This window comes from Bos mutus, chromosome 3, assembly GCF_027580195.1.
Source record: "Bos mutus isolate GX-2022 chromosome 3, NWIPB_WYAK_1.1, whole genome shotgun sequence".
NCBI classification, from domain to species: domain Eukaryota; kingdom Metazoa; phylum Chordata; class Mammalia; order Artiodactyla; family Bovidae; genus Bos; species Bos mutus.
This window is the reverse complement of record NC_091619.1, coordinates 97,093,488-97,161,875: the sequence shown is the minus strand read 5'-3', so window position 1 is coordinate 97,161,875 and position 68,388 is coordinate 97,093,488. Positions and strand designations below refer to the sequence as shown.

Here is a 68,388-nt window from a genome sequence, read left to right as displayed (position 1 = left end):
TTCACAACCCCATGAATCGAAGCATGCCAGGCCTCCCTGTTCATCACCATCTCCCGGAGTTCACTCAGACTCACGTCCATCGAGTCAGTGATGCCATCTAGCCATCTCATCCTCTGTTGTCCCCTTCTCCTCCTGCCCGCAGTCCTTCCCAGCATCAGAGTCTTTTCCAATGAGTCAACTCTTCGCATGAGGTGGCCAAAGTACTGGAGTTTCAGCCTTAGCATCATTCCTTCCAAAGAAATCCCAGGGCTGATCTCCTTTAGGATGGACTGGTTGGATCTCCTTGCAGTCCAAGGGACTCTCAAGAGTCTTCTCCAACATCACAGTTCAAAAGCATCAATACTTTGGCACTCAGCTTTCTTCACAGTCCAACTCTCACATCCATACATGACCACTGGAAAAACCATAGCCTTGACTAGACGGACCTTTGTTGACAAAGTAATGTCTCTGCTTTTGAATATGCTATCTAGGTTGGACATAACTTTCCTTCCAAGGAGTAAGTGTCTTTTAATTTCATGGCTGTAGTCACCATCTGCAGTGATTTTGGAGCCCAGAAAAATAAAGTCTGACACTCTTTCCCCATCTATTTCCCAGGAAGTGATGGGACCAGATGCCATGACCTTCGTTTTCTGAATGTTGAGCTTTAAGCCAACTTTTTCACTCTCCACTTTCACTTTCATCAAGAGGCTTTTTAGTTCCTCTTTACCTTCTGCCATAAGGGTGGTGTCATCTGCATATCTGAGGTTATTGATACTTCTCTCGGCAATCTTGATTCCAGCTTGTGCTTCTTCCAGTCCAGTGTTTCTCATGATGTACACTGCATAGAAGTTAAATAAGCAGAACTGCCATATGACCCAGGAATTCCACCGCTGGGCATACACACCAAGGAAACCAGAATTGAGAGAGATGCATGTACCCCAATGTTCATCACAGCACTGTTTATAATAGTCAGGACATGGAAGCAACCTAGATGTCCATCAGACGAACGGATAAGTAAGCTATGGTACATATACACAATGGAATATTACTCAGCCATTAAAAAGAATACATTTGAATCAGTTCTAATGAGGTGGATGAAACTGGAGCCTATTATACAGAGTGAAGTAAGCCAGAAAGAAAAACAACAATACACTTTTAACTCATATATATGGAATTTAGAAAGATGGTAACGATAACCCTATATGTGAGAAAGCAAAAGAGACACAGATGTATAGAAGTCTTTTGGACTCTGTGGGAGAAGGCGAGGATAGGATGATCTGAGAGAATAGCATTGAAACATGTATGTTATCATATGTGAAACATATCGCCTGTCCAGGTTCAATGCATGAGACAGGGTGCTCAGGGCTGGTGCACTGGGATGACCCAGAGGGATGGTATGGGGAGGGAGGGGGGAGGAGGGTTCCGGATGGGGAATACATGTAAACCCATGGCTGATTCATGTCAATGTATGGCAAAAACCACTACAATATTGTAAAGTAATTAGCCTCCAATTAGAATAAATTAATTAAAAAATAAACAACAAACAAAACAAAAATACAAACCCGATCATCAGCAGACATTACCACCTCACTCAGCCTTGCCCATCAGAGGAAAAACAAACTAGTAAACAAACAAACAAAAACTCAGCACAAATCTCACCCTATAAGAAGCTTACACAAACCATTGGACCAACCTTAGAGGGCAGAAACCAAAAGGAAGAACAAATTCAACCTTGAAGCCTGGGAAAAGGAGGCCTCAAACATAATAAGTTAAAAAAATAATGAAAAGGCAGAGAAATACTACACAAATGAAGGAATGAACTAGAAACACAGAAGTCCAAATAAATCAAGAGGAAATAGGCAAACTACCTGAAAACAAATTCAGAATAATGATAGTAAAGATGATCAACAACCTTGAAGGCAAAATGGAGGAAATGCAAGAATCAATTAACAAAGACCTAGAAGAATTAAAGAATAAACATGCAGAGACAAACAACACAATTACTGAAATTTAAAGTACTCTAGAAAGAATCAATAGTAGAATATCTGAAGCTGAAGAATGAATCAGTGGGCTGGAAGATAAAATGGTGGAAATAACTTCTGAAGAGCAGAATACAGTAAAAAGAATGAAAATAACTGAGGATAGTCTCAGAGACCTCTGGGGCAATATCAAATGAACCAATATTCAAATAATTGGGGTCCCAGAACAAGAAGAGAAAAAGAAAGGATATGAGAAAATTTTTGAAGAGATTATCATTGAAAATTTCCCCAACATGGAAAAGGAAATAGTCAATCAAAGGCACAAAGAGTCCCATACAGGATAAACCTAAGGAGAAACATGTCAAGGCACATACTAATCAAACTAACAAAGACAAAACACAAAGAATACTAAAAGCAGCAAGGGAGAAGGAACAAGTAACATACAAGGGAAACCCCACATGCTTAACAGCTGATCTTTCAGCAGAAACTCTGCAGGCCAGAAGGGGATGGCAGGATATATTTAAAGTACTGAAAGGGGAAAATCTACAACCAAGACTACTGTACCTGGCAAGGCTCTCATTCAAAATTGATGGAGAAATCAAAAGCTTTTCAGACAATCAAAAGTTAAGAGAATTCAGTACCACCAAACCAGCTTAACAACAAATGTTAAATGGACTTATATAGTCAAGAAATACAAGAAAAGAAAAAAGATCTACAAAATCAACCCCCCCAAAATTAAGAAAATGGCAATAGGAACATATATATCAATAATTACTTTAAATGTAAATGGATTAAATGCTCCAATGAAAAGACACAGACTGGCTGAATGGATACAAAAACACGACCCATTTATATGCTGTCTACAAGAAACCCACTTTAGACCTCAAGACACATATAGACTGAAAGAGAGAAGATGGAAAAATATATTCCATGCAAATGGGAAGCAAAAGAAAGCTGGAATAGCAGTCTTCATATCAGACAAAATAGAGCTTAAAATAAAGAAAATTACAAGAGATAAGGAAGAACATTACATAATGATATAGGGATCAGTCCAAGAGGAAGACATAACAATTGTAAATATCTGTGTACCCAATATAGGAGCACCTCAGTACATAAGACAAACACTAACAGACATAAAAGGAGAAATTGACAGTAACACAATAATAGTAGGAGACTTTAACACCCCACTCACATCAATGGGCAGATCATCAAAAAAGAAAATTAATAAGGAAACACAAGTCTTAAATGATACATTAGATGAGATGGATCTCATTGATATCTTCAGGACATTTCATCCAAATGCCAAAGAATACACCTTCTTCTCAAGTGCCCATGGAACATTCTCCAGGATAGACCACATCTTGGGTCACAAATCAAACCTCATTAAATTTAAGAAAATTGAAATCATATCAGGCATCTTCTCCAACAACAACCCTATGAGACTAGATATCAATTACAAGAAAAAAAATCTGTAAGAAACACAAACACATGGAGATTAAACAATACATTTCTAAATAACCAACAGGTTACTAAAGAAATCAAAAGGGAAATCAAAACATTTCTGGAAACCAATGACAATGAAAACACTACAACTCAAAACGTATGGGATGCAGCAAAAGCAGTCCTAAGAGGGAAGTTTATAGCAATACAATCCTACCTCAATAAACAAGAAAAGCATCGAATAGATAGCCTAACTTCACACCTAAAACAACTGGAAAAAGAAGAACAAAAAATCCCCAAAATTAGTAAAAGGAAAGAAACCATAAAGGTCTGAGCAGAAATAAATGAAAAAGAAATGAAAGAAATAATAGTAAAGATTAATAAAACTAAAAGCTGGAACTTTGAGAAGATAAACAAAATTGACAAATGTTTAGCCAGACTCATCAAGAAAAAAAGAGAGAAGAATCAAGTCAACAAAGTTAGAAATGAAAAAAGAGAAGTTACAACAGACAATACAGAAATATAAAGGATTATAAGAGAATATTATGAAAAACTATATGGCAATAAAATGGACAACCTGGAAGAAATGGACAGATTCTTAGAAAAGTTAAATCTTCCAAGCCTGAACCAGGAAGAAATAGAAATTATGAACAACCCAATTACAAGCACTGAAATTGAAGTTGTGATCAAAATCTCTCAAAAAACAAAAGCCTAGGACCAGATGGCTTCACAGGAGAATTCTATCAAACATTTCAGTTCAGGTCAGTCGCTCAGTCATGTCCAACTCTTTGTGATCCCATGAACCACAGGATGCCAGGCCTCCCTGTCCATCACCAACCCCTGGAGTCCACCCAAACCCATGTCCATTGAGTCACTAATGCCATCCAGCCATCTCATCCTCTGTCGTCCCCTTCTCCTTCTGCCCCCAATCCCTCACAGCATCAGGGACTTTTCCAATGACTCAACTCTTTGCATGAGGTGGCCAGAGTATTGGAGTTTCAGCCTCAGCATCAGTCTTTCCAATAAACACCCAGGACTGGTCTCCTTTAGGATGGACTGGTTGGATCTCCCTGCAGTCCAAGAGACTTGCAAGAGTCTTCTCCAACACCACAGTTCAAAAGCATTAATTCTTCGGCACTCAGCTTTCTTTACAGTCCAACTCTCACATCCATACATGACCACAGGAAAAACCATAGCCTTGACTAGATGGACCTTTGTTGGCAAAGTAATATCTCTGCTTCTTAATATGCTGTCTAGGTTGGTCATAACTTTCCTTCCAAGGAGTAAGCGTCTTTTAATGTCATGGCTACAATCACCATCTGCAGTGATTTTGGAGCCCAGAAAAATAAAGTCTGACACTGTTTCCACTGTTTCCCCATCTATTTGCCATGAAGTGATAGGAACTAACATTTAGAGAAGAGCTAATGCTTATTCTAAAACTCTTTCAAAAAATTACAGAGGAAGGAACACTTTCAAACTCATTCTGTGAGGCCACCATCACCTTGATACCAAAACCAGACAAAGACAACACACACACACACACAAACTACAGGCCAATATCACTGAAAAACATAGATGCAAAAATCCTCAACAAAATTTTAGCAAACAGAATTCAGCAACACATCAAAAAGCTCATACAGTATGATCAAGTTGGGTTTATTCCAGGAATGCAAGGATTCTTCAATATATGCAAATCAATCAATGTGATACACCATGTTAATAAATTGAAAGATAAAAGCCATGATAATCTCAATATATGCCGCAAAAGCCTTTGACAAAATTCAGCACCCATTTATGATTAAAACTCTTTAAGAAATGGGTACAGAAGGAACCTACCTCAACATAGTAAAGGCCATATATGATAAGCCTATGGCAAACATTATTCTTAATGGTGAGAAACTGAAAGCATTCCCTCTAAGATCAGGAACAAGACAAAGGTGTCCACTCTCACCACTATTATTCAATATAGTTCTGAAAGTCCTAGCTACAGCAATCAGAGAAGAAAAATAAAAAAGGAATCCAGATTGAAGAAGAAGAAGTAAAGCTCACACTGTTTGCAGATGACATGATACTGTACATAGAAAACCCTAAAGATAGTATCAGGAAATTACTAGGGCTAATCAATGAATATAGCAAAGTTGCAGGATACGAAATCAATACACAGAAATCACTTGCATTTCTATATACTAACAATGAAAAATCAGAAAGTGAAATTAAGGAATCAATCCCATTCACCACTGCAACAAAAAGAATTAAATATCTTGGAATAAACTTACCTAGGGAGACAAAAGAACTGTACACAGAAAATTATAAGACACTAATGAAAGAAATCAAAGATGACATAAACAGATGGAGAGATATTCTATGTTCCTGAGTAGGAAGAATCAATATTGTGAGAATGACTATATTACCAAATGCAATCTACAGATTCAATGCAATCCCTATCAAATTACCAATGGCATTTTTCACAGAACTAGAACAAAAATTTCACAATGTATATGGAAACACAAAAGACCCCGAATGGCCAAAGCAGTCTTGAGAAAGAAGGATGGAGCTGGAGGAATCAACCTTCCTGACTTCAGATTATACTACAAAGCTACAGTTATCAAGACAGTATGGTACTGACACAAAAACAGAAATATAGACCAATGGAACAAGATAGAAAGCCCAGAAATAAACCCATACACCTAGGGGTACCTTATTCTTGACAAAGGAGGCAAGAATATACAATGGGGAAAAGACAGCCTCTTCAATAAATGGTGCTTGGAAAACTGGATAGCTACATGTAAAAGAATGAAATTAGAAGACTTCCTAACACCATACACAAAGATAAACTCAAAATGTAAATGTAAGACCAGAAACTATAAAACTATAAAGCTCTTAGAGGAAAACTTAAGCAGAACACTCAATGACATAAATCAAAGCAAGATCCTCTATGACCCACCTCCTAGAGTAACAGAAATAAAAACAAAAATAAACAAGTGGGACCTGATTAAACTTAAAACATTTTGCATAGCAAAGGAAACTATAAGCAAGGTGAAAAGACAGCCCTTAGAATGGTAGAAAATAACAGCAAGTGAAACAACTGACAAAGGATTAATTTCCAAAATATACAAGCAGCTCATACAACTCAATACCAGGAAAACAAACAACCCAATCAAAAAGTGGGAAAAGAACTAAACAGACATTTCTCCAAAGAAGCCATACCGATAGCTAATAAACACACGAAAAGATGCTCAACATAGTTCATTATTCAGTTCTGTTCAGTTCAGTTCAGTCGCTCAGTCGTGTCTGACTCTTAGCAACCCCATGAATCGTAGCACGCCAGGCCTCCCTGTCCATTACCATCTCCCAGAGTTCACTCAAACCCACGTCCGTTGAGTCAGTGATGCCATCCAGCCATCTCATCCTCTGTTGTCCCCTTTTCCTCCTGCCCTGAATCCCTCCCAGCATCAGAGGCTTTTCCAATGAATCAACTCTTCGCATCAGGTGGCCAAAGTATCAGGAGTTTCAGTTTTAGCGTCATTCCTTCCAAAGAACACACAGGGCTGATCTCCTTTAGAATGGACTGGTTGGATCTCCTTGCAGTCCAAGGGACTCTCAAGAGTCTTCTCCAACACCACAGTTCAAAAGCATCAATTCTTCGGTGCTCAGCTTTCTTCACAGTCCAACTCTTGCATCCATACATGACCACTGGAAAAACCATAGCCTTGACTAGATGGACCTTTGTTGGCAAAGTAATGTCTCTGCTTTTCATTATTAGAGAAATGCAAATCAAAACTACAATGAAATATCACCTCACACCGGTCAGAGTGGCCATCATCAAAGAGTCTACAAACAATAAATTCTGGAGAGGATGTGGAGATAAGGGTACTCTCTTGCACTGTTGGTGGGAATGTAAGTTGATATAGCCATTATGGAAGATGGTATGGAGATTCCTTAAAAAACTAAGAATAAAACCATCATATGACCCAGCAATCCTACTCCTAGGCATATACCCTGAGGAAACCACAGTTGAAAAAGACACATGTATCCCATTGTTCATTGCAGCACTATTAAAATAGCTAGAACATTGGAAGCAACTTAGATACCCATCGACAGATGAATAGATAAAGAAGTTGTGGTACATATACGTGACAGAACATTACTCAGCCATAAGAAAGAACACATTTGAGTCAGTTCTGATGAGGTGGATGAACCTGGAACCTATTATACAGAGTGAAATGAGTCAGAAAGAGAAAGATAAATATCATATTCTAACGCACATATACGGAATCTAGAAAAATGGTTCTGAAGAATTTATTTACAGGGCAGCAATGGAGAAACAGACATAGAGAATAGACTTATGGACATGGGGAGAGGGGAGAAGAAGATGAGATGTATGGAAAGAGTAACATGGAAACTTACATTACCATATGTAAACAGATAGCCAACGGGAATTTGCTGTATGACTCAGGAAACTCAAATAGGGACTCTGTATCAACCTAGAGGGGTGGAATGGGGAGGGAGATGGGGAGGTTCAAAAAGGAGGAGATATATGTATACCTATGGCTGATTCATGTTGAGGTTTGACAGAAAACAACAAAATTCTGTAAAGCAATTATCCTTCAATAAAAAATAAATTTAAAAAATTGTGAGACAGGCTTTTTAGTCTCCTATTGTTCTCAAATAAAACTTGAAAGAAAAAAAATACCTGACACAGAAATTTCATTCAGTATATTGCATTTGAACCATGCTTGGGCAACATTTTCCTTTCTAGTAAGTTTGTTATGCTTTAGTGTTCAGTGAAATCTATTACCCATCTGTTCTTTAACCTTCTTGTAAAAGCTTCTACATTATTTTGTCTTCAAGCGTCAAGGGAGATTTCTGTATGTGGCTTACAGTTTAAGAGAAGGACTAATTGTGAGATGAGTCTTTCTGAAGTACCAGACCAAAATAATACAAATGTATGATGTGCTCTTCTGGGCTGCAAATAAATATTTAATGAGGCACTGTGGCAAGTATGGTTAATTTTAATACCAATAAGTGCAGTCATCTTATGTTTTTAACATATGTCAGTTCTCTGTGAAATTTTCTCTGTAATGTTCTGGATTTCAATTGATGTTTCATGGTGTTTAGCTGCAATTTTTTGTTGCTGTTTTAAACTAAAATTTTAATTTATATTGGTATCTAGTTGATTTGCAATGTGTTAGGTGTACAGCCAAGAAATTAGTTATACATGTACATATATGCATTTTTCAGGTTCTTTTTCCATATAGTTATTACAGAATACTGAGTAGATTTCCCTGCTATGCAGTAGGTCCTTGCTAACTATCTCTTAAAATATAGTAGTGTGGATATGTTAACACCAAGCCTCTAATTTACCTTGCCCCTAATTTTTCCATTTGGTAACCATAGGTTGGTTTTCCAACTCTGAGTCTTTCCTCCAAACTGCTCCCTTACTAGCTTAACTGGGATCCCAACACCATCTTCCTTTGTCTGAACTCATGATGGAGGGTAGTTCACACACAACAGATCGGGCCACATGTTGGACATTTGTCCAAACTAAAGGTCAAGGGTGGGTAAGCACCTACACTCAACCAACTCCCAGCCCAACCTACAACCCTTTTGGGTTCCTCTCAGATCTCTGCCTTCCCTTCCCCTAAGACCCTGAACAATGAAACTTTCCTTTATTGGTTCAGCAATGTGGTTCAGTGCTATGTGAAGAGAGTGAGGGACCATAATCTCATCCTCTCAGAGTGACCAGTCTGTGCCTTTCTGACTCCCTGACACTGGGGAACCTGCCAAGTTTCCTGCCCAGGATACTCCAAACTAACTTTCCTCCCCACCTCCAGTCAAACACAGAGTGTCCATCTGGCCCCTTCTTGGAGCATAATGAACTAACCTAGTGACCTAGGAACCAGTTGCAGGAGAACTGGTCTCAAGGCCCTAGCTTCAGGCACTGGCTGGGGAGATGTCCCTTCAGGAGGCATATGGTGCAATCACAGCACAGCACAGCACAGGGCTGAAGGGACGTCTCCTCTGGCACCAGGGCCCTGGGCTAGGAAGGGCAGGGGTGGGAGGAAGAGGACTTGTGTGCAGAGCCATAAGGTAGCAGGGCTGGGTGCAGAAAGGCTAGAGGTGGAGTACAAGGGGCCTGTTTCTGGTCAGTGCCCAGGGTCAGGAGGACAGGCCCCAACATGGTCTCCAGGAATGGCAGGGCTGAAGAAGCCTGTCCTCACACAGAGTGGCCAGTCCACATGTCAGGGATTCCAAGGTGCTGTCCTGTGGGAGAGGTGACACCAGCTGTCCTGGATTCGAGTCTGACATACCCCCGCAACAGCCAAGGCTTGTGCCCAGCTAATTCCTCTCAGGTCCTCCAGGACAGGCGTCCACTCTTGGCCTCTGAAGAGCCTGAGGCCTTGCCTGTGAGGAAGGGCTGCCAGGAGGCTGCCTGACATGGCCAGGCTGGGCTTTGCTTAAATCTCTTCTGGAGTGGAGACCCTTGTGCCTGGACAAGTCTATAAAGTCTTCCCTGCTAGCACAGGGTGGGTGCTGGCTGGGCCCCTCTACAGATGTGGTGAGGAAGCTACCAGAGAAGGGCAGGAGGCTCCTTCCCCGACAGGTGCTGGTGTGAGCATCTTCCCTCTGAGCCTTTGGAGACAAGCCCTTTCTCCTGACTCAGCTGTCACGGGGGCCTCAGATGCCAGGCAGGGTGTGGGGCATGAGGGACCCCAGAGTGTGAGGCTGCAAGGGGGCTGGACATGCTCTCCCTGCTGGGGTTCCAGCCCCACAGAGCAGGTGTCATTTTCCCTCCTCCTCTCCGCTGTCTTCCCTCCACTTATCTCTCTTCTGTTTCATCCAATTCCTTTCAGAGCAGACATACACACTCCATATGATATTGTGAACTTTATGCAGAGATGGGGAAAGAGGATGCCATGTGAGTGAAACAAGGGTAGGCCCATCTCACACATGGGAGAGAGCTGAGCACAGGGCAAAGAAGTCACACAGGATTTAGCAGGTCCTGTGATGGCTCCCCAGGTGTCCTCGTCCTAGTTCCCAAAATCCCAGAACAAGCCTGTTTTATCTGAATTACCCAGGTAAATCACAAGTCCTGATAAAAGAGAAGATTATGTGAAGACAGAAGCAGAGGGACATTTGTAGATGCCTCAGGACTTGAATGTGGAGGAGGGCCCAGGAGCCAAGGAATGCAAGGATTGCAGCTCCAGATGTGAAAACAGCAAAAAGTGCAATCCTAACCTAGGTCTCTGGATAGGGGACCTTCCAACATCTTGGTTGTGTCCAGGGAAACCCATTTCTGACTTCTCACTCCAGAACCATCAGAGGATAACTTTGTGTTGTTCTAAGTCCCTAAGGCAGAGGCAAATTATTGTAGCATCAAAATAGAAGTGAATACAGGTATACAGGCAGGCAGAAGGGAAAAAACACAGGAGAGAATAGACATGCTGGAGGAGAGCAGGCAATCAGGATTAGGTGGACATTGAGAGATACAGGGGGTCAGAGACAGATGGAGAGACAGCAGATAGAGAGCCTGGAGAAAGGTGAGAGGAGAAGGGCAGAAAGTGTGCTGCTGGGCAGGAGGCAGGAGATGAGGCAAGCTGGCAGGCAGGCAGATCAAAGCTGGAAGTGGGCAAAGGGGCAAGGACAGGGAGAGTGATAGCAAGACAGGATGGCGGGCAGGGGCCCTCAGGGCTTGTCCTTGTCCCCACCTGGATCAGAGAGCTTCCTGAGTTGAAAGTGGATCCCATTTTTGGATCTCTGCACCATGACTGGAGCAGGCACAAGGACCCTGAAGGGATCCGATGACAGCTCAAAGCGAAGCAAGGTCAGGGCCACGGCCACCTTGCATCATTCATGGCAGACTGCTTCCTGATGCAGTTCCTGGGTAAGGAGGGGAAAAGGAAGACAGCGGAGGCTTCTAACCCCTGCTGAGCACAGGGATTCAGGGCTGTCCTCTACATGGCCCAGCCCTGATCCCTTCCTTACTCATCACAATGAACTTGCCAGTGAAGCTTTGGGCCAAACTCTCCCCCTGACCTAAGACAAAGCCCACCTCTCCAAGGACTATCTCCAACTTCCTACTCCTGCTCTCAGCAGGAAACCTGTAGGGAGGCATCAGTGCTCTAAGCCACAGAGTCAAGTCAAGTGGATCAAAATGTGAACTAGTACTTTATTCACTCGTCCATGGGCAATTCCTGGTTTCAGGTCAGCCCAGGGCACTGTAGGGGGCAGGGGTCCTGAGACACCCTCTCGGGACCTTACCACCTATGGTGGAAAAACAGGCTGTTCAGTCCCAAGAGATGTTAAGACAGGGTTGTGCAAGGAATCAGAATGGCAACAGGGAGGCTTCCTAGAGAGGACAAGGGTTAATGACCCTGAACCTGCTGATCATTTGCCTCCCAATTAATGATCTGACTTCTTGTCTCCCTTCACCTCCTTGGTCAATCTACCTTTGGAACCTTCCCATTCTAATTCAGAAATGACCCTCCTAACCATCCCTTGGGCTCCTCATCTGGCCTTTTCAGCCTCCATTCCTCCCCTCCCTCTAAACCCACAGTAGCTCCAGGCCTGCTATCTTCCACATCACAGGGAGCACACGTCCCAGTACCTCAGTGGCATCACAGCCCTCTCTGGATTCTTCCTCACTCACCTGGGATCTGTCCCTCTCGTCTTCCTGACTCAGCGACGGTTGAGGTCCCCGCCCCTCGCCTCTGCCATCCTCATGCTCAAGGCTCCATCCAGTGACCACCACCCTCACCCCCTCTGCTGGCTGCACCTCTTCCCACTCTGGACCCTCAAGGCACCATGGGTGTAACTCAAGGACACAGCACATCCAGTGTCCAGCACAGTGCTGGATCGTGGATCCTCCACAGTCTGCCCAAGGAATGAATGAGTGAAAGAGTGGATGTGTGAATGATGTCTGTCTTGAGGAGACATGTTGTTGACAGTGAGCCCTGGGGGAGGACAGCATTATCATCCCTGTGTTCCCATCTCCTAGCACAGGTCTTGGCACACGGAGACACGCTTAATACATACTTTCACATTTGAACAATATTAATTGAATTGAAAACAACTCAAATGGACTGAGAGCATAACAAATATTCATTCTGACCTAAAATCAAGCTGCCTAGTGCCTTTCCTCTAGTGGCAGCTGCATGACGTGCAGCCATGTCTACAAGGAAGGACTGGACCGTGGTGTAAACCAAATCCTAGAAGCAATTCAGGAAGACAATTTGCTTCAAAGCTGTTCTGTGAATGTTGATTCACAGTTGAAAATTTCCTAGAACTGTAGAGTCAGAAAAAACTTGTTTCTACTAAGTTACAAAGTCACTGAAATTACGATGCCATGGACTGTATGTAGCCCATGGGATTCCCACCAGTCCTTGGGATTCTCCAGGCAAGAATACTGGAGTGGGTTCCATTTCCTTCTCCAGCGGATGTTCCCAACCCAGGGATCAAACACAGGTCTCCTGCATTGCAGGCAGACTCTTTACCAACTGACCTACCAGGGAAGCCAAAATTTTTGTAGCCTTTACAATTTCACAGCAATCATTTAGGAGTGTATCATCCAGGTTAACAGCTATTTCAAGGGTGCTTTATACTTTACATGCAAGGGATTTTTCAAATGCGTCTGTCAAATACAAGGAAGCTTTCCACCTGTAGGGAAAGAGCAAATTAACCAAGATGACATGGTCAGGCTCTCTTGCCCTGCGGCCTCTTGCTCTTGCCCCACAGTTTGTAAACAATGATTATGTAACAGATGAGATCACTGTATGGCACTGCATTCACACTTCACATGGTACTCGCTTGGACTGGGGCTACTTTTGTTATATAAGCTCCACCTGGAAAGGCCCTGGGGGCGGTGTGTGGTACACCTTAATTAGTTTCACCAAGAAAACCCTGGCTCCTGCTGCATTGGGGCTATATTGGAGCAACATCATGGTTATGTTATACGAGGTTATGTTCTGACTGTGTTCTGGCTGCCTTATGGTTATGTTATGACTGCTGCTACAGCTGCTGCATCAGCAAGGAGACAGGCAGTGTTATGGCAGCCTTGCCAGCCAGGAGAGAATAAACGTGTCTGCAGTTCCTATGGCTCCTCCAGTCTTCTTCCAGCCTCTTAGCCCATGCCTTGACTACCCTGGGCTCAGCAAACAGTGTGCACAGTGTGAACAGCAAGATAGTTGGCACCATGAGCAGGATCAGCAATACACTCCCCAAAGCAGACTTGATTGTCCTCCACTTTACGCCTTTTCTTACTAACATTAGACTCTGTAGAATCTGGGACTGTGGTATATAACCTCTGCTATTATATATAGAACTTTGGCAACAGGAAAATATGTCACGGTTATATTAATACACAGTCAAAACTATCGGAGTTACTGCAGAAATAGAGAACACGCTCATGACCGTGAAACCTTCTTCAAACTACAACTGTAGCTGATCCTATACATGGAAGGAAGCTGAAGTTCCAAACCCATGCAAACATGACAGATACTGTGAGGGGAAATTGGTGAATTAAACAGAAAGGCAGTGTACCAACTAGGAATGCGGTAACAGAGAAAATCACCTTTTAAGGTGACTGAAATTGTGCTAACCAAATGTGTAGTTTAACGTTCATGAAAACTTCTAGTGCTAAAAAGTCATACTCCTAAAGTGAGGAAAACTCTGGATACTTTGGATTGGCCACTGACATGGAAATGAGGTCAATCCTTGTGGACATCAGGAGGTCAATGCCATTATGGAGGGCCCTGAAGGCTTTCTTGTACATGGAGACCCAGGCCTCCTTCTCAGCACATCAACATACAAAAACAGAACTTCATGCTCCACATATGAATGTAGACAGTCACATACAGCAGGTAGCAACCAGTGACATCTGCTTCCCCCAGTACAGAGGCCTCACCTGGATCCTCCTGAGAAGGGCAGGAAGGCATGGCTGTGTCGAGTAGAACCTGATGTGAACCAAGATGGGTCAAACACCTGCAGAGAGTACACCAGGGCCAGGACATGTGGGGTCAAACTCCTAGCATCAATCTACCAGGGAACAAAAATCTCAGAGCAGGAGCAGGAGGACAGGTTGTTGTGGAGAGAGCATCCCATCTCCTCCTCCCACCACCATTGTACCTCTGGGTTTGGCCACACCTTTGGGTTGTGATGAAGCCCATAAAAGGAGAGGGGAGGATGATTCCTGTGGGGCAGAGAGGAGAGAGAGAAGCCTGATGGTCCCATAGTGCAGGGCATGAGTGTCTTCACAAACGTCCTGGGAGCCACCATGGGAGCACCCTCCATCACTCTGAATGAAATGATGCTCTTGAAGACAGGTGGGTGGGGAATGACAAAGCACATGAGCACTGATTAGGAGAAGGTGATCAGGGCTCAGGATTAAGAAGTAAAAGAACTTCAAGGTTACACTTAGGAGCAGTTGAGTGACAATTCACATTTATCAAGTGTCATTATGACTCTGAGGAATATGTAGTAACTCACTTAATCCTCACACAGCCCTCAAGGCAAGCACTCCTATATCTATGAGCAGATGAAGCACTTGAGCCTCAGAGGGGTTAAGGGTTGGGTCTATGATTCCACAGCTAGGAGGGAGTAGGGCTGGGATTCAGACTCACTGGGAGGTGAGTTAGTGGGTGGCCACCAACCATGGCAGGGCTCTCAGATACATGATCAGCTGCTCTCTGCCATCTACTAGGGGGCACCTCAGAGAACAGACCAACTGACCCATAACAGTGCAGTCCTTGAGCTCCCTTCTTTACTTAGACCCCATATGAAAGAACCATGCCTCCCCCTTTGTCTGCTTTTCTCTTAAGCCTTCATGTTTCAAGGAATTAGAATTTTAGGCTCCATCATACGACTATATAGAAGGGTCAACATTTGTTTACTGAGCTTTTGTTGCATTCAAGCTCTGTGTCAATAATTTTTTTTCAATTGGAGGTTAATTTATTTACAGTGTTATGTTGATTTCTCCTATACAACAATGAAAATAATGCACAATTACACACACACTTCATGGCAAATAGATGGAGAAACAGTGACAGACTTTATTTTGGGGGGCTCCAAAATCACTGCAGATGGTGACTGCAGCCATGAAATTAAAATACGCTTACTCCTGGGAAGAAAAGTTATGACCAACCTAGACAGCATATTAAAACCAGAGACATTACTTTGCCAACAAAGGTCTGAAAGGTTGTTGAATCATGTGAAGACACTGGGATTCTTGGCCCCCGGAGGAGAAGAATTCAATCCGGGGCCAGAGACGAGGCTTGATCGCTCAGAGCTTTTGTGTAATAAAGTTTTATTAAAGTATAAAGGAGATAGAGAAAGCTTCTGACATAGGCATCAGAAGGGGGCAGAAAGAGTACCCTCTTGCTAGTGTTAGCAATGAAGTTATATACTCTCCAGTGAATCCAGTTGAACTCTTCCAAATCCTGAAAGATGATGCTGTGAAAGTGCTGCACTCAATATGCCAGCAAGTTTGGAAAACTCAGCAGTGGCCACAGGACTGGAAAAGGTCAGTTTTCTTTTTTTATTTTATTTTATTTTATTTTTAAACTTTACATAATTGTATTAGTTTTGCCAAATATCAAAATGAATCTGCCACAGGTATACATGTGTTCCCCATCCCGAACCCTCCTCCCTCCTCCCTCCCCATACCATCCCTCTGGGCCGTCCTAGTGCACCAGCCCCAAGCATCCAGCATTGTGCATTGAACCTGGACTGGCAACTCGTTTCCTACCTGATATTTTACATGTTTCATTGCCATTCTCCCAAATCTTCCCACCCTCTCCCTCTCCCACAGAGTCCATAAGACTGTTCTATACATCAGTGTCTCTTTTGCTGTCTCGTTTTCATTCCAATCCCAAAGAAAGGCAATGCCAAAGAATGCTCAAACTACCGCACAATTGCACTCATCTCACACACTAGTAAAGTAATGCTCAAAATTCTCCAAGCCAGGCTTCAGCAATATGTGACCATGAACTTCCTGATGTTCAAGCTGGTTTTAGAAAAGGCAGAGGAACCAGAGATCAAATTGCCAACATCCACTGGATCATCGAAAAAGCAAGACAGTTCCAGAAAAACATCTATTTCTGCTTTATCGACTATGCCAAAGCCTTTGACTGTGTGGATCACAATAAACTGTGGAAAATTCTGAAAGAGATGGGAATACCAGACCACCTGACCTGCCTCTTGAGAAATTTGTATGCAGGTCAGGAAGCAACAGTTAGAACTGGACATGGAACAACAGACTGGTTCCAAATAGGAAAAGGAGTTCGTCAAGGCTGTATATTGTCACCCTGCTTATTTAACTTCTATGCAGAGTACATCATGAGAAACGCTGGACTGGAAGAAACACAAGCTGGAATCAAGATTGCCGGGAGAAATATCAATAACCTCAGACATGCAGATGACACCACCCTTATGGCAGAAAGTGAAGAGGAACTAAAAAGCCTCTTGATGAAAGTGAAAGTAAAGAGTGAAAAAGTTCGCTTAAAGCTCAACATCCAGAAAACGAAGATCATGGCATCCGGTCCCACCACTTCATGGGAAATAGATGGGGAAACAGTGTCAGAGTTTATTTTTCTGGGCTCCAAAATCACTGCAGATGGTGACTGCAGCCATGAAATTAAAAGATGCTTACTCCTTGGAAGGAAAGTTATGACCAACCTAGATAGCATATTGAAAAGCAGAGACATTACTTTGCCAACAAAGGTTCGTCTAGTCAAGGCTATGGTTTTTCCAGTGGTCATGTATGGATGTGAGAGTTGGACTGTGAAGAAGGCTGAGCACCGAAGAATTGATGCTTTTGAAGTGTGGTGTTGGAGAAGACTCTTGAGAGTCCCTTGGACTGCAAGGAGATCCAACCAGTCCATTCTGAAGGAGATCAGCCCTGGGATTTCTTTGGAAGGACTGATGCTGAGGCTGAAACTCCAGTAGTTTGGCCACCTCATGAGAAGAGTTGACTCATTGGAAAAGACTCTGATGCTGGGAGGTATTGTGGGCAGGAGGAGAAGGGGACGACAGAGGATGAGATGGCTGGATGGCATCGCTGACTCAATGGATGTGAGTCTGAGTGAACTCCGGGAGTTGGTGATGGACAGGGAGGCCTGGCGTGCTGCGATTCATGGGGTCGCAAAGAGTCGGACACGACTGAGCAACTGATCTAATCTGATCTGATCTCAATGAATCCGAAGAATGTCTGGAGGTTGTAAAGACCTCACCAGACCTACTCCCATAATTTACATTTTAAAATAACAGAATTAGCCAGAAGGTTTAATCCAGAGACTGTCCTCAGGCAGGATACATCCTTGTAAAAACCAGGTCTACTCCAATAATTTACATTTTAAGATAACAGAATTAGCCAGAAAGTTTAATCCAGAGACTGTCCTCAGGCAGGATACATTATTGTTATATAATCCAAAGGAAGGTAGAGAAGGAAAAAAAGTTTGTCCTTTCTTCCTCTTTGAGAATTCCAGATCCCTAACTCCTTGGGGACCCCTAGACTCCCTATCAACCTGCCTAGGAATGACTCTCTCAGGTCCATCTAGTCAAAGCTATAGTTTTTCCGGTAGTCATGTATGGATGTGAGAGTTGGACTATAAAGAAAGCTGGGCACTGAAGAATTGATGCTTTTGAACTGTGGTGTTGGAGAAGACTCTTGAAAGTCCCTAGGACTGCAAGGAGATCCAATCAGTCCATCCTAAAGGAGATCAGTCCTGGGTGTTCATTGGAAGGACTGATGCTGAGGCTGAAACTCCAGTACTTTGGCCACCTCATGAGAAGAGTTGACTCATTGGAAAAGACCCTGATGCTGGGAGGGATTGGGGGCAGGAGGAGAAGGGGACGACAGAGGATGAGATGGCTGGAAGGCATCACTGACTCGATGCACATGAGTTTGAGTGAACTCTGGGAGTTGGTGATGGACAGGGAGGCCTGATGTGCTGCGATTCATGGGGTCACAAAGAATCAGACACGACTGAGCGACTGAACTGAACTGAACACAAAAAGAATTTTAGCAGCTGGGAGAAGTGTAATGCTTATAGGAATATACAGCCAAAATTTTGTTGGGATGGACTACAGAAATAGAGAACACACACATGACTGTGTAACTTTCTTCAAATGGCAACTGTAACTGATCACAGACCTGACTTGAAACCTCAGGGCATGGAGGGCAGCTGGAAATCCAAGCTCATGCAAACAGGACAGATATAGAGAGGGGCTAGTTGGTGAATTAAGCAGAAAAGGCAGTGCGCTGGACTAGGAATGTGGTAAGAGAGAAAACCACTTTTAAAGATGACTGATAATTGTGAAAACAAACATCTGAAGTTCAACTTTCATGAAAACTTCTAAAATTAAAAAGTCATACTCTTAAAGTGACCAAAATCCAAGAATAATTTGGACAGGCCACTGACATGGAAATGTGGCCAATCATTGTGGATGTCAGGAGGTCAATATCTCCATGGCAGGCCCTGATGCAATTCTTATACATGGAGACCCATGCCTTCTTAACAAACACATCAGCATACAAGAACATAACTGTGTGTACTTCATATGAATGTAGACAGTCACACACATGGGGTAGCAACCAGTCACACCTCTTCCCCAAGTACAAAGGCCTCACCCGATCCTCCTGAGAAGGGGAGGAAGGCATGGTTGTGTCCAGCAGGACCTGGTGCAGACTAGGATGAGTCAAACACCTGAAGAGAGAGTACCGGGGCCAGGACAAGTGAGGTCAAACTCCTCCCACCAATCCACCAGGGGATAAGTATCCCAGAGCAGGAGCAGGTGAAGGAGTTGGTATGGAGAGAGCATCCAATCCCCTTCTCCCTTGGCCATCATACTGAAGAGGAAAATTTAAAACCTTGCACCCAGCTGGAAATAACCTCATGCTCTTTCTGCTTCTGCAACTCAGCTAGCTCCTGCAAAGTCATGTAAGTTACATAGTTTCAGAAAGACAGAAACTTACAAGGCTAGCAGCTGAAACTTACTTCCATCACCCATGTCAATTACCCAGCCCCTGTAATCATGCTTAACCATGTTTATGGAAAGGTCAGGCATCTCCCCTGCTGTGTCCTAACTGCTGCTTCTGCCTGCAGGACACCCCTAGTTTGAACTAGCCTATAAAGAGTTAGAGATGCCCACTAAAGTCTGGTGTCATGCCCTGTCTATAAAAGCTCTGTAACTCGGTTTTTCAAGCCTCAGAACTGGAAGTGTTAACTCCTCTGGGCTCACCAGCGTAGTAAACCTGAAATTTCCGACTTTCCGAATGCGGTGCTTGGTTTCTTGACAGACCAACTTCTGCAACAGTATTTCCATCACTCTAAAAGAAATGGTGGTCTTGCAAGACAGGCAGTCTGGGCATGACAAAGCACATGAGCACAGATTAGGACTAGCTAACCATGGCCCCAAATTGAGAAGTAAAATAATTCCCAGGTTACATTTAGGAGCAACTCAGGTGACAACCTATATTTATCAAGTGCCATCATGGCCCTTGGGGAATGTGCAATAACTCATTTAATCCTCACACAGCCCTCAAGGAAGGTAGTCCTGTCCCTGTGATGAGATGAAGCCCCTGAGCCTCCAAGAGGTAAGGGATGTGTCTATGATCACAGAACTAGGAGTGGCAGGGCTGGAATTCAGACCCACTTGGAGGTGAGCCAATGGGTAGCCTCCAGCCATGGCAGGGCTCTCAGACCTCATCATTGACTGTTCTCTGCCATCCATCAGAGGGCTCCTCAGAGACTGGGCCATCTGACCCATAACAGTGGAGTTCCTGAGCTCCTTCCTATATTTAGACCCCATATGGAAGAATCACACCTCTGGCTTCTGTCTGCTCTTCTCTGAAGCCTTCACATCTCAAGGAATTAGAATTTTAGGGCCTATTACAAGATGACATTCAGGAGCAAACATTTGTTTGTTGAGCTTTTGCTGTGTTCATGTTCTGTGTCATGCATTTCACACACCTTATCCTAGCTCAGTTCAGCTGCTCAGTGCTCAGTAGTGTCTGACTCTTTGTGACCCCATGGACTGCAGCACGCCAGGCTTACCTGTCCATCACCAACTCCCAGAGCTTGCTCAGACTCGTGTTGTCCCCTTCTCCTCCTGCCTTCAATCTTTCCCAGCATCAGGGTCTTTTCTAATGAGTCATTTCTTCGCATCAGGTGGCCAAAGTATTGGAGTTTCAGCTTCAACATCAGTCCTTCCAATAAATATTCAGGACTGATTTCCTTTAGGATTGACAGGTTTGGTCTCCTTGCAGTTCAAGGGACTCTGAAGAGTCTTCTCCAACACCACAGTTCAGTGCTCAGCTTTCTTTATGGTCCCTCTCACATCCATACATGACTACTGGAAAACCATAGCTTTGACTAGACAGATGTTTGTTGGCAAAGTAATGGCTCTGCTTTATAATACGCTGTCTAGGTTACTCATAGCTTTTCTTCCAATGAGCAAGTGACTTTACAGAGTAAATAATTACCTTAAGTTGGGTACAATAGTCATGTCATCACACAACTAGAAAAGCACACGTGGATTTCTGATCTACCACGTGGTCCTACAGAGTGATTAGCTGAGTGGTGAGATGAAGTTTATACATGCAGGTAAGGAGTGTCCAACAGGGAAGGTGATGGGCTTGCTGAGCTCTCTGCCAATAACTGGTACTGGTGGGTAGAATCTCAGTGCCTCCTGATACACGTGTGGTATAAGGCATCTGGTCCAGATGGTCCCTGAAAGGAAGCCCACCTGAGGGCAGGCAGGACTGGACAACCAGGATTCTCTCTACCTAGGTGGGACAGGATTCTTCCATCTCCAGGACACTCACCATGTGATGGAGGCACCATCCCCCAGGAGCCTCTGGATCTCTTCTGTCACCTCTGCTGATGCACAGGGTGGGAGACCAGAGAATAGAGGATCCAGGAGATGCCACTGGTTGTTGTCTCCTGACCCTTGAACATGACCTTGTCCACTTCGGCATGGAGGTCCTTGTCAGACAAGCTGCTCCCAGTCTTCATCTGTGGAGGCAGGGCCAGTGTGCAGGGTCTGCCCTTCCTGTGTGCTTCTGCCCAAAGGCTCAGGCCTCTCCTGCCCACACTCACTCTGGCAAAGAGGAGGATGTCCAGGAAGTCCAAGGGCCTCCATTTCCTCTCCTTCTCCAGCTCTCCCTCCTTCTGCAGGTGAGACTTTCTCCCCTTGATAATTGAATCTGTCCCAGAACAGTGGTTCCCAGCCAGAGCTGAGGACTCTGGGGGCCCAGATGCAGCCCCATCATAGCTGCAAATCTTACCTCTATATGGCAGTAGCACATGTGTGTTGAAGTGTGTGCCACATAAGATGGGTAATAATGTGTCCATGTGTCTGCAAGAGGGAACAGGCTTGGCTGTAGAAGAGAGTTTCAGCATTTGACAATGTGTTTGTGCACTTCCAGTGTGTGACATGTGTGTCTCTGGGATTGACCGCATTATTCTGGGGGGCTGTGTCTGATGGATGTTTGACAGATATATCTGTTTGAGAGTGAACTATGGATTGAGCTTGGTGTGATATGTGCAGATGAAAGAGAGGTGGACTCACCACCATCAGTTGGACAGAGTAGGCCATGTGCCCCATGGAGGGCCTCAGGATGTCATGGTGGAAGGCTGAGGTCAGCATCCCCCAGTACTGGAACCACATCTGCCCCTCCAACAGGAAAGTACCATTCCCTGGACCACAGATGGATGTGTGTGGGGGTCGGGGAGACTGGATCAGAGGAGTGACTGGGGACTGCATAGGAGGAACCCAGATTGTCAGAAGGAGGTATGTGACAGGAAAAGTCAGGAAGGCCAGTACATTTCCAGCAAGTGAATTTCCAAAATTGCTGTACCATTTAGATGTGACAGTTTGAGATAAAGGTTAAAAAAGAGTAGGAGAAACAAGAACCTACAGTATAAAACGAGGAACTACGCTCAATATTTTGTAGTAAGCTGTAAGGGAAAGGAATCTGAATCCCTGTGCTGTACACCTAACACTGCAGAACAAGGTAAATCAACTGCATGGGAATAAAAGTTTTTTAAAATGAGTTATAAAAACTCATATATGTTTGAAGTATGATCACATTCTGAAAACATTTAAAAATCTCTTTCCTTTGATAGTCGTTATTACTTATTTATTGTACAGAAAAAATTAAGAAAACTGAGACATCTCAGAAGTTTTATCCATAGTGATACATCATGAAAGAATCCCCTCCTTTCTAGTATATGAAGAATAAAATTGTGCAGCTTATAGGGTTATTTTTTTAATTAAAAATTTTTAAAATTAATTTAGTCTGTTGTGCTAAACACAGGTTGTGCTGGGTCTTCGTTGCTACGTGCAGCCTTTTTCTATTTGTGGTGAATGGGGAACACATCTGGTGCTTAATAAGAGTTCATGTTAATAGTACTTGTTATCTCTTATTCTTTAGATCTGAGAAAACACTACAGAGAGTTGTTGCTACTATCATGACTATTTTTAATAATAATAATACTATGAACGGCCTTCCCTTCCTGATGATTCTCAGCTATCGACCTGTCTCACCCACTATGAACTTACCTCCCATCCCTGACTCTCTCAGGCTTCAAGGATGGCTGGTAGAGTCGCATACTGATGATGAAGGGCCAGTCTCTGTTGGAATTTCACAGACCCAGGGCATGTACTCCAGAGGGAATATTTGCTCCTGCTGGCATGTGGGTTTCATTCTACCTGTCCTTGGCAGGACCACCTTCATGCCGTTAGGGTCAGAGGTCACAGGGCTAACCTTGCTCACCCATGGAAATTGAGGACAAATACATGGGAATTTCTCTGTCCTTTTCAGAAGTTGTTGCTGACTCTATTCCTTTGGAACTATAACAAGAGCAAAAAATAAAAAACAGCAGCAACTCTGTTTCAAGGTCAAGTGCTTGAGGTAAGGCTGAATGTTTGCACAGGCATGGCGAGATGGTTCTGAGGGTATCCACAGAGATCAAAGACTAGAACTGCTGAGTCAGACTCTGATCCAGACTTCTACTATCTCTCCAGAACTTGGCCTAAGATCTGATTTAGTTTCCTTGTTTGTTTCTCACTCAGAACTGCCATTAGAACTTTAAACACAGTGAATGCTTGACAAATGTTCAGGGATTAACTCCATGGAGTACAAAACATTTTCATAGGCTTATGTAAAATTAAGGCAAACCTGTATGAGGGGGGAATATTACTTGATCTTGTTTCACTGAAGAATGAGGAAACCCATGTAAAGGATATATACCCAGGTGAGATCATTTAAGCCCAAAGCTGCTGACCCCAAGGTGTCCCTTCCTAGGATTCTCAAGACTCCCTGGGTGCCTCTCTTATCACGTTTCCATTCAGTGTTCTAAACGCTTGGCATCATGTTGACAGGCTTGTCTTTCATATCTATCATCCCTGTTTTTAGAGCGAGTGTAGAGCATGTTCATAGAGATTAAGCCTCACTTTTCAAAGAAGCAATAAGTTCATGAAGAAGGAATGAGTACATGTAAGAGTGATGAGTGAGTTTTAATACAAAATTCTGTTTGTAAGTGTCAGATAGAATCATAGCTAATGTAGGAAAGAAGGAAGCACAAAAATAAAGCTGGGGCTCAGGGACATCTCACAGAGCATGAGGGCAGGGGCAGCCAGGGTGTGGAAGGGGAGAACCAGGGACTGGAGGGCTGCCAGGACTGTGTCTCCCATTCCTTCTCTCGGTACATCCATGCAGTCATCCCTCTGCAAGTGTCTAAGGAGGCTCTACCTTAAACAGACAGTTTTCTAGGAGTTGGTGATACAGTCATGAATCAACAGACACAGTCCCTGTCCTTGGGCAGAGTCTGGGCAGTGGAGGACGGAATGTTTACTCTTCTGGGGTTGGCACGTTTCCCCATTCTGCCACCCTTAAGCCTGAGGGGACCTGTTGAATCCTGTTCCAACACTCTGATTCTAATATCATGGCCAAGTGGTCCATCTGTTACAATCAACTGTGGCTGGGGTGAATAGGCCTTCCAAAGACCCACCTTTTTTGAGGGAAGAGATCTCAGAGCAAATGAGCTGGGCAGACATCCCATAATGTTTCCACCACAGTGGATGCCAAGTACATGAAAGAGTAGGTGGGTAGATGAGCTCAGTTATTCATTTATTTGATACCTATATGTTGAGGACTTACTTTGGATGAATTGCCATCCTAGGAGCAAGAGATTCAGCAGTAAGCAACAGAATCCTTGCCTTTATGGAGCTCCTCTTCTAGTGCGGGCTGACAATCCCACCCTGACCTGAGACATGTCCTGCTTGAGTGCATTCTGGGGGCTGCTCTGTGCTCCAAAGTCACGACCATCATTTGATCTGTCTTGTTCTACTGATCCAGTGCAGGAACTGACCTTTAGGAGCCTCCTAACACTCCAGCTATGTTACCTAGTTTTCTTGGATCTCCTCTGGTGGACCCAGAGGACCTGGTCTTTTTCTGATTGCTTGGTGTCCAAGAAAGCCAGATGCCTGCAAATCCTTCTTCCTGGGCATGTCATTTGTTCAACCCAATTAAGTTGGCATTCTAATTTCTAACTGAGCCAATAACACAGGTATTGAAAAAAATCTATTATAAGAGCTAGAAGTATTTGGTTGCAATTGCTATATTAGACCAGCAGATATTGACAAATGATTAAGTACCATGTGTTTGTGTTAGTAGCTCAGTCATGTCCTGCTCTTTGCCACTTCATGGACTGCAGCCTGCCAAGCTCCTCTGTCCTTAGAATTCGTCTACGTATTGCAATTCTCCAATATACTCCAAAGTATAATGGAGTGGTAGCTGTACCCTTCTCCAGGGGATCCTCCCGTTTCAGGGATCAGACCCAGGTCTCCTGCATTGCAGGCAGATTCTTTACCATCTGAGCCATTATCAAAGCACCATGAGTAATACAATCAACATAAGAGAAATTGTCTACTTACAGAGTCTATTTATTACGTAATGGCCATCGGTGAAATGGGAACATCAGTGAAAATGTTTTATTGGTTCCATGTGTCAACCCTTAGCTCAGAAAATTGACATTTGCACCCAAAAAAAGACCACAAGTTCTGAAAATCAAAATACTCTGGAAATCTAATACAACATCCATGAACAAACTGGGCTTTGGCATCTCTCTGTAGCTGATTCTAACAGTCCCCGTCTTACCTCCGTTCTGCTGATAATGACTGAGACTCCTTCTCTTGAAAAGACTGGCCCCACGGTGAGCCCTCACCCTCTCTACCCCCCAGCCCCGACCCGCCACAGGGCTGAGTGCTGCCTCCTTCAGGGGTGGTAGATGCTGCACTTCCCCAGCCTGCAAGTGGCTCATTTCTCTCTCTCTCCACACACCTGGGCTGAGCATCCCTCCAGGTCAGTCTCTCTGCTGAGTTCAGGGGTACAGGGAGGAGATGATACCTCAGCCCCAGGAAACTCACAGCACACTGTATGAGGGAAGAACGCCCAGAGATAACCAGACCCAATTTAAGGGCACAAGTCAAATATCAGCACCCTTTGCCAGATGCCATCCTTGAGGCTGGTCATTCTGTCTGGGAATGTCAGTTTAAACAAAGTCCTGTGTTTCACAAAATCAAGCCAGTTGGCCTACTCTTCCTGACGTAACTCCCCACACAGCAGGTGAGCCTCTTTTCCTTGACATGACACCATCTTAGATTCCTGTCTGTTGTCTCCACACACAGTGGACCCGCAGGGCTGACTCATCAGATTGATATCTGTGTCCAAGGCAAGCTCAGGTCCAGGCAGGGAGGATGGGATTGAAGAATGGGCAGGGAAGCATGGGGAAGCCTGTGAGAACAGCTGAAGGTGCTCAGCCTGGAGAACAGGGAGACTCAGGAAGGAACAGCTGTTGTCTTCTAAGGGCAGGGCTGCCAGGACAGCCTGAGATCTCCTTAAGGAAGGGGTGTCTGACAGACCCGAGGTTACCAGCACAGGGCCTGAAGAGGAGTGAGCTCCCTGGACTGGGTGAGGGGTCAAGACCTGAGAGGTTAGCTGGCTTTTCCCCAGGAACCATGTGATTATTACACAACAAGACTTTGTCCTGTGGGCTTGCTGACCATTACCATACTTTAAGAACCTGAGCCATTCCGGCCCTCCCAGTCCCTTGTCTTATCCTCTCCTACCTACCTCCTGGTTGTGACTGAGGCTAATTAACAACCCTTAGGCACATTTTCATAATCACATTTTAATGACCGGTTAGTCACTGAGGGCTTTTCTGGGTCTTGTGACCCCATGGACTCTCTGTCCATAGAAATTTCCAGGCAAGAATGCTGGAGTGCGTTGCTATGCCCTCCTCCAGATGATCTTCCTGACCCAGGGATCAAACCTGGGTCTCCTGCATTGCAGGTAGATTCTTCACTGTCTCAGCCTCCAGGGAAGCCCTATGATCACACTGGAATGATTGGTTTTGCAATATCAATACATAATTACTTCTCCATTCAAATACATGAGAATATCAATCAAGTTTTATCCTAGATCTTAATTATACTATTTCCCTACCAATAGGTTTACTTTGAGCTGCAACCAGAAAATGTGCTCACTTTGGACAATACCCCTCACTTTCCATCAGCCATAGAGGATCCAACACCAGTTTCAGTCCTACTTCACTGAAGTACTACAGTTGTAGCAGGAGTAGTTCTAGAAATTCCCTTTTATACTATGTTAGAACACAGTTATATAATCAACAATTTTACACTCTGCTTGGGAGCCTTTAATACACTGTTTGTTGCAACCTGTTCTTAAAGAAAAAAAAAAACTTGTCTTTTTTAAAACTTGTGTTAAAACTTGTTGCTTTTTTCTGAGGAAACTTTACCTAGACTCACTAAGAAAAAAAAAAAAAAGATGTTACAAGTGATACCACAGAAATACAATGTACATAAGAGAATACTATGAATAACTACATGCCAACAAATTTTATGACCTAGAAGAAATGGAAAAATTTCTAAAAGCGTACAACCTACCAAGTCTGAAACATGAAGAAAAGAGAAAACCTAAACTTACTGATTAGTAGTAAGGAGATCGAATCAGTAATCAAAAACTTTCAATAAACAAATTGTCTAGGACCAGACAGCTTCACTGGTGAGTTCTACCAAACCTTTTGAAAGGTTGTTGTTGAATCATGTGAAGACACCGGGATTCTTGGCCCCCGGAGGAGAAGAATTCAATCCGGGGCCAGAGACGAGGCTTGATCTCTCAGAGCTTTTGTGTAATAAAGTTTTATTAAAGTATAAAGGAGATAGAGAAAGCTTCTGACATAGGCATCAGAAGGGGGCAGAAAGAGTACCTGCTTGCTAGTGTTAACAATGAAGTTATATAATCCAAAGAATGTCTGGAGGTTGTAAAGACCTCATCAGACCTACTCCCATGATTTACATTTTAAGATAACACTGCCCTCAAGCAGGATACATCCTTGTAAAGACCAGGTCTACTCCCATAATTTGCATTTTAAGATAACAGAAGGTTTAATCCAGAGACTGTCCTTAGGCAGGATACATTATTGTTATATAATCCTAAGGAATGTGGAGAAAGAAAAAAAAGTCTGTCCTTTCTTCCTCCTTGAGAATTCCAGACCCCTCTCTCCTTGGGGACCCCTAGACTCCCTATCAACCTGCCTAGGAAATGACTCTCTCATTCCCCCCTTTTCTTTTAGAGGAATTATGTTGCCTAGGGAAAAGGGGTGTTGTTCTTGTTCCATAACTGCTTCTGAGCTGACAAGGGGCGTTGTCCCTAAATTGGTGAGGCAACATATTCTCCTAATCCTCATATTGAGGATATCTGATCCAGGGGCCCCAAATAGTAGCTGGAGGAAGCTACAGCAGTAGCAGGAGTTTGAGCAACCATTTGTAACTTAAAAGCTTTCATGCGGCTAGAAACAAATCCAGTTATACAATTACAGATGCAGGCAACATAGTCATTAAAACAAGTTAAAATCAAAATTAAAAGTCACATTATGTCCATAGTTAAAGTGCAACGTGTTGCACCAGTCCATTTTAGGGTTGGTAGATGTCATCAGATGAAGAAGAGGCATCGCATGTGATTGTTGTTGAAGGTATTCACAGACTTGGAGAAAGTCTTTTCCTTGAAGTGGGGATGTCCACCACGGGAAGTCTTCCACTGATGAAGAGGGGAGCGCTCTGCAGACCAGCAGTTAGACCGATTGTGGAATGTAGCATAGGAGTGAGCCCAGGACAGGAAGACATTGTCTTGAGGATCAAATGGCAGACTCAGGATTTTTGGAGTCAGCAGAAGTAGACTCACATAGATTATCAGGCCCATCCGCTGCCTTTTGCTTAATTCTAGAGCTCGGGTCAGAGCCACAAGCTCCGCTAACTGAGCACTGGTTCCCTGGGGGAGAGATTTTGCTTCCAAAACCTGTTTAGCAGTCACCACGGAGTAACCTGCTTTACGCTTTCCATCCTGAACAAAAGAACTGCCATCTGTAAATATTTCCATGTCAGGAGCTTTCCATCCTGAACAAAAGAACTGCCATCTGTAAATATTTCCAAGGATCGTCTAATGGGGTATCCTTTAGATCCTCCCGAGCTGCATAGTTTAAAGTTAGGAATTGAGAACAATCGTGATCAGGTGTTTCATTTTCCTTCTCAGGAAGGAAAGTGGCAGAATTTAAATTTCCACAAACTTTAAGCTTAGTTACTGGTCCTTCTAACAACAATGACTGATACTTAAGAAGCCTACTGTCTGTCATCCAAATATTAACCTTAGAAGTTAAGATTCCACTCACATCATGAGAAGTCAGTACAGTAAGGTTTCATCCATTAATTACTTTTAAAGCTTCAGGTGCTAATAAAGCCGCTGCCCCAATTACTCTTAGGCAGTGGGGCCACCCGCAATAGGTTGCTGGTGAGGCCCTCGGGGTTGTGTCAAAACTCCCAATGCCACATCTTTTCTTTCAGTGACAAACAAATTCTGACCCTGTGGGCAAGCTCAGAGCTGGAGCTTGCAGGATGCAGTCTGAAGAACCTTAAAAGCCTTTTGAGTTTCTGGAGACCAAACCAGTTCGTCGGTTTGGGCCTGCTGAGTTTCAGCTATAAGTTTATATAAAGGCCGGGCAAGTTCCCCGTAACCCGGAATCCAAATGCGACAGTAACCTGTGATTCCCCAAAATCCTCTCAATCGTCTTAAAGTCATAGGTAGGGGATGATTTAGTATAGGTTTAATTCTCTCAGGGCCTATGGCCCTAGTCCCTTCTGATATGATTAGGCCCAGATATCTAACCGATTGTTGACAAAGCTGAGCCTTTTCTCTTGATGCCTTGTAACCACAGTCTGCCAGAAAGTTTCAGAAATCTTCTTAGGCTCGCAAACAAGCTTCCTCTGTCTCAGCACAGAGCAAAATATCATCTACATATTGTAACACCACTGCTTCAGAGCTATTAAAGTTTTGTAGATCCCGTGACAAACTTTGTCCGAATAAGTGAGGACTGTCACGAAATCCCTGAGGCAAAACTGTCCAGGTTAACTGAGAAGCTGGCTGTGTAGGGTCTTCAAAGGCAAAAAGAAATTGACTTTCTTCCGCCAAAGGCACTGAATAGAAGACATCCTTTAAATCAATTACTGAGAAATATTTGGCCCGTTCAGGAATTTCAGACAATAGGGTATAAGGATTAGGCACCACGGGGTGTAAAGGAACTACAGCCTCATTTATTATTCATAAATCTTGAACTAGTCTCCATTTACCATTTGATTTCTTTATACCCAAAATAGGAGTGTTGCAAGGACTGGTACAGGGAATTAATAGTCTCTGCTCCTTTAAATTTTTGATGATGGGTTTTAACCCTTCCTTAACTTCAGGTTTCAGTGGATACTGCTTCTTATGTGGAAATACGTGTGGGTCTCTGAGCTTAACAAGTACAGGAATAGCATTTTGTGCTCGACCCACAGATTTTCCATCAGCCCATACTCTAGGATTTACATTTTGTTCAACTAAAGGGAGAGAAAGGAAGGGCTCCATATTCATGAAAACAGAGGCATGGACCTTGCTCAGTATATCCCTTCCCAAAAGGGGTGAGGGAGAGTCTGGCACGATCAGAAACTCGTGTGAAAACAGCACAGAATCCCAGTTGCAAGATAAAGAATAACTGAAATAATACCTTTTGGCTCGTCCAGACAGTCCCATTACGGAAGCGGATTGGGAAGAAAGTGGGCCAGGGGCTTCAGTAAGCACAGAATAAGTTGCCCCAGTATCTAAAAGGAAATCGACGGATTGGCCCCCCACAACTATTAATACCTGGGGTTCCTCAGGTGTAATTAGGATGGGAGCCTGTGTGGGGACCCCCGGGCACCTTCAGTCCTGATTGTCTTGAGAGTCCGACCCGGGAGACCTACGCCTCTGGGGGCAGTCTCTCTTCCAGTGTGGTCCTTTGCAGCAGACCGGACATGAAGCCGGGGGCGGCTTAGATGCCTGAGGGCAATCCCGCTTGAGGTGCCCCTCCTTCCCACAGTAATAGCAAGCCCATCCCTTTTCACCTGGGCCCCTCTGGGCATTTTTCTCAGGCTGTTCATAGCCATGGCGAAGGCTTCCGCCTTTTCCTTTGTCTTTTTTTGCCTTTCTTTCTTTTCCTCATATTCCCTACCATAATAGACTGTCTGAGCCAGTTGTAATAGAGTATCTAAAGACTGATTTGGTTCATACGCCCGTTTTAATAGCTTACGGCGGATATCTGGAGCCGACTGAGTGAGAAATCTATCCTTTAAGATCACTTTTCCCTCTTCACTTTCGGGATCAATCTCAGTAAATCTGCGAAGGCCTTCTCTCAGTCTATCTAGGAATTTACCAGGAGCTTCCTTCTCCTCCTGTTCTATGTCTGCCAACTTGCGATAGTTTAAGGCTTAGAACGTGCCTGCCTAAGTCCTTCAAGAATACATCTAACAAAATAACTCTGATTTCATCTTCCTTTAGCTGTATTGTAGTCCCAGTCTGATTCTATAGTTGGGACCGCCTGATTCCCAGTGGGGAGGGCCACTATCTCGTTCTCCCTCTTCCCTACTGATTCATTACCAAGCCATTCATTTCCATAAGCAACCACTTTTCCCAAAACTCGAGTCTTTGACTTGGGAGTCAGTGTTTGTCCCAAGATATACATCACATCCTTCCAAGTGAGGTCATAAAGCAGAGTAACACCTTTAAAGGCTCTAATATATTTTTCTGGGTCCTCTAAATAGTCTCCCAGATCTTCCTTGATTCTTTGTATTTCTTGATAAAAGAAAGGCTTATTAACTCTCACAGACTGATTATTTCTCCTGGTGGGTGTTTCATAAAGAGGCAACAGCTTGTGTGGCTGTTCCTCAGTCTCTCTGGCTGCTCTGTGCATATGATCCCAGGGATAGATTGGAGAAACCTGTTTTTCTTTTTCTTTTTGTCTCCTGTCCTCCATCTCATCTCTTACTTCGATGGTCTGAGTTTCTACTGAAACCAGAGTAGTCTGAGGTCGTACTGAGACAGGAGATGTAAAGGAGGGAGCTGAAGGTTTCAAGCCCAAATCTATACCCTTAGGACATAAGTCTGGCATATTTCGCAGAGAGAAAAAGGGCAACACATATGCTACTTCTACCCATTTCCCTTGTTCCTTACAGACCAGGTCTAATTGTAGAACAGTATTATACTTAAAAGACCCTCCAAGTGGCCACCGTTCACCGTCCTCCGATGGATACCGTGGCCATGCAGTATCACATAGGAAGACCAGGTGTGTCTTCTTTAAGCCCTGGGGATCAAATCTATCCCAATTTTTCAGGATACAGTTCAAAGGAATGAGGCTGGAATTGTTATCTCCCATCTGTAAGAGAGAAAAAAAACGACCCATGCCATTTTTTCTACCGGAGGCATCCCTCCCTGCTCTAGATGGGGGTGTAGACAGACGTTACACCAAAAGCTTTTCCTTTCTGGTGGGACTTAGTCTGTCCCTTACCGACCCAGGTGCAGTCTGCATCCCTCCTGGTTCTACCACTGAGATGGGGTGGGGATGTACCAGGGGTAGACTTGATAGCATCCCTACTTGACGTCCAGCTCTTCACCTTTAACCTTGCTTGCCTCTGAAGCCACCCGGGGTGCCATCAGAGTAACCTTCCGGAATGCCTCCCAAGCTAAGACCACGAAAACATTCGTCACCTGAGTGCCTGTGCACGACCCTGAGTATTTCCTGACCACAATAAGACCGACATGAACATAAAACTGAGATGTTCTTTCCAAGCATCATCACACCAGTATAACAGCCTCCTCTGATCCACTAAGAGCCGGCGTTACCAAAGAAACAAAAACCCATTGCAGTCCCAATCTGAGTAACCTTTAACCTCAGAAATGTTCTTGGAGCTAGAGCTCCATCTAGCTTCTGAACTTTTGATTCCTAGCGAGGCTAGGCGCTTTCTTGACTACCAATCCAAGTTTGGGACCTAAGCCACAGTACACAATAACAGTATAGATCACAAGTCCCTTGAAAGTCTACGATCCGATAGATTAGGTTAGTACTTCTAATTCCCAAGGAGTTATGAAATGGTCAAAGAGGCCGAAAAGTTTGACTGAGTAAGGAGAGTTCGGTCCACACACTTTGCTCACTTCTGGTCGGTTCCCGAAGGAGACATTGGGTGCCTCTTGGCATTGGCAGGTCGGTATAACGCCCCAACAGGTTTCTGCCATAAGCCGTATGAGATCACTATGGAACCGCAGAGCAGGGCTCCTTACTTGCTTCACGCAGGGCATGCCATTCATTCACACAAGCACACCGTAGAGTTAGTAAAGCACAGCAGAAAACGTGTTTGCTAAGAGAACAAAGAACTAAAGCTCCAAGCATCCTTACCTTGTCCTGAAGGATCCTGGACGAGCCCCCAAGATGAAAGGTTGTTGTTGAATCATGCGAAGACACTAGGATTCTTGGTCCCCGGAGGAGAAGAATTCAATCCGGGGCCAGAGACGAGGCTTGATCTCTCAGAGCTTTTGTGTAATAAAGTTTTATTAAAGTATAAAGGAGATAGAGAAAGCTTCTGACATAGGCATCAGAAGGGGGCAGAAAGAGTACCTGCTTGCTAGTGTTAACAATGAAGTTATATAATCCAAAGAATGTCTGGAGGTTGTAAAGACCTCATCAGACCTACTCCCATGATTTACATTTTAAGATAACACTGTCCTCAAGCAGGATACATCCTTGTAAAGACCAGGTCTACTCCCATAATTTGCATTTTAAGATAACAGAAGGTTTAATCCAGAGACTGTCCTTAGGCAGGATACATTATTGTTATATAATCCTAAGGAATGTGGAGAAAGAAAAAAAAGTCTGTCCTTTCTTCCTCCTTGAGAATTCCAGACCCCTCTTTCCTTGGAGACCCCTAGACTCCCTATCAACCTGCCTAGGAAATGACTCTCTCACTTTGAAGAAGAATTCATACCTATTCTTTTGAAACTCTTCTCAAAATAGAATAGGTGAACATACTTCCAAACCCTTTGTACGAGGCCAGTATTACCCTGGTAACAAAACCAAATAAGGATATCTCAAGAAAAGAAACTTTCAGGCTAATATCTCATGGAAATCTATACAAGCATCTTCAACAAAATATTAACAAACTTAATTTGGGAAAACTGGTCAACCACTTGTAAAAAAATGAAACTAGAATACTTTCTAACACCATACACAAAAATAAACTCAAAATGAATTAAAGATCTAAACATAAGACCAGAAATTATAAAACTCCTAGAGGAAAACATAGGCAAAACACTCTCCGACATATATCACAGCAGGATCCTCTATGACCCACCTCCCAGAATATTGGAAATAAAAGCAAAAATAAACAAATGGGACCTAATTAAAATTAAAAGCTTCTGAACAACAAAGGAAACTACAAGCAAAGTGAAAAGACAGCCTTCATAATGGGAGAAAATAATAGCAAATGAAGCAACTGACAAACAACTAATCTCAAAAATATGCAAACAACTCCTGCAGCTCAATTCTAGAAAAATAAATGACCCAATCAAAAAATGGGTCAAAGAACTAAACAGACATTTCTCCAAAGAAGACATACAGATGGCTAACAAACACATCAAAAGATGCTCAACATCACCCATTGTCAGAGAAATGCAAATCAAAACCACAATGAGGTACCATTTCACGCCAGTCAGAATGGCTGCTATCCAAAAGTCTAGAAGCAATAAATGCTGGAGAGCATGGGGAGAAAAGGGCACCCTCTTACACTGTTGCTGGGAATGCAAACTAGTACAGCCACTATGGAGAACAGTGTGGAGATTCCTTAAAAAACTGGAAATAGAACTGCCATACGATCCAACAATCCCATTGCTGGGGATACACACTGAGGAAACCAGAATTGAAAGAGACACGTGTACCCCAATGTTTATCACAGCGCTGTTTATAATAGCCAGGACATGGAAGCAACCTAGATGTCCATCAGCAGATGAATGGATAAGAAGGCAGTGGTACATATACACAATGGAGTATTACTTAGCCATTAAAAAGAATACATTTGAATCAGTTCTAATGAGGTGGATGAAACTGAAGCCTATTATACAGAGTGAAGTAAGTAAGAAAGAAAAACACCAGTACAGTATACTAACACATATATATGGAATTTAGAAAGATGGTAATGATAACCCTGTATGTGAGACAGCAAAAGAGACACAGATGTATAGAACAGTCTTTTGGACCCTGTGGGAGAGGGAGAGGGTGGGATGATTTGGGAGAATGGCCTTGAAACATGTATAATATCATATATGAAATGAATCACCAGTCCAGGTTTGATGCAGGATGCTTGAGGCTGGTGTGCTGGGATGACCCAGAGGGATGGTACAGGCAGGGAGGTGGGAGGAGGGTTCAGGATGGGGAACACATGTACACCCATGGCGGATTCATGTTGATGTATGGCAAAACCAATACAATATTGTAAAGTAATTAGCCTCCAATTAAAATAAATGAATTTATATTTAAAAATAAATAAATAAGTAAAAGGTGGAAGCATGAAAGTCCCCACATACCCAAAGCAATCTTGAGAAAATGAACAAATCCGGAGGTATCATGCTCCCAGACTTCAGCCTAGACTACAAAGCTGTAGTAATCAAAACAACACAGTATTGTCATAAAAATGGACACATAGATCTTTGACATAGAACAGAGATTCCAGAAATAATCCCACACATATGTGGTCGGTTAATTCATGACAAAGGAGTCAAGAATATACAATGGGAAAAACACAATCTCTTTAATACGTGGTGTTGGGAAAACTGGACAGTAACATGCAAAACAATGATGCTGGACCACTATCTTACACTTAACTGAAAATAGATTAGAGACGTGAACATTAGCTCAAAAGATCCTATTAGAAGAAAACATAGTTGATAAACTTATTGACATCAGTCTTGGCAATAACTTTTTGAATTTGACACCAAAAGCAAAGATAACCAAGTGGGATATAACATACAGATTAAACTGAAAAGCTTCTGCACAGCAAAGAAAGTGATCAACAAAATGAAGAAGCAACCTGCCAGATGGGAGAAAATATTTGCCATTCATGTATCTGGTAAAGGGTTGGTATACAAAAATGCATAAAGAATTCATAAAAATAATAGCAGACTTATATATCTGATTAGAAATGAGGAGAAGATATGGATAGGCATTTTTTAAAAGAAAACATATAGATGGCCCACAGGCACATGAAAAGGTGCTCAATATCAATAATCATTAGGGAAATGCAAGTCAAAGCACAATGAATGATCACCTCACAACTGTTAAAATTCTTATAACCAAAAAGACAAGAAATGTGTTATCAAGGATGTTAAGAAAAGGAAATGAAAGAAAGTTACATGGCTCAAAATAGCCTGGAGTTAAAACTCCCCTCCTGGTCCTCCCCATCATTCTATGCAAATCAAAGAACTCTCTCACCTGAAGAAAAAAATGGATATTAAGGTTGATTACGCTCAGCTCCCAGCTGGTCCAGCCTCTGGCCGATCTCCAAAATTCCTTGCCCCAGCCGTTTAAGAGAAAACTACTCCAAACAACCTTGGAGAAGAACAGGCCCCCTTAAGACAGTGGAGTTCCACATGTATGCCTATATATACTTACTCTTTTCTTGGGTTAGTGCAACAGCTCACTAATTTGACTGCTGCCCCTTCTCACCTCATTAGAGGTGATCTGTTCCTGTAAAGTGCCAGTCTCGTTCTTTTTCCAAACCTGGCCTTCTCTAACTCCCTTACCCAACACTTTTTGGTGCCAGAACCCGGGAGGTTGAGATTCCTTCTTGTTCTCCATGGCCAGCTCTTTGGAGCATGGAAGCCTGCTGAGCTCACTTTCCTGCCTGGGCTTTCAAGACCTCCTTGAGAGGACACCCCATGCCTTCGTGAGCAGTACAAGTCCTGTGTAAGGGCTTTATTGGTTTTCCACATAACCTGAAGAATATTGGTCTCTCTCTCTCTTGTTTTTTTCTCTACACTTTCTTTTCCATGAGACCGAACAACTCCAGGACAGAGGCCTTTTGCCATTCTACCTCCCTCCATCCACCATGAATTCTCGCCTGACCCCGTAGCCCAGGTAAGCTCGGACAGTACTCTAGACTATTGCCATAGACTATTGTCCTTTCTGGGTTCCCAGAGAACCCTCTGGCCAAAAGGCCCTTTGGGGAGGTACTTGGGGGACGCCCCTCCCTCCTTCAGAGTCTCTCTCTCTCTTTGCCCAGTCAAAGATTAGGTGACCACCTTTTCTTGACCAGACAGTCGCTAGCCATTTGATATGGGGTCAAGCCAATCTGTCCCACAGGACTCTCCCTTGGCCTGTGTAAAACAAAACCTCAAACCTCTACTCTTGACCGATCTCAAGGTTCATAAACTCGAGTCACTTTGCACTCAAATTTGGCCTCAATACAAACTGGATAACCAAAACCTGAGTTTTGGGACTTTCAATTTCAACATTTTATCAGATCTCACTAACTTCCTCAAACGGAATGGCAAATGGTCAGAGGTCCCCTATATTCAAGCCTTCTGGGACCTTAGAATCTGTCCTTCTCTCTGCAAGGACTGTTCTACCTTTCAAATCCTCCTCTGCTCTCTCTCCCCCTCCATTACAAAAGAATCTAAATCTAAAGCCCATAAAAGGCCCCCTAAACTCTCAGCCCCCCATTTCGACCCGGCAGATGAGCCTCCTCCCTACCATCCCAGAGAGAAAGCTTTCTGGGACGAGACCCCATTCTTTAGCCCTTCCTCCTCCAAAACAGGAAGTGATGACTCTGACACCCCAAAAGAGATTTCCACCCTCCCTCCATTGGCCAGGACCCGAAGCAAACACATGTTTCCTTTCAGAGAGGTAGCGGGACCGGAGGGCCCTACACGGGTTCATGTGCCTTTCTCAATTTCTGATATGAGCCAAATTGAAGGAAGATTAGGATCCTTTTCAGAAAATCCTACTAGATACAGAAAAGAATTCCTCTGCCTTACAGAAGCATATCATTTAACCTGAAATGATCTTTATTACATCTTAAATGCCACTTTAATGCCTGATGTAAAGGAACAGATATGGCAGGCTGCCTGGACTCATGGTGATCAGCTCCATAACCAAGATAGGACTAATCTGGTGGCTGATGATGCAGTGTTCCTTTAACTCAGCCACGATGGACATATCAAACCAGTGAGGCTGGCATCCGGTACCCCCACCATATGATCACCTGTTTACTAGAAGGAATGCTAAAAGGCTATCACATTCATGTTAACTATGATAAGATTCAGTATGAACAAAGCAAGTGGAGGTGATGGAATTCCAGTTGAGCTATTTCAAATCCTGAAAGATGATGCTGTGAAAGTGCTGCACTCCATATGCCAGCAAATTCGGAAAACCCAGCAGTGGCCACAGGACTGGAAAAGGTCAGTTTTCATTCCAATCCCAAAGAAAGGCAATACCAAAGAGTGCTCAAACTACTGCACAATTGCACTCATCTCACATGCTAGTAAAGTAATGCTCAAAATTCTGCAAGCCAGGCTTCAGCAATATGTAAACCGTGAACTTCCAGATGTTCAAGCTGGTTTTAGGAAAGGCAGAGGAACCAGAGATCAAGTTGCCAACATCCACTGGATCATCAAAAAAGCAAGAGAGTTCCAGAAAAACATCTATTTCTGCTTTATTGACTATGCCAAAGCCTTTGACTGTGTGGATCACAATAAACTGTGGAAAATTCTGAAAGAGATGGGAATACCAGACCACCTGACCTGCCTCTTGAGAAACATGTATGCAGGTCAGGAAGCAACAGTTAGAACTGGACATGGAACAACAGACAGGTTCCAAATAGGAAAAGGAGTACATCAAGACTGTATATTGTCACCCTGCTTATTTAACTTCTATGCAGAGTACATCATGAGAAACGCGGGGCTGGATGAAGCACAAGGTGGAATCAAGATTGCTGGGAGAAGTATCAGTAACCTCAGATATGCAGATGACACCACCCTTCTGGCAGAAAGTGAAGAGGAACTAAAAAGCCTCTTGATGAAAGTGAAAGAGGAGAGTGAAAAAGTTGGCTTAAAGCTCAACATTCAGAAAACGAAAATCATGGCATCTGGTCCCTTCACTTCCTAGGAAATAGATGGGGAAACAGTGGAAGCAGTGTCAGACTTTATTTTTCTGGGCTCCAAAATCACTGCAGATGGTGACTGCAGCCATGAAATTAAAAGACGCTTACTCCTTGGAAGGAAAGTTATGACCAACCTAGATAGCATATTAAAAAGCAGAGATACCTGCAACTTTACTATATTCATTAATTAGCTCTAGTAATTTTCTGGTGGTCTTTGGACTCTGTGGGGGGGGGGATGATTTGGGAGAATGGCATTGAAACATGTATAATATCATATAAGAAATGAATCGCCAGTCCAGGTTCGATGCAGGATATAGGAAGCTTGGGGCTGGTGCACTGGGATGGGATGACCCACAGGGATGGTATGGGGAGGGAGGTAGAAAGGGGGTCCAGGATTGGGAACTCATGTACACCTGTGGCAGATTCATGTTGATGTTGGCAAAACCAATACAATATTTAAACTAATTAGCCTCTAATTAAAATAAATAAATTTAATTTAAAAAATAAAATAAAACTGAAAACAGAAAAACAAAACAAAACAAAACAAAAAAAAAGCAGAGATATTACTTTGCCAACAAAGGTTTGTCTAGTCAAGGCTATGGTTTTTCCAGTTGTCATGTATGGATGTGAGAGTTGGACTATAAAGAAAGCTGAGCGCCAAAGAATTGATGCTTTTGAACTGTGTTGTTGGAGAAGACTCTTGCAAGTCCCTTGGACTGCAAGGAGATCCAACCAGTCCATCCTAAAGGAGACCAGTCCTGGGTGTTCATTGGAAGGACTGATGCTGAGGCTGAAACTCCAATATTTTGGCCACCTCATGTGAAGAGTTGACTCATTGGAAAAGACCCTGATGCTGGGAGGGATTGGGGGCAGGAGGAGAAGGGGACGACAGAGGATGAGATGGCTGGATGGCATCACCGACTCAAAGCACATGAGTTTGGGTGAACTCCGGGAGTTGGTGATGGACAGGGAGGCCTGGTGTGCTGTGATTCATGGGGTCGCAAAGAGTTGGACACGATTGAGCAACTGAACTGAACTGAACTGAATGATAAGATTAGGGAGGTGACTCAAGAAAAAGATGAAAATCCTGTCCTTTTTCTTTCAGGGCTTACTGAGGCAGTCCAAAAATACACTAATCTAGATATTTCCACCCCTGCCAGACTTCTGTACCTACATGTCCAGTTCATAAGCCGGTCAGCCCCCGATATTTGCCAAAAACTATGCCAGTTAGACAAGGGCCCCGAAACCCTTCAGCGAGATCTCCTAGAAATAGCCTTTAAAGTTTTCAACAATAGGGAAGAAGAAGCGAAAAAAGAAAAAGAAAAGGAAAGAAAGGCCAAATATGCTTTATTTGCTGCAGCTATCCAAGAAAAAAATTCAACCCCTTTGGCCCATCAACCTTGGCCCACCCGTATGGGACCTCACCCTCCAGGCCCCTGCTTCAGATGTAACCAAACAGGAGACTGGCCTAGGTCCTGCCCAAACCCCCGGCCACCCACCAAACCCTGCCCCACCTGCAAACAATGGGGCCACTGGAAAGTGGATTGTCCTCAGACACTACACACCAAATCTCGGGGTCCACCCCAGGCCCAACAATGGGCCGGGAACCAGACTCGGGGGGCCCTGGCACCCCAGACCATGATTCCTCAGATGAGGTGAGAGATGATCCAATTGTGGCTGAGTTATTCCAGTGACGGAGCCCAAGCTCCAGACCCCAACTCCGCCCCATACAGATGGACTCGGAGCTTCAGGTAAATTGGCAGAGTGGCTAGACACAAAATCTCATTCCTAATAGACACTGGAGCGGCCTTTTCACTTTTAACCTCCTTTAAGGGTCCTCTCCAACCTTCAGAAGTGGGCATTGAAGGGGTCTCAGGCATCCCTTTTTATCCCAAAATAACCCCTCCTCTGCTTTGTTCCTTAAGGCAACGCTAACACATTGTTTTACAGTAGTTCCTCAATGCCTAATGTCATTGATGAGATGTGTTATTCTGGCTAAACTACAAACTTCTATGAACCTCCCATTCTCAGATCCCATATCAATTCTTTGCGTACAATGGCACCCAAACCCCTGGCCAGCCCTCACTCCCAAAACCTGCCCCCTGACCTTCCCCTGATAGATTCTCAGGTTTGGGACACCGAAGCCTCATTGGTAGCCCGACACCATTCCCCATACAGATCTTTCTTTAAAATCCCTCTCAAGTAATAACACAAACTCAACATACCCTGACCACAGAATCCCAACAAGGACTTAAAGCAGTAATCTCCCGACTGCTCAGAGCCAGCCTTTTGAGGTCTATCTGTTCTCTTAATACTCCTATACTGGCAGTCAAATGGGGACTCCATTCCTGGCATCTAGTCCAAGATCTTCACAAGATCAATGAAGCCATAATACCTGTATATCCCATGGTCACTAATCCCTACACCCTTCTCTCACATATTCCCCCTGACACACTCTATTTCACAGTATTAGACCTCAAAGATGCTTTCTTTACTATTTCTACACCACTCCTCACAGCCCCTATTGGCCTTCACCTGGACGGATCCAGACACATATCAATCTCAACAATTAACTTGGACCGTTTTACCACAAGAGTTTGAGATACCCCTCATTTTTTCAGCCTAGCCCTCCAAAGAGACCTACAAACTTTAGACCTAGGCTCTACTACCTTACAATATGTAGATCAATATAGATGATTTACTGTTATGTAGTTCCTCTAGCCACAACTGCCTCGTCCACACTGCAATGGTATTAAATGCCCTAGGCAACTGGGGCTACAGAGTCTCACTCTCCAAAACACAAATAGCTTCCACCACTGTCAATTACATGGGATTACTTCTCACTCCCGCATCTAAAATAATCCCAGCTCAGAGACTTCAAGCCTTGACACAGACCCCCAGGCCCCAAACCAAGAGGGAACTTCTTTCTCTATTAGGTCTATTAAACTTCTTCCGAATATGGGTCCCAAATTTTGCCTTCCACGCAAAACCTCTCTACCAAGCTGCTCGAGGAAACTTGGATGAACCCTTTTGGCCCCCACCTCTCTCCCCACCCCAATACAGACTCTTATCAAACATTTACTACAGGCCCTTTCTCTTTACTTACCTGATTACACCAAGCCTTTTTTCCTTTTTGTACATTCTCGACAAAGACATGCCTTAGGGATTCTGTGCCAAAAAGGGCGGACATATGGGGTCTCTAGCTTACTTATATAAACAACTTGATCTCATCATGCTCAGATGGCCACCTTGTCTCCAGGCCTTAGCTGCAACCACCCTCTTAATACCTGAAGGCCAAAAACTAACCCGAAATGCTCCTCTAAATGTATGCTCACCTCATTCCTTCAAAGATTTACTCTCTCATCGGGCTTTCCTTTCTCTGCCCCCTGCTCGACTACAGATCCTCCACGCTCACCTCCTCAATCCATCCCTTTCTTTTATGCCTTGTAAACATCTTAATTCTGCTAGCTTACTCCCCACACCAGATCCAGTAGAACACCTATCTCATGACTGTGTTCAGACCTTAGATATGACATTTAATCCCTTTGAACATATAACTGATCAGCCCCTTACTGACCCCAAAGTCCCCTCCTGGTTCATAGATGGCAGTGCCCAGAAGCAAGCCCTATTTGGGGCTGGATACGCTAAAGTTAAGGGACAGCCTGACAAAATTATCCCCCCTTACCTCATCAAGTCAGCCACACTCCCAGCTCACACATCCTCACAACAGGCTGAACTGATAGCTCTTACACAAGCTTTGACCCTAGCCAAAGGCCAAAAGGTAAACATTTTTACACTGACTCCAAATATGTCTATAACATATTACATTCTAACATTATAATCTGGAGGGAGAGGGGATTTCTCTCAGAAGGGCACACTTATTCTCAGTGCTTCTTTTATTTCTGAACTCCTCCATAAGGCTCAGTTCCAAAAACAAGCCGCTGTAATACATTGCTAGGGACATCAGCAACTTAGTCCTATCTCCTTTTATAACAATACAGCAGATCAAGAAACAAAGCAGCAGGCCGCCTCTGTTAGTCCTGTCTTTACTATAGCCCAAATTGACAAGCCTAACATCCGCACATTACTTTCATATCTACATTCCCTTTTCCACCCCTCTGCAAAAGTACTTAAGACTTTCCTTCAGAACTTTAGAGTTAACTAAGGACAATGTGACTTACTAAAATAATCTGACCCCAAAGTGCACCATTTGTCAGCGGACAAATCCTAACATTCGCCCCCCTCCTTTCCCCATCCACCAAATTCATGGACATCTTCCTGCACAAGACTGGCAGGTAGATTTCACCCACATGCCACCCATAAAAAGGGTTAAATTTCTCCTAGTCTTCATAGATACATTTTCTGGATGGATTGAAGCTTTCCTGACTACTGAGAAATGAGCCCCTACTGTGGCTCAGCTTATTCTTACTGAAATCCTCCCAAGGTTTGGAATGCCTTCCTCCCTCCAGTCTGACAACAGGCCCGAGTTCACATCCCAAATCACCCAAAATATTGCACAAGCCCTTCAAGTTCCTTGGAGGTTTCACATTCCTTATCATCCCCGGTCTTCCGGTAAGGTTGAGAGAGCCAACCGAGTCCTAAAAGAAACTCTGACCAAATTAATGATCGAACTTCATCAAGATTGGACTAAATTCCTCCCTTTAGCCCTCTTGAAGGTCTGGGCCTTACCAAAAAAACCCTTAAATATCAGTCTATTCGAGGCCATATATGGGAGGCCCATAATACCTTTGGGTCTTCCCCCCTCCCAGGATGGTCCCAAACTGCCGTCCCACCTTCCTTTTCCTTTACTTGCCCAGATATGAGATGCCCTTTGGCAACATCTGGATGACTTACTCCCTTGACCACACCCCAATCTTCCATACCCATCCCTTCAAATAGGAGACAAAGTTTATATGACAACTCAGTCCCACTCAGATCTACCCCCAAAATGGCAAGGGCCCTAAATGGTAATTCTGCTGACCCCTACCACTGCAAAATTTAAAGAAATCACCCCTTGGGTACACATCACTCGGTTAAAAAAGTTTATGCAGCCCAATGATGAAAATGCTTGCCAGACTAATACTTATCAAGTTTCTCACACTGGCCCCAACTGGCAACGGATGAGCCTGTTGGTTTCACAGCTGCAATTATTCCTGAAACAACTTCTGGCAGATATCTGGGTCTCGAGTCCTCAAGGATCCATGTTTGAACATGTTGAAGATTACATCTCCACCCTGTGGCTACAGAGAACCTTTTATAACTTTTACCCCTTTGAAATCCAATTCTTTTCCATAGTGATCTGTCTTATACTCACTTCCCCAAATGTTGTTTAACATCTTCTTCTTATCCTCTCTTCTTCCTCTGACCCACGAACTCCTTCAAAATTCTAACCTCAACTATCTATTCCGGACCCTTAATTTAACCCATACCCTTCTCAGTGCCTCTAACCCACAATTGGCTAAAGACTGCTGGATATGTTTATCCGTAACTCCTCTGGGAGATTCAGCCCCCCCCCCCACCCCACATCCATCCTTGACTGGACCACAGGTAACATGTCCCTACACCACTCATAATGTCGACAGCCTTTATTCATCTCATATCTTAAATACCTTCACACTAGTGACCAAATTCGAAATTCAGACATACTCTTAAAATCTTTACCCACTGAACTTACCTCCTTCAATGAAAAACCTCCAATAGGAGGCCCTATTTCCCAGAGAGTAACACTGTTACAAGCAGTTCCTTTTGCATATCCAGAAATTCCCAAAACATTTCATATGACCAACCCGTGGGCACAATCCCTAACTCCACGTACAACCATCAGATCAGATCAGTCGCTCAGTCGTGTCTGACTCTTTGCGACCCCATAAATCGTACCTCCACCTTATTCTTTGCCACTAGAAAGGCTATATATAATGTTTCTGGTCCTACAGGACACTCTTTAACCTTTACAAGATGGTTTCCCTCAGCATATTCCTCCACTTCTCCTATCGTAGGGGCCACCTTAGCGGGGTCTCTGAACGTCCTTGAACAAATGATCAAAACGCCCCCTTGACTCCTCTTTGCCATTGACTTCAGCTGTTCTATTACGACACCTGGCCTATTTTTCCTGTGTGGGACGTCTACAAACCTCTGTTTACCTACTAATTGGACTGGAACCTGCACCCTAGTATACTCCAGTCCAAACATTTTAATAGCCCCCAATGATCAACCCTTGCCCATTCCTCTCATCCACAAGCCAATAAAACGAGCCATTCATTTCATTCCCCTTTTAGTAGGACTAGGAATAGTGGCTGGAACTGGAACAGGAACTGCGGGCTTAACCACCTCCATCCGAAACTACCAGACACTATCTAAAGACTTATCAGACAGCCTCCATGAAATAGCTCAAGGCCTAATAACTATCCAAAATTAACTTGATTCCTTGGCGGCCGTAGTATTACAGAATAGAAGGGGATTAGATCTACTCAGTGCAGAGAAGGGAGGTCTGTGCCTTTTTCTAGATGAATCCTGCTGTTTCTATGCCAACCAGTCCAATAATGTCCAAGCAGCTGCAAAAAACCTTACAGATCGAGCCTCATGAGTCCGCCAGAGATTAAGCAGCTCCTGGCAGTCATGGTTAACAGATTGGAACTGGATGCCTTGGGTTTTACCCCTTCTCAGACCATTCATTTTTATCATCCTCCTACTCACCTTTGGGCCTTGTTTGTTTAATCTTTTCCAGGGATTCCTCCAAGACCGAATGTGAGCCAATTCCTGAGACCAAGTCAAGACTGTTCTTTTGCTTGAGACCCTGATGGCTAGAATAGAAAATCAACACTAAGGGCCTTAGACTTCCTTCCTCCCAGACCACAAACCCCTGACTCTGATTTACCAGCACAAAGAAGCCCTGAACATTAACAGCACCCACCACTCTTTCTCTTTTTGTATATATTCCTTAGGGTCTGGAAAGAAGGAAAGTTACATGGCTCAAAATAGCCTGGAGTTAAAACTCCCCACCATTCTATGCAAAACAAAGAACTCTCACACCCAAAGAAAAAAAATGGACATTAAGGTTGATTACGCTCAGCTCGCAGCAGGTCCAGCCTCTGGCTGATGTCCAGAATTCCTTGCCCCAGCAGTTTAAGCGATAACTACTCCGAACAACCTTGAAGAAGAACAGGCCCCCTTAAGACAGTAGAGTTCCACATGTATGCCTATATAGACCTACTCTTTTCTTGGGTTAGTGCAGCAGCTCACTAATCTGACTGCTGCTCCTTCTTGCCTCATTAAAGGTGATCTGTTCCTGTAAAGTGCCAGTTACATTCTTTTTCTGAACCTCACCTTCTCTAACTCCATACCCTACAGGGAACACTAGTGCACCATGTGTGGCAATGTAACTTGGTGAAACCACTATGGAAAACAGTATGTTGTTTATAACAGTCAAGATAACAATCTAAGTGTTAGTTAATGGATGAATGAATAAACAAAATGTTTATAAATGGATAAAACATTATACACACACACACACACAGAGAGAGAGAGAGAGAGAGAGAGAGAGAGGGAGACAGAGAGAGGCTTCCCCAGTGTCTCAGTGGTAAAGAATCCACCTGCAATGAGGAGCCACAGGAGACGCAGGTTTGATCCCTGAGTTGGGAAGATCCCAGAAAGGAGGGCACGGCAACCCACTTCAGTATTCTTGCCTGGAGAATCCCCATGGACAGAGGAGCCTGGGAGGCTACAGTCTATAGTGTCACAAGGAGTCAAACACAACTGAAGTGACTGAGCACATATATACATATATATAACTGGAATGTAATTCAGACATAAGAAAGGAAGGGAATCTGGCTATTTGTGACAACATGGATGAAACTTGAGGGCAATATGATAACTAAAATAAGTCAGACCAAGAAAGATCATCTCACTTAAATGTCTAATCCAAAATAAAATAAAACAACTGGACTTACAGAGAAAAAATTGGAGGTTGCCAGAAGTAAGGGATAGGGGTTAGGCAAAATGAATTGAGTCAAAAGGTTCCAACTGTTATTTATAAAATAAATAAATCCTGGGGTGTAGGAGATGCAGGAGATTCTGGCTCGATCCCTGGGTTGAGAAGATCCACTGGAGGAGCTAATGGCGACCCACTCCAGTGGGTTAGTCTTATGCTTTGTATCCATTATTTGCAATTTATGTGATGAGCAAGATCTGCAAAAAATAGGACGATCATTTAAAACTCTGCTTATATCTTTGCTAAATATTAGAAATCTAGCACGAACAGACAAACCATTCCTGACAGGCTACTATATATTAAAAAGGGAAACAGAAGTAAAGCCAATCTTTTGAAAGTTTTTTATATTAAATAAGTGACATCATCTTAACCAAAACAATAAACATTAGCTCTACTCCAAAATGGGTTTGTTAAAGTAGCAAAGCCTGATAATTGTGTAACACTTAAACCTTTCTATTCAGAGGGGCAATTCTTCTTAACAATATGTTCATTAGTAATGACCTGTTTTTAGCTGTTTGAGTGCTCCAGTGTGCCAAGTCGCTCAGTTGTGACCACCTCTTTGCGACCCCATGGACTATAACTCTCCAGGTTCTTCTGTCCATGGGATTTTCCAGGCAGGAATACTGGAGTGGGTTGCCACTTCCTCCTCCAGGGATCTTCCCGACTCATGGATCAAACCCGTCTCCTGCCGTCTCCTGCACTGGCAGGCAGATTCTTTACCACTATACCACCTAGGAAGCCCTGTGACTAGCTATTCCTGTTTAATTACCATAGCATTCCTAACATTAATGGTACAAAAAGTTTTAGGGTGTGCAGAACTTCAAAAAAGATCATTTTTTCTCTTCTGTGGAATATCAATACTAATTGATGAAGCTGTAAAATTATTAAAGAATCATTATACCCATGAGCTTCCTTTGTATTAATATTTATCATTGCATCAGTTTATTGCTTGCCTATATATTAACAAGTTGAATTCCTCTACCTATACCACATCCATTAATTAATATAAAATTAAGGATACAATTTATTCTACCAAAAACAAGTTAGCTCTGTACTCCATCCTAAGGTCAGGATTGGCCTCAAATTCAAAATATGCTTACAATAGGTACCTTAGGAGCAGCTGCGAGGGCAGGGCAGAGAATGAATTCACCCTAGAGATTCTACGGAGAGTATGGCCCTGCCAATATCTTGATTTTGACCCAGTGATATTGATTTCATACTATGACCCCAAGAATTATAGCAAAATAAATTTATATTGTTTAAGTCACCAAGTTTCTGGTAAATTGCTACAGTTCTCCTGCAAAACTAATATAGATAGGATGGTAATCCTTTCTCTGAATACCTCACACAATTATTCATTCATTCATAGTCATTCAATCACTCAAAAATTAATATCTTTTGAGTTCATGGTTTAGTGCCTTAAGACAGAAAATGAATTAGTTCAATGAAATATGATAAAGGATGCACTGAAGGAATGAATATTAGGCTTGGGCCACCTAGGGAAGGTGAAAATTAAAAACTGAAGATGTCTGGAGGATGGATAGTAGAACACAAGTTGGCAAACGCTAGGAAAATTTTCCATGTATTGGCAAATCAATGGATGTCATACATGAAAAAGCAAGGGGTGAGGACATCACCTTCAACTCAACACACCTCTCACTTTTCCCATGATTATCTCCTTCAAGGTCATATCAGAGGCCCATAACACAGAAAGTAAAACACCATACATTTCAGGAAGGATTTTTTGGAAAGCTTTCCCAAAGGGGCCCCATTTCCTATGGACGTGCTCTTTGAACTATTTAACCTCTTACTCCCAACACCCTCCTCCTTTGCCCATCCTCATGACAGGGGATTTATTACACAACCCATGAGGCCAGAGTTTTCTTTTTCCCTAAATCCTGAGCTCTGTCCAAACTCCAGGGCATGTAACCGCTTACACTCATTCTTCTCCACTTTCACCTTGTTCTTTGGTTGCCTTCCATCCCCCTCTGTGCCCCCACACAAGGACTCTTGGACCCTGACTTTTCCCCTTCACTTGGCTCAGCACTAGCTTTTCTGCCACAGCATAGGGGCAGTAAGGGAAAGAACTTTGAAGTGGGAGAAGCTGGGATTTGAATTCTGGTTGTTACCTTTTCCCTCCCCAGTCCTTGGCTTCTTCTATGTAGCTGGGCTCAAAATGCTTGTAATAGCTACTGTTGGTGAGCACCTCCTATGTTCTAGGCACTAAGGATAGAACATTATATATTTTATCTTACAAGGATCCTACAAGACAGATTTTAAAAATCCCCATAGTCTAGACAAGAAAATAAAGGCACTAAGAGGCTAGTTGCTTGCCCAGGGTCACTCTGGTGGTGAGAGGTAGAACCAGGATTCAAACCCAGGCAGTCTGGCTCCAGAGACTCTGCTGTTAACCATGAGCATAAAAAGATAATGAGTGTGTTGAGCTGCTGTCCATACATGAAAACAGCCTAATTTTCCAAGGGCATTTCATGTTTGATCTGTTTTCCAGTGATCCAAGTAGTAGGTTGTCAACTCCATGAACTGGTATAAATGCAGTAGTGAGGCTTCACTACTCAGGGCTGCCTTGGTGAGAAAGTGTTGGGTAATCTCTGTGGTTAGATGTAGCAATCACTGAAAATGATATTTATGGAGAATTTTCAATGAGCTTATTACAAAGTGAGACTATTCAACTGTAGAGTATGCGCTAAACTCTTTAAAAATTCTATGTCAATTGTAGTTACTATTTATTAACCAGTAAATATTTTTCCCTTTCATTTGGTACCCACCTAACCCAATCAAGGACTCCTTTAAAGTTGTCACTAAGCATTCAATGTCCTTATAATTTCCATAACCTGGACCAGAAGACAGTACTTACTGATGATCCTCAATAAATACTTCAGTTCAGTTCAGTCGCTCAGTTGTGTCCGACTCTTTGCGACCTCATGAATCGCAGCACGCCTGGCCTCCCTGTCCATCACCAACTCCCAGAGTTCACCCAAACTCATGTGCATTGAGTCAGTGATGCCATCCAGCCATCTCATCCTCTGTCGTCCCCTTCTCCTCCTGCCCACAATCCCTCCCAGCATCAGGGTCTTTTCCAATGAGTCAACTCTTTGCATGAGGTGGTCAAAGTACTAGAGTTTCAGCTTTAGCATCATTCTTTCCAAAGAACACCCAGGACTGGTCTCCTTTAGGATGGACTGGTTGGATCTCCTTGCAGTCCAAGGGACTCTCAAGAGTCTTCTCCAAAACCATAGTTCAAAAGCATCAACCCTTCAGCGATCAGCTTTCTTCACATTCCAACTCTCACATCCATACATGACCACTGGAAAAACCATAGCCTTGACTAGACGGACCTTTGTTGGCAAAGTAGTATCTCTGCTTTTGAATATGCTACCTAGATTGGTCATAACTTTCTTTCCAAGGAGTAAGCTTCTTTTAATTTCATGGCTGCAATCACCATCTGCAGAGATTTTGGAGCCCCCCAAAATAAAGTCTGACACTGTTTCCACTGTCTCCCCATCTATTTCCCATGAAGGGATGGGACCAGATGCCATGATCTTAGTTTTCTGAATGTCGAGCTTTAAGCCAGCTTTTTCACTCTCCTCTTTCATTTTCATCAAGAGGCTTTTTAGTTCCTCTTCACTTTCTGCCAGAAGGGTGGTGTCATCTGCATAACTGAGGTTATTGATATTTCTCCCGGCAATCTTGATTCCAGTTTGTGTTTCTTCCAGCCCAGCGTTTCTCATGATGTACTCTGCATATAAGTCAAATAAGCAGGGTGACAATATACAGCCTTGACATACTCATTTTCCTATTTGGAACCAGTCTGTTGTTCCATGTCCAGTTCTAACTGTTGCTTCCTGACCTGCATACAGATTTCTCAAGAGGCAGGTCAGGTGGTCTGGTATTCCCATCTCTTTCAGAATTTTCCACAGTTTATTGTGATCCACACAGTCAAAGGCTTTGGCATAGTTAATAAAGCAGAAGTAGATGTTTTTCTGGAACTCTCTTGCTTTTTCCATGATCCATCGGATGTTGGCAATTTGATCTCTGGTTCCTCTGCCTTTTCTAAAACCAGCTTGAACATCTGGAAGTTCATAGTTCACGTATTGCTGAAGCCTGGCTTGGAGAATTCTGAGTATTACTTTACTAGAGTGTGAGATGAGTGCAATTGTGCAGTAGTTTGAGCACTCTTTGGCATTGCCTTTCTTTGGGATTGGAATGAAAACTGACTTTTCCAGTCCTGTGGCCACTGCTGAGTTTTCCAAATTTGCTGGCATATTGAGTGCGACACTTTCACAGCATTGTCTTTCAGGATTTGAAATAAATACTTACTGATTTGGTAAATGAGTGAAATAGGGAGGAAGTGTAACTTGGACTAGTTAAATCATTTTCTTCAATAGACTAGGGTCAGTGTTTAGTGCCATATTTTAACAAATAAATTAATATTTTTATTTCAGAATTCTTCCTGGCTCAGGTTATAGGCAACAGAAAGGCAGAAGAAAGAATGTAGTCAGTTCCCAAGGCAGCAGCTTATAGTGATTACTGCTGTGGGGAGGTAACAGGCACTTCTTGTTCTCTGCATTTGAGAACGTTGGGTTTGATGCTGATGTGAGTTATCATATCTTGCTTACTTTTACGCTCATATAAAGACAGCAATTTCCAGGAAAAGTCTTTCAAGCCTAAATATTTGCTTGCTTTTCCCATGCAGTGGAAGTCACAGAACAATTCTGTTTGTTTTAGCCTGGGTCAATATGTATCACTCCAGTTGAAGCTGGCTTAAAACTCAACATTCAAAAAACTAACATCATGGCATCCAGTCCCATCACTTCATGGCAATTATATGGAGAACCAGTGGAAATAGTGACGGACTTTAGTTTCTTGGGCTCCAAAATCACTGAGGATGTTGACTGTGGCCATGAAATTAGAAGATGCTTGCTCCTTGGAAGAAAACCCATGACAAGCCTAGACAACATATGAAAAAGTAGAGACATTACTTTACCGACATGGGTATGTAAAGTCAAAGCTATGGTTTTCCCAGTAGTCATGTATGGATGTGAGAACTGGACCATAAAGACAGCTAAGTGTCGAAGAATTGATGCTTTTCAACTGTGGTGTTGGAGAAGACTCTAGAGAGTACCGTGGACTGCAAGGAGTTCGAACCAGTCAATCCTAAAGGAAATCAATCCTGAATATTCATTGGAAGGACTCATGCTGAAGCTGGAGTTCCAATACTTTGGCTACCTTATGGGAAGAGCTGACTCATTAACAAAGACTGTGATGCTGGGAAGGATTGAAGGCAGGTGGAGAAGGGGATGACAGAGGACAAGATGATTGGATGGCATCACTGACTCAGTGGTCCGGAGATGGTGAAGGATAAGGAAGCCTGGTGTGCTGCAGTCCATGGAGTCACAAAGAGCCAAACATGACTGAGGGACTGAACAAGAACAAATCCATATCACCTCTTTCTGCCTGGAATTAGATACAGTAATGAATCTGAGAAAGCGCAGTATCCTTTTCCTGTACTCTGCACGATGCTGGCAGTAAAAGCTGTAAAGGTTTTAAAGTGTCTCTTCAATGCTTACATAGAGCTTATACTTTCTAAAACACAATCACAACTACTCCCCAATTTACCATGTGTTATTAAGCTTGTTTTACGGATAAGAAAACAGGGATAGTGGACTTTTCAAGACACAAAACAAGTCATTGTCAGAATTAAGACCATTGCCTTAAATTTATAACTCCAGCTTTGCTAATTCCTGACTCTCATTCATTTTGTATCAGCTTGCTATGTGGTGCCATGGTGCCAGCTGCTTTCTCTATATCATCCTTTCTATACTCTCTGTCCTAGAACATACACCACCCTCTAGACAATCTCTCCAACCAAGTGTCTCAAATTTCATGGCTGCAGTCACCATCCACAGTGATTTTGGAGCCCAAGAAAATAAAATCTGTCACTGCTTCCAATTTTTCGCTTCTGTTTGCCAGGAAATGTTGCAATCAAATGCCACGATCTTAGTATTTTGAACCCTGAGTTTCAAGCCAGTTTTTTCACTCCCTTCAGTTTAGTTCAGTTCAGTCACTCAGTCGTGTCCGACTCTCCCTTATTTCACTCTTATTAAGAGGCTTTTAGTTCCTCTTCAGTTCAGTTCAGTTGCTCAGTCGTGTCTGAATCTTGGTGACCCCATGAATCACAGCACGCCAGGTCTCCCTGTCCATCACCAACTCCCGGAGTTCACTCAAACTCACGTCCATTGAGTCAGTGATGCCATCCAGCCATCTCATCCTCTGTTGTCCCCTTCTCCTCCTGCCCCCAATCCCTCCCAGCATCAGAGTCTTTTCCAATGAGTCAACTCTTCACATGAGGTGGCCAAAGTACTAGAGTTTCAGCTTTAGCATCATTTCTTCCAAAGAACACCCAGGACCAATCTCCTTTAGAATGGACTGGTTGGATCTCCTTGCAGTCCAAGGGACTCGCAAGAGTCTTCTCCAACACCACAGTTCAAAAGCATCAATTCTTTGGCGCTCAGCTTTCTTCACAGTCCAACTCTCACATCCATGCATGACCACTGGAAAAACAATAGCCTTGACTAGACGACCTCTGTTGGCAAAGTAATGTCTCTGCTTTTGAATATGCTATCTAGGTTGGTCATAACTTTTCTTCCAAGGAGTAAGCTTCTTTTAATTTCATGGCTGCAATCACCATCTGCAGAGATTTTGGAGCTCAAAATAAAGTCTGACACTGTTTCCACTGTCTCCCCATCTATTTCCCATGAAGGGATGGGACCAGATGCCATGATCTTAGTTTTCTGAATGTCGAGCTTTAAACCAGCTTTTTCACTCTCCTCTTTCATTTTCATCAAGAGGCTTTTTAGTTCCTCTTCACTTTCTGCCATAAGGGTGGTGTCATCTGCATATCTGAGGTTATTGATATTTCTCCCGGCAATCTTGATTCCAGCTTGTGCTTCTTCCAGCCCAGCGTTTCTCATGATGTACTCTGCATATAAGTCAAATAAGCAGGGTGACAATATACAGCCTTGACATACTCCTTTTCCTATTTGGAACCAGTCTGTTGTTCCATGTCCAGTTCTAACTGTTTGCTTCTGACCTGCATATAGATTTCTCAAGAGGCAGGTCAGGTGGTCTGGTATTCCATCTCTTTCAGAATTTTCCACAGTTTATTGTGATCCACACAGTCAAAGGCTTTGGCATAGTCAATAAAGCAGAAATAGATGTTTTCTGGAACTCTCTTGCTTTTTCCATGATCCATCGGATGTTGGCAATTTGATCTCTGGTTCCTCTGCCTTTTTCTAAAACCAGCTTGAACATCTGGAAGTTCATAGTTCACGTATTGCTGAAGCCTGGCTTGGAGAATTCTGAGTATTACTTTACTAGAGTGTGAGATGAGTGCAATTGTGCAGTAGTTTGAGCACTCTTTGGCATTGCCTTTCTTTGGGATTGGAATGAAAACTGACTTTTTCCAGTCCTGTGGCCACTGCTGAGTTTTCAAATTTGCTGGCATATTGAGTCGACACTTTCACAGCATTGTCTTTCAGGATTTGAAATAAATACCTACTGATTTGATAAATGAATGAAAGAGGGAGGAAGTGTAACTTTGGACTAGTTAAATCATAATCTTCAACAGGCTAGGGTCAGTTTTTAGTGCCATATTTTAACAAGGAAATTAATATTTTTGTTTCAGGATGCTTCCTGGCTCAGGTTATAGGCAACAGAAAGGTGGAAGAGGGAAATTAGTCAACTCCCAAGTTAGCAGCTTGAAGGGATTACTGCTGCGGGGAGGTCACAGGCACTTCTTCTTCTCTGCACTTGAAAAAGTTGGGTTTCATGCTGATGCAACTTATCATATCTTGTTTACCTTTACCCTCATATAAAGACAGAAACTTCCAGGAAAAGTCTTTCAAGCCTAAATATTTGCTTGCTTTCCCCATGCAGTGGAAGCCGCAGAATAATTCTGTTTATTTTAGCCTTGGACAATATGTACCACCCCTGTTGAAGCTGGCTTAAAACTCAACATTCAAAAAACTAATATGGCATCCAGTCCCATCACTTCAGGGCAATTATATGGAGAAACAATGGAAACAGTGACAGACTTTTTTTTCTTGGGTTCCAAAATTACTGAAGATGGTGACTGCAGCCATGAAATTTAAAGACACTTGCTCCTGGGAAGAAAAACCACGAGAAGACTAGACAACATATGAAAAAGTAGAGACATTACTTTACTGACAAGGGTATGTAAAGTTAAAGCTAAGGTTTTTCTAGTAGTCATTTATGGATGTGAGAGCTGGACCATGAAGATAGCTGAGTGTTGAAGAAGTGACGTTTTTGAACTGTGGTGTTAAAGAAGACTCTTGAGAGTCCCTTGGACTGCCAGGAGTTCAAACCAGTCACTCCTAGAGGAGGTCAATCCTAAAGGAAATCAATCCTGAATATTCATTGGAAGGATAGATGTTAAAGCTGAAGCTCCAATACTTTGGCTACCTGATGGGAAGTGCTGACTCATTAACAAAGACCATGATACTGGGAAAGATTGAAGGCAGGAGGAGAAGGTGATGACAGAGGACAAGATGGTCGGATGGCATCACCGACTCAAAGGACATGAGTTTGAACAAGCTCCAGGAGATGGTGAGGATAAGGAAGCCTGGCATGCTTCAGTCCATGAGGTCAAAAAGACTCAAAGACGATTGAGGGACTGAACAAGAACAAATCTATATCACATCTCTCTGCCTGGAATCAGATACAGAAATGATTCTGAGTTGAAGCTTCGTGAGGAGAGGGCTCAAGGTGCCATGTGGGGAGGGGTCCTGGGCCTGCACCCAAAGTCTGGCCAGGTGGGGACCCACCTTATTTATTCCTGGCTTCCTCTGGGAATCCCTCAGTCTCTGCCTGACTCAGTCTTCTCTGTCTCTTAAAGATCCTAAGGCCCAGATATACATGACTTTTTCTTCAGTGGATGGGTGAGTGAACACCTGCCTTCCCTGCCCTTCCTACTCCCCTTTGGTGCTGTGTGAGAAGGATCTTTGCCTGGCCTGGCTCTCCCTGCCCTGTTCCCACTCAGTCAGTCATCTGATCCACCGGACTGCCTGGTCCCCATGGTCCCTTCTTAAGCTCAGCTGCTCAGCTTCCTAGTGGGATGACAGAGAAGGAGGTAGGAGAGCTCGTGGCTGGGCAGAGAAGCAGCACGCAGGCACCTTCTCCTGCTGCATTTGTCTTTTTTCCTGTGTGGACGTCTATTCTGCTCGTTCTGTTTCTCTGTTAGAACTCAGACTATCTCAGATTTTGCTACCCATAATGGTGGTGGGGGAGCAAAATCTTAGGGATGAGTTTCCTGAATTGGCTTCTGGATGGAACTGGTTCTCTAATACAAGTAGTTGGAAAGACACTAATGACTATGTGGTCAATGGTAAAGAGGACCCAGGTAGTCTAGGGCATGAGGTAGCAATATTGTTGTTGATCCGTTGCTAAGTTGAGTCTGACTCTTTGCGACCCATGGACTACAGCATGCCAGGCTTCTCTGTCCTTCACTTTCTCCTGGAGTTTGCTCAAATTCATGTCCATTGAATTGGTGATGGTATCCAACAATCACATCCTCCACCACCCCCTTCTCTTCCTGCACTCAAGATTTCCCAGGATCAGGGCCTTTTCCAATGAGTCTGTTCTTCATATCAGGTAGCCAAAAGTACAGGAGCCTCAGCTTCACTATCAGTCCTTCCAATGAATATTCAAAGTTGATTTCCTTTAGGAATGACTGGTTTGATCTCCTTTCAGTCCAAGGGACTCTCAGGAGTCTTCTCCAGCAGCATAAATCGAAAGCAATAATTCTTCGGTGCTCAGCCTTGTTTATGGTCCAATTCTCACAACTGTACACGACCACTGAAAAAAATCTTAGCTTTGACAATACGGATCGTTGTCAGCCAAATAATGTCTCTGCTTTTGAATGTGCTATATGGTTTTAGCAACGTTTTCCATCCAAGGAGCAAGTGTCTCAAATTTCATGGCTGCAGTCACCATCCACAGTGATTTTGGAGCCCAGGAAAATAAAATCTGTCACTGCTTCCACTTTTTCTGCCTTTTTTGCCATAAATTGTTGGAATCAGATGCCATGATCTTAGTATTTTCAATACTGAGTTTCAAGCCAGCTTTTTCACTCCCTTCTTTCACTCTTATTAAGAGGCTTTTAGTTCCTCTTCATTTTCTGCTATTAGAGTGGTATCATCTGCATATCTGAAGTTGTCAGTATTTCTCCAGCAATTTCGATTCCAGTTTGTGACTCAGCCAGCCCAACATTTCACATGATATATGCTGCATATAAACTCAATAAACAGGGTGACAATATACAGCCTTGATGTACTCCTTTCTGTTTGGAACCAGTCTGTTGTTTCATGCCCAGTTCTAACTGTTGCTTCTTGACCTGCATCATTCAGGTTTCTCAGGAGGCAGGTAAGGTGATCTGGTACTCCCATCTCAAAGAATTTTCCACAGTTTGTTGTGGTCCACATACTCAAAGGCTTTAGGATAGTCAATGAAGCAGAAGTAGATGTTTTTCTGGAATTCCCTTGCTTTCTCAATGATCCAGCGAATGTTCATAATTTGATCTCTGGTTCCTCTGTTTTTTTTAAACCCAGATTGGACATCTGGAAATTCTTGATTCACATACTGCTGAATCCTAGCTTGAAGGATTTTGAGCATAATCTTGCTAGCATGTAATGTGAGCACAAGGATATGTAGTTTGAACATACTTTAGCATTGCCCTTCTTGGGGATTGGAATGAAAACTGACCTTTGCCAGTCCTGTGGCCACTGCTGAGTTTTCCAAATTAGCTGACATATTGAGGGCAGTCCTTTAAGAGCATCATCTTTGAGGATTTTAAATAAAGATACATAAAACATCATCACTGGATGTTACTAACCATATTTTCATAAAAAGGAAAATTCTGATGACCATATATTCAATATCTTAGAACTTTTCAGGCAAATTTAAGAGTTTAGTAAGACCAGCTGGTTGGTCCTAGCTGTACTGGTGAAAGCACTGAAGGAAATGGATGAGGTTGGGGATTCAAATTCCCAGGCCAAACTACATGTAATTGACCAGAAAGCTTCAATATCTGACCTGAAAGAAACCTTTGTTTCCTGTAGTCACAGGGCCTCAGCCAGGGCTGAGATTTGTGAAAACAAAATCCAGAGTCTCATCCTGTCAGTGTCTGAATTACATGCAAATTGATTTCCCAATCTTCTGCCAAAGTGTGAGCATTTATTGGGAAGTAATGGGAACCTGACATTGGAATGGGGACATATGGGAAGATCCCAGGGAAGCTCAAAACATTAAAACCCTAAATTTAGCTACTTCTTCTTTACCAACTGATGAATATATGTGTTCTAGTTATGCATTCCAGAACCAGAAAAATAACTTTAGGAGGGATGGGTATACAGCACCTCTAGGTGGCAATAACTGGCATGTCTGAGGTAAGGTTCTCCAGGAGAGGGTAAATGCTCTAAATTAAAGGCCAATGTATGGTGCTTTTTGTTTTTTTTTTTTTTTTTTTACTTTATTGACTTTTAGTTGATTTGCAATACTGTGTTACTTTCAGGTGTACAGCAAAATGATTCAGATATATGCACTATATGCATACATATTCTTTTTTAGATTCTTCTCCATTATAGGCTATCAAAATATATTGAATAAGATTCCTGTCCTATACAGTAAAATCTTGATATTTATCTACTTTATACACAGTAGTGTGTATTGATTAATCCCATGCTGCTGCTGCTAAGTCACTTCAGTCGTGTCCGACTTTGTATGACCCCATAGACGGCAGCCCACCAGGCTCCCCCGTCCCTGGGATTCTCCAGGCAAGAACACTGGAGTGGGTTGCCATTTTTTTAATGCATCTGTGAAAAGTGAAAGTCAGTTTCGTGTCTGACTTTTAGCAACCCCATGGACTGCAACAAGTTTCAAGAGTACTGGAGTGGGTGCCATTGCCTTCTCATTTAATAATTTTTTATTCCTTTCTCCCTTACTCCTTGGTAAGCAAATGCATGTTTCAATGACTGTGAGTCCATTTCTGTTTTGTAAACAAGTTCATTCATATTATTTTGTAATTATTACACACCACCTCCATTCCTTTTATTTATTTATTTATTTTCATTGGAGGCTAATTACCTTACAATATTGTGGTGGTTGTTCCTATACGTCGACTGTGAATTGGTGTGTGTGAGTCCCCGATCCTGAACCCCCCCACCCCATCTCGCTGGGTTGTCCCAGAGCACAAGCTCTGAGTGCCCTGCTTCATGTATTGAACTTGCACTGGTCATCTGTTTTACATATGGTAATATACATGTTTCAATGCTATTCTCTCATATCACCCCATTCTTGCTTCTACCACATAGTCCAAAAGTCTGTTCTTTACATCTGTGTCTCTTTTGCTGTCTTCCATATAGGGTTGTCATTACCATCTTTCTAAATTCTAAATATATGCATTAATGTACTGTATTGGTCTTTCTGTTTCTGACTTACTTCACTCTGTATAATAGGCTCCAGTTTCGTCCACCTCATTAGAATGGACTCAAATGCGTTCTTTTTTTACAGCTGAGTAATACTGCATTGTGTATATGTACCACAAATTCCTCATCCATTCGTCTGCCAATGGACATCTAGGTTTCTCCATGTCCTGGCTATGGTAAACTGTGCTGCAATGAACATTGGGCTACATGTGTCTCTTTCAATTCTGGTTTCTTCAGTGTGTATACCCTGAAGTGGGATGGCTGGGTCATACGGCAGTTCTATTTCCAGCTTTTTAAGGAATCTCCACACTGTTCTCCACAGTGGCTATACTAGTTTGCATTCCCAACTGAGGCATTGTCATTTCTGCCTTACCCTCTGGAGAAGCTCAGTATTTACAAGTGTCCTGAGGGGCCTGGCTTCTCCCTGCTTGGCAGCCAAGACTTGTGCCCAGCTGGTTCCTCCCAGGCCTCCTGCACACACACGGACCCACCCCTTGTGGCATCTGAGAAGCCTGCAGGTCCTGTCCATGAGGAAGGGCTGCCAGGGGGCTGGTGACATGGCCAGTCTGGGCTCTTCTCAAATCTCTTCTGGGGTGAAGGAGACCCATGTGCCTGACCAAGTCTGTAAGTCTCCCCTGCTCAGCACAGGGTGGGCACTGGCTGGGCCCCTCTACAGATGTGGTGAGAAAGCTACCACAGAAGAAGAGGCAGGCTCCTTCTTTGACAGGTGTTGGTGTGAGCGTTTTCCCTCTGAGCCTTAGGTGACAAGGCCTTTCTCCTGACTCAGCTGTCATTGGGAGCCTCAGGCGCCAGGCAGGATGTGGGGCTTGATTGACTCCAGAGTGTGAAGCTGCAGGGGGCTGGACATGCTGTCCTTGCTAGGGTCTTGGCCCCATAGAGCAGGTGCTGTCTCCCCTCCTCCTCCCCACTGTTATTCCCTCCCCTTCTCTCTCTTCTGCTTCATCCAACTCCTTTCAGACAAGACACACACATTCCATATGATATTGTGCACTTTATCCAGGGATGGGGAAAGAGGAAACCATGTGAGTGAAATGGGGGTAGACCCATCTCACACAGGAGAGAGCAGTGGCCCAGGGTGAAGGAATCACACAGGATTTAACAGGTCCAGTGATGGCTCCCCAGGTGTTTTTATCCTAGTTCCCAGAAACCCAGAATAAGCCTGTTTGATCTGAGTTGCCCAGGTAAGCACAAAGTCTTGATGAAAGAGAAGGTTATATGAAGACAGAAGCAGAGGGACATTTGAAGATGCTGCTGGATTTGAATGTGGAGGAGGGCCCAGGAGCCAAGGAATGCAAGGATTGCAGCTCTAGATACAAAAATGGCAAAAAGCAGGATCCTGTACCAGGTCCCTGGATGAGGGGTGAGTCAACATCTTGGTTGTGTCCAGGGAAACCCTTTTCAGAATTCTCACTCCAGAGCCATCAGAGGATAACTGTGTGTTTTCTAAGTCCCTAAGGCAGAGACAATTCATTTTACCATCAAAACAGAAGTAAATACAGGGACAGACAGGCAGGCAGAAGGGGAGAAACACAGGTGAGAACAGACAGACAGGAGGGTGTTGGGTGATGAGGATTCCGGTAGACAGTGAGAGATACAGGGGGTCAGAGACAGATGGAGAGACAAGCAGATAGGGAGCCTGGAGAAAGGTGAGAGAAGGGCAGCAAGTCAGTTGCTGGGCAGCAGGCAGGAGATGAGGCAAGCTGGCAGGGGGCAGATCAAAGCTGGAAGTGGGCAAAGGGGCAAGGACAGGGAGAGTGACAGCAAGACAGGATGGCGGGCAGGGGCCCTCAGGGCTTGTCCTTGTCCCCACCTGGATCAGAGAGCTTCCTGAGCTGCAAGTAGATCCCATTTTTGGATCTCAGCACAATGACTGGCATGGGCACAGGGACCCTGGAGGAATCTGGTGACAGCTCAAAGCGAAGCAAGGTCAGGGCCACGGCCACCTTCAACTCATTCATGGCAAACTGCTTCCCGATGCAGTTCCTACGTTCGGAGATAAAAAGGAAGTAAGCAGAGGCTTCTAACCCCTGCTGAGCACAGGGAATCAGGGCTCTCCTAGAGGTGGCCCAGCCCTAATCCCTTCCTTACTCAACACACTGAACTTGCCAGCAAAGCTCTCCCCCTGACAGATGACAAAGCCCACCTCTCTAAGGACTAGCTCCTAACTCATACTCCTGCTCTCAGCAGGAAAACCTGGGGAGCATCAGTGCTCTAAACCACAGAGTCAAGTCAAGTGGATCAAGACTGTGAACTAGTACTTTATTCACTCGTCCACTGGCAATTCCCGGTTTCAGGTCAGCCCAGGGCACTGTAGGGGCAGGGCAGACAGCCTCTCAGAACCTTACCACCTACGGTGGACAGACAGGCTGCCCAGTCCCCAGAGATGACAAGACAGGGCTGTGCAAGGAATCAGAATGGCAACAGGGAGGCTTCCTGGAGAGGACAAGGGTTAATGACCCTGAACCTACTGGACCCATTCCTTCCCAGTTAATGGTCTTGCTTCCTGTCTCCCTCAGTCCCTCAGTCAATCTACCTTTGGAATGTTCCATTCTAATCCAAAAATGACCCTCCTAACAATCACTTGGGCTCCTCATCTGGCCTTTTCAGCCTCCATTCCTCCCCTTCCCTCTAAAGCCCCAGTAGCTCCAGGCCTGCTATGTTCCGCATCACAGGGAGCACATGTCCCAGTGCCTCAGCGGCATCACAGCCCTCTCTGGATTCTTCCTCACTCATCTTGAATCTGTCCCTCTCGTCTTCCCGACTCAGGGACGGTTGAGGTCCCCTCCCCTCGCCTCTGCCATCCTCATGCTCAAGGCTCCATCCAGTGACCACCACCCTCACCCCCTCTGCTGGCTGCACCTCTTCCCACTCTGGACCCTCAAGGCACCATGGGTGTAACTCAAGGACACAGCACATCCAGTGCCCAGCATAACGCCGGATCCTGGATCCTCCACAGTCTGCTCAAGGAATGAATGAGTGAAAGAGTGGATGTGTGAATGATGTCTGTCTTGAGGAGACATGTTGTTGACAGTGAGCCCTGGGGGAGGATAGCGTTATCATCCCTGTGTTCCCATCTCCTAGCACAGGTCTTGGCACACGAAGACACGCATAATACATACTTTCATATTTAAACAATAGTAATTGAATTGAAAACAACTCAAGTGGAATGAGAATATAAGAAATATTCAGTTTGATCTAGGAATCAAGCTGCTGAGTCCCTCCTGCCCTCTAGTAGCAACTGAATGACCTGCAGCCATGTCTACAAGGAGGACTGGACCCTTGTATAAACCAAATCCTAGAATCAATAGGAGACAGTTTACTTGAACACTGTTCTGTTAAGGTTGATTCATCAACTGAAAGTTTCCTAGATCTGTACAGTCAGAAAAAACTTGTTTCTACTAAGTTACAAAGTCACTGTAGTTACTATTTCAGGGGAGGTTCTGTGCCCTTTAAGATCTTCACAGCAATCATTAGGAGTGTATCAATCAGGCTAACAGCTATTTCAAGGGTGCTTTATGTTTTACATGCAATAGATTTTTCAAATGCATGTGTGAAACACAAAATACTCTCCCCCATGTAGGGAAAGAGCAAATTAGCCAAGATGGCATTGTCAGGCGCTCTCTCCCTGCGGTCTCTCACTGTCGCCTCAAGGTTTGTAACTAATGATTATGGAACAGCTAGACCACGTATAGCACTGCGTATGTGTGTCACATGGTACTGGCTTGGACTCTGGCTACTTTTGTTATATAAGCTCCACCTGCAAAAGGTCTGAGGAGGTGTGTGGTATGCCTTTATGAGTTTGACTATGAAAGCCCTGGTTACTGCTGCATTGGGGCCACGTTGGAGCAACATTATGGTTATATTATATGAGGTTATGTTCTAGCTATGTTATGGTTTTTACAGCTGCTGCTACAGTGGCTGCGTCAGGCAGGACAGAGCTGTGTTATGGCGGCCATAACACAGCCAGGAGAGAATAAATGTGTCTGCAGTTCCTATGGCTCCTCCAGTCCTCCTCCAGCCTCTTAGCTGACGCTTTACATCTATCCTGGGTTCAGCAAACAGTGTGAACAGTATGAACAGTGAGAAACTGGCATCATGAGCAGGATCAGCAATAGACTTCCCAAAGCAGGCTTGATTGTCCTCCACTTTAAAGTTTTTCTTACTAACATTACTCTGTATAATCTGGGACCATGGTATAAAATTCTGCTTTTTAATAAATAATTTTGGCAACAGAAAATATATGCCATGGTTATACTAATACACAGTCAAATCTATGTCGGATATACTGCAGGAATTGAGAACACACTCATTGACTGTGAAACTTTCTTCAAACTACAACTGTAACTGATCACATACATGACTTGAAGCCTCAGGACATGGAATTCCCAATCCAGACAAGCACGCCGAATACAGTGAGGGTGGACAGTGAATTAAGCAGAAAGACAGTGGGCTGACTAGAAAGGTGGGAACAGAGAAAATCATCTTTTAAGGTGACTGAAATTGTGCTAACCAAATGTGTAGTTTAAATTTCATGAAGACCTGTAATGCTCAAATGTCATACTCCTAAAGTGAGGAAAACACTGGATACTTTGGATTGGCCACTGACATGGAAATGAGGTCAATCCTTGTGGACAGTAGGAGGTCAGTGTCAGAGTGGAGGGCCCTGAAGACCTTCTTGTACATGGAGACCCACGCCTCCTTCTCAGCACATCAACAGACAAGGACAGAACTGCATGCTCCTCATATGAAGGTAGACAGTCACACACATCGGGTAGCAACCAGTGACACTTGCCTCCCCCAGTACAGAGGCCTCACCTGGATCCTCCTGAGAAGGGCAGGAAGGCATGGCTGTGTCGAGTAGAACCTGGCGCAAACCGAGTTGGGTCAAACACCTGCAGAGAGAGCACCAGGGTCAGGACATTTGGGGTCAAACCCCTCACATGAATGCACTGGGGGATAAGAATCCCAGAGAGGGAGCAGGGGAAGGGTTTGGTGTCGAGAGAGCATCCCATCTCCTCCTCCCACGTCCATCGTACCTCTGGGTTTGGCCACACCTTCGGGTTGTGATGAAGCCCATAAATGGAGAGGGAGACTAAGATTCCTGTGGGGCAGAGGAGAGAGAGAAGCCTGATGGTCCCATAGTGCAGGGGATGAGCGGCTTCACAAAAGTCCTGGGAGCCATCATGGGAGCACCCCCGGTCACTCTGAAAGAAATGATGCTCTTGCAAGACAGGTGGGCGGGGCATGACAAAGCACATGATCACAGATTAGGGGTAGGTGACCACAGCCCAGGACTGAGAATTAAAAGAATTGCAAGGTTACACTTAGGAGCAGCTCAGGTGACAACTCATATTTATCAAGTGCCATCATGAAGCTGGGAATTGAATCATTTAATCACACAAGCACTCCTGTCCCCACAAGCCCATGAAGCACCTGAGCCTCAGAGAGGTTAAGGGTTGGGTCTATGATCCCACAGTTAGGAGGGAACAGGGCTGGGATTCAGACCCACTGGGTGCTGAGTCAGTGGGTGGCCTCCAGCCATGGCAGGGCTCAGACCTCATCATCACCTGCTCTCTGCCACCCAGCAGAGGGCACCTCAGAGACTAGAGCCTCTGACCCATGACAGTGGAGTCTTTTGAGCTCCCTCCCTTATTTACACCCCATATGGAAGCACCATGCCTCCCTCTGCTTCTGCCGTCATGATTCAAGAATCAGAATTTTAGTTCTGTATTATAAGACTGCACAGAAGGGTCAACATTTATTTGTTGAGCTTTGTTGCATTCAAGTTTTGTGTCAAACATTTTTTCTTTCAGTAGAGGTTAATTACTTTTCAACAGTGTGTTAGTTTCTGCCATACTACAGTGCAAATAAGGCAGTTATGTATCTATATATATGGAGAAGGAAATGGTAACAATTCTTGCACATGGACAGTGGAGCCTGGTGGGCTATGTATTCTGATTTAGCAACTAAACAACAGCTATATCCCCTCCATCTTGCACCTCTCTCCCCTTCCCATTCCACCCCTCTAGGTCATTTCAGAGAATTAGGCTGGGCTTCCTTTTATAGGACTTCCCTGGTGGGTCAGGCTACACTTCTGCCCGCAATGAGGTCATCCCTGGGTTGGGAAGATCTCCTGGAAAAAAATGGCAGACAGTAGTCTTGCCTGGAAAATCCCATGGACAGAAACGTAAACAGTCCAGCGGACACAATGATCCCCTCCATCTTGCCTTTCCTTTCCTTTTTTCTGACTTCCCTGGTGGCTCAGGCGGTTCTGTCACCCCTCTTTGATCCTGGTCATTTCCTGATAAAATCAACCCACTCAAGGCTGAAAATCCCATGGACGGAGGAGCCTTTTGTCCATGGGGTAGCAGTTGGACACGACTGAGGACTTCACTATTTCTTTCTTAGATACATACATACTAGTATTTTACACATGATAGTCTATCTGTGTCGATGTTACTTTCTCAAATCATCCTACCCTCTCCTTCCCCTCCTGCATCCACAAGTCCATTCCCTATGTCTGCATCTACATTCTTGCTCTGCAAATACGTTCATCAGCATTATTTTCCTAGATTCTATATATACGTGTGTGTGTTATTATGCAATATTTGTTTTTCTCTTTCTGAGTGCTTCCCTCTGTATAACAGGCTGTAGATTCTTCCACCTCACTGCAACTGACTCATATTTGTTCCATTTTATACTGAGTAATATTCCATTGTGTATACGGACCACAGCTTCATATCCATTCATCTATCAGTGGACACCTTGGTTGCTTCCACGACCTGGCTATTGTAAACGATGCTGCAATGAACACTGTGGCACATGTGCTTTTTGGATTCTGGTTTTCCCAAGGTATATTCCTAGTAGTAGGATTGTTGAGTATATGGTAGTATTAATCCTAGGATTTATGGAAAAGCATTTTTTAAAACTCATTCAAACTACAGAATAAATATTATCTTCAGGCAGACAAGAGCCAGAGCATCCTGGAACTGGAAATGCACAGGTGGATTACTGGTCTAGCATGTGGTCCTACAGAGTGCTTAGCTGAGTGGTGAGGTGAAGTTCATACCTGCAGGTAAGGAGCGTCCATCAGGGAAGGTGATGGGCTTGCTCAGCTCTCTGCTGATGACTGGTACTGGTGGATAAAGTCTCATGGCCTCCTTGATGCACATGGTCGTGTAGGGCATCTGGTCCAGATGGTCCCTGAAAGGAAGCCCATCTGAGGGCAGGCAGGACTGGACAAACACGGATTCTCTCTAGTTCAGGTAGGACAGGGCTCTTCCATCTCCAGGACGCTCACCAGGTGATGGAAGCACCATCGGCGAGGAGGCTCTGGATCTCTTCCCGACACCTCTGCTGATGTTCTGGGTGGGAGGCTAGAGCATAGAGGATCCAGGAGATGCCACTGGCTGTGGTGTCGTGACCCTCAAACATGAACGTGTCCACCTCAGCACGGAGGTCCTCGTCAGACAAGCTGCTCCCATTCTCCATCTGTGGAGGCAGGACCAGAGTGCAGGGTCTGCCCTTCCTGTGTGCTTCCGCCCAAAGGCTCAGGCCTCTCCTGCCCACACTCACTCTGGCAAAGAGGAGGATGTCCAGGAAGTCCAAGTGCCTCCTGCTCCTCACCTTCTCCAGCTCTCCCTCCTTCTGCAGACGAGCCTTCCTCTCCTTGATCACTGCATCTGTCCCAGAGCAGTGATTTCCAGCCAGAACTGAGCACTCTGGGCAGTTCAGATTCTGCACCCACCATAACCCCATTTGCCCCTCAGGCCCAGTTTGGTGCCAGGTGGATGAGGGTGAGGGTGAGTGTGGGACTGGGTGAGCATGTCAGGAATTAGAGTTCCAACACATTCTACTCTAGACGGGAATCCCAACACTAGCACAGCCCTTGGGCCTCTGGCTGAATGCTGCTTGGATAGGGTCTCACTCAGCCATCACCAACATGGGGACTCCTGTAACTCCCTGTTCAACACCTGACTCCCTGACCTCTGGGTTCCCAGTCCCTGCAGCAGGTGGGTCTGTGCCAGCTCCTGAAGAGGAAGCAGAAGTCTGGGATCTGCCTAAGGGGTCAAGGCCAGGTCATGTGAGCCTGATGAAGGTGGGGGAGCAGCCCAGGAAGGAGGGGAACCTGTGTGTTGATGGGCGAGCTGGCAGGCCCGGTGGTTCCAGTGGCCTTCAGGGGTCAGCCTGTAGATGAGGTCGTTCTGGTGGAAAGCATTCCGCAGTCGGGAAATAATCAGATGACTGACGTCCTTGATGGCCTGGATGTAGGACTGGGAGTTCCTGAAGGGAGAGGATGCAGAAGAGGCTGGAGGCGAGGGAGGCGCTGACCTGGAGAGGGTCAGATTCCTCAGGTAACACCGAGGCATTGTGATTTCTGCCTCATTTCCCTGGAGCCCTCCCCCTGGAGTCCTTTACAGGTGTCCTGAGAGGCCAGGCTTCTCCCTGAGCAGGAGTCAGGGACCTCTGACTGAGTCAAGGGTGGTCTGGGTGGAATTTGACCGTGGTGCATGTCTCTCTGTAGAATGTTACTTCTTGTGTTGATAAACATCCACACTGCCCTTACTGCCTCTCAGGTAAGTCCTTCCCATTCGGGAAAACAGGACCCTGCCCTTGAAGAGCTGTCACTGACCTGTCCGTCTGGACGCTGCCCTGTTGGCTGAAGGCACACTTCATGATGGTGTCCAGGGTCATCAAGGAGACATGTCCAAAGATCTCCAGATGTGAGTCCTGGCTGACGAGCTCCTCCCACTTGTCCTGTGGAGGGAGGAGGCACTGGCCCTGCTCTGCTGCCCTAGAAGACCTGTGCTGCCAGGTCCAGGCTTTCTCTCTGTCTCTACATCTTCAGATGAGATTTCTCCATTTTCTAAGTAGACATGTTTTAGCAACTTAG

The 68,388-nt window shown here is 44.1% G+C and overlaps 1 protein-coding gene and 1 pseudogene across 1 annotated transcript in view; both read right to left on the bottom strand.

The window, feature by feature from the left end:
• Positions 1-11,084: 11,084 nt before the first annotated feature.
• On the bottom strand, positions 11,085-46,304 carry LOC102269805 (cytochrome P450 4A11-like; annotated as a pseudogene).
• Positions 46,305-61,282: 14,978 nt separating this feature from the next.
• Positions 61,283-68,388, bottom strand: part of LOC102268504 (cytochrome P450 4A25-like) — a 12,746-nt gene continuing 5,640 nt past the window's right edge. Inside the window, exons 5-12 of the mRNA XM_070364914.1 lie at positions 68,128-68,252; positions 67,624-67,778; positions 67,071-67,177; positions 66,796-66,986; positions 66,565-66,698; positions 64,532-64,596; positions 64,311-64,387; positions 61,283-61,478 (exon numbers count right to left, since the gene is read on the bottom strand). Coding sequence (XP_070221015.1) covers positions 61,283-61,478; positions 64,311-64,387; positions 64,532-64,596; positions 66,565-66,698; positions 66,796-66,986; positions 67,071-67,177; positions 67,624-67,778; positions 68,128-68,252 — 1,050 coding nt within the window. The remainder of the gene's footprint in view (positions 61,479-64,310; positions 64,388-64,531; positions 64,597-66,564; positions 66,699-66,795; positions 66,987-67,070; positions 67,178-67,623; positions 67,779-68,127; positions 68,253-68,388) is intronic.